Raw genomic sequence first — 71,691 nt, 5'->3', positions numbered from 1 at the left:
GAGGCTTTTATGGTCTGTATAGAGCTCACACTTAGCTCCATAGAGAAAATGTCTCCATGTTTTGAGTGCAAATACGACAGCTGCTAATTCCAAATCACGTGTTGGATAATTCACTTCATGAGGTCTGAGTTGCCTCGATCCATAAGATATTACTTTCCGATCTTGCATGAGTACGCAACCCAATCCATGTTTGGATGCGTCACAATACACGGTGTAATCCTTGCCAACTTCCGGAACTGCTAACACCGGTGCTGTGGTGAGTTTCTCTTTTAGAGTTTGAAAACTCTTCTCACACTCCTCTGACCACACGAATGGTGTATTCTTCCTTAACAACTTCGTCATTGGTCCTGCTATCTTGGAGAATCCTTCAATGAACCTCCGGTAATATCCTGCCATTCCGAGGAATCCTCGGATTTCCTTGACAGTCTTGGGTGCTTCCCATTCTAGAACTGCTGCTACCTTACTCGGGTTGACAGCGATTCCATCTTTGCTAATGACATGACCAAGAAATTCCACTTGATCTAGCCAAAATTCACACTTACTAAGTTTGGCATAAAGTTGATGTTCCCTTAGTGTTTGCAACACTAACCTCAAATGTTCGGCATGTTCTGCCTTGTTCTTGGAATATATCAAAATATCATCGATAAATACGATGACAAACTTGTCTAGATATGGCATGAAGATCTTATTCATGAGATTCATGAATATTGCTCGGGGCATTGGTCAATCCAAAAGGTACTACAAGATATTCATGGTGTCCATATCTTGAGACAAAGGCAGTTTTCGGAACGTCTTCCTTCTTGATCTTTATCTGGTGATAACCGGATCTTAGATCAATCTTGGAAAAGACTCCCGCGCCTCTAACTTGATCAAATAGATCTTGTATTCTTGGAAGTGGATACTTGTTCTTGATTGTGACGTTGTTGAGATTCCCGTAGTCTCCGCACATCCTTCTTCCTCCATCTCTTTTATCCACGAAGATCACAGGTGATCCCCATGGTGAAACACTCTCTTGAATGAATCCCTTTTGTTCCAAGTCATCCAATTGCTCCTTAAGTTCTTTCAATTCCTTGGGCCCCATCTTATATGGTGCTTTGGCAATCGGAGCTGTTCCTGGGATTAGGTCGATAGTGAATTCTATTTCCCTATCTGGTGGCATACCAGGTAATTCCGTAGGAAACACATCCTGGAATTCATTTACTACAGGTATATCCTCTAACTTCACCTCTTTCATGCTGTTCAGCTGTAGCTCAACTTCGATCTGGGTATGTTTGTCTCCTTGGTAGATCATTCTACTTCCATCGGGGCTTTTCAAAGACACCGTCTTGTTCACACAGTCGATCAATGCTCCATTAGATTCCAACCAGTTCATACCAAGAATGACATCAATGTCCTTCATCGGTAAAATGAACAGGTCCGCGTCGAACAGCGCACTTATTGATCATAATGACTTGTTTTTGTTTGGCATGGGTTACTACTATCGTTCCCCCTGCGGAAAGTATGGTTATGGGTGTATCTAACTTAGTGCAACTAATCCCATGTTTGATGATGAATTGTTGAGAAATGAATGATGTAGTTGCACCGGTATCAAAAAGTACTTTGCCAGGATGAGTGAGTATCTGGAGCGTACCTATCACCGCCTGGTCAGAGTTGACCACCTCCTCCAGACTGGTACAGTTCAGCTTGCCGAAGGGCTTCTTATTCTTCCAGCTCCCTCCGGTGTTCCCTCCTCGATTTCCTCCTCCTCCAGATTGACCTCCTCCAGTGTTTCTCTTGGGGCAGTCCTTCAGCATGTGCCCCTCCTGGCGACAACCAAAGCATATAATCCTTGGTTTCTTGCAGTCCTTGGCGAAATGCCCTGTGAGTCCACAGCTTCTGCAAATTATTGGATTTGCAGTCTAGAATGCCTGATTCTTCCTACTACCGTAGTAGTTGCTGTTGTTGTTGTTGTTGTTGCTGTATCTGGGCTTGAAACTCAAGCTGGTATTAGGCTTGTTACTAACAAACCTCTTAGGCTCAAACTTGGCCTTCTTCCGCTTCTCCTCCTGCAATTGCTTGAAATCATCTTCCAGAGTGATGGCTGCATCCACCAACTCTTGAAACTCCGTTGCCCTCATCATACGGAGCTGTACTTTGAACTGGGGACTTAACCCCCTCAGAAATCTCTTCTTCTTCTTGTCCTCGGTGTTGACTTCATCAACAGCGTACCGGGACAGTTTAGAAAACTCCCTGACATAAGTCAGGATTGCTTTGTCCTTCTGCTCGAGACTTTCAAATTCTCGACGCTTCAACTCCACAATACTTTCAGGGACATTGGATTCCCTGAACTTCCTTGCGAACTCCTCCCATGTGAATACCTTTCCAGCCGGATATACGGCTACAATGTTATCCCACCATGATGCGGCGGGTCCACACAACAAGTGTGTAGCATAACGGACCTTCTCCTGGTCATTGCATCCAACGGTGTTGAGCTTTCGCTCAGTATCCATCAGCCAATCTTCCGCGTCCATTGGCTCGGGCGCGTATGCGAAAGATATAGGCTTAGTGTTTTGGAAGTCTGCTAAGGTGACTCCCGGGTTCTCAGGTCTCTCCACCCTGTTTTGCTGCAACAAATCCTGAAAGAATTTGTTCTGCTGCTCCAGTGTTATACGCTGTCGCTCCTCTACCAGCTGCATGTAATGGATAAAGTTTTGCTGCGTCATGGGTGGTGGTGGTGGTGGAAACTGGTCTCTCGGCTGCACCCTCGGCCTCTTCCTTTTGTTTTGCTTCGCGCTCCATGCGCCGTGCTTCGATCTCGTCTCCTAACGTTCCCGACATAACCCCCTAGTTCCGCAACACAAGATGATACTCATAGTTACTCCATGCGCAAGTTTTCTGAGCTCAACATTGTGCACAGAACTAGTCACGCAATGGAAATCAAGAAGCAAATCCAAATCATACAAAACATATACCATATATTTACATACTTAAGTGGTCTTATTACAATCCTCAAGTCGATGTGAGTATGCAAACTTACTTATTAAAGTATATATACAATTTCTACAAAATATTACACTCTACAATACACGTGGTACTTGTGTATTGTAGCTTGGCTTCTCTTGGTAGTCTCTAGACGATCTTCACTCCCGATACATTCCAGGCTTCCATCCGGTCGAATGTGTCATTCTCCTGACAAAACCTGGAACATAAGGTCTCCCCGTTGTCTGATAATCGGAATCCGACGATGATCCTAGGGCGAAATCAGTGTTCACAAACTGATCATTCAGTGCATCGTAATCCACCCATCGGGTGTACTCTCCTGTAGCCCCACCATAAGGGTTACCAAAACTCATACCCGACTCTACCTGTGTCGGATATCCTCCATCCACCCCTTCATTACTAAGATAGCTCTGGTTCTGGGTTGTTGCGTCATCATTCATCTCCCCATCATAATACGCTGTGGTACTATGAGTTCCAGTATCCGATCCCCAACGCCAACCCCTGGAATTCTCGATAGGAGTCTCGGAACGCTCGCTTGTTTCCGGATTCCTCTCCGCCTTCGTATCCCCCATAGGAACTACCCAGATAGTTCCCAGGTGTAACAGGTGTAGGTTCACGTGCAAGTGGATCAATACCGATGTAGTCACCAGCTGAATAAACTGGTGTGTGCACCACATTCTCCATAGGTTCTTTCCCCCTACTCTCCTCCTTGGGTTCGGTGAATTCCTCAAGCATCGTATCAATTGCTCCTATCGGATGATGATTCAGCTCGAAAGAGTAATGATATGAAGTTGCGGCTATTATCCATATATTTTGCCGCTTGCTATAGGTTTGCGTTTAGCATATTTGTAGTGGTTGAGCATGGGATCATTGTCCTCCTCCATATGAGGAATGTGTGTGAATTCGGAACCCATAAGCTCTTTCGTCTTATGCTCCCGAATATCGGTTATAGCTCTCATAACGGCTATATGGTAAGCTGTATTGGTTGTCCTTGCTTCCCCAGCTGGCATGACTACGCTCATTCCCAAAGATTCGGGAAGTCGCAGTCCTACCCTGCACTTGGCCAATACCGGACCATCATAGAACATGTATTTCTTTATTGGAATCTGGGGATCGCACCCAAATTCCAGTAACATGGCTCGTAGGATATCTGCAAGTCCTCCTTGGTACTCGTTCAGTGTGGAATCCATAACTTTCACGTTTCTTCCCGGTCGTGAACTTGCCATGTTGGTCTGTAGAAATAGAAAGATTATGAGATTAGTAATAATGCATCATAATAGAGATAATAAAGAATTATCGCACTAAAAGATATGATTGTTGTATTCTCAATTGAATATACACCATATTTTTAGAGAATTCTTTATTAGTCCTATTTGACTCCTAACGTTTGGTCCCATTTACTAGGTTCCAACCTAAGGTCAAAGCTTTTGCTACGATACCAACCGTGGTGACCCCGCATACCACCGCATGTTGTAGTATGCCGGTCGTTGATATAACATTCACGAAGTACCATTCCGCAAATATTACATCCCTCGAGTAGTACAACAGAACATAGCAGGGTCCATAACTCATTCACATATTATTACAATTAACATACACATGTCGTCTTGGAGCTCCTCTTGGGTCCTAAGAGGAATACTCCCGGGTTCGAGGTGAACCCAACTTAACTTACAATACCGAGTTTCATTAAACTAAACATTTATTTCATCGAGCAGCTAAATACTAAGAGTTCAGGCTGCTCGGTTACTACTACTAGCGAATATCCCTAGGAATGTTCTCCTCCGGAAGCCTCTCCGGATCCGTAGACGATGAGGTAGTCTACGCCTTCAACTCCTCCTGAGAGGTCTGGTTCCTCGTAGCCGATGATCTCGGCTCCTTCATTGTTGTCGTAGTCCTCCTCCAGTCGATTCAGACAATCTAAGCATGGGATTTAAGAGTGGTATGAGTACGAGCGTACTCAACAAGTTCATTATAGATAAGAGGTGTTTAATGCACTAGCTACGATATTAGACCGTAAAGTCTAATACCAATGCAAGTTTTGGTAAACATTTCTTCAAGAGATTGCTTTTATTTCAAAGAGCTATGTCCGTCAGCCTTCACCGGTTTACTAGAACTTCATGGAGCTCCTTTCCGGCCGCGTTCGCAGTTCCTCAATCCCGGAACAGGGAGTGACAGGTCACGCTTCTTTACACTCGCAGAGGTGTGTTGCTTTACCCATAAGAGATCTTAACCTTGGTGCCAACCGGGCAGCTTTCCCGTCCACACTTCCTTCGGTGTGAGGCCCGGTATAAGGTCTAGCCAATCATGTTCCTCCGCTACCTCGAACACCCACCCTTTGTTGCATGCGCCGACCCTGGGTCCACGTCGGTCCCATTATTCCCGTAATTTCAGGGTGGACCCCGACCACGACAATAGTGCTGGGCTCTACCATACACTCCTACGCCGGTGGCTGCAACCCATCATAGACCGCAATACCGTGGGGACTTAAGGCTTCCCCAACCTACCGCTTGTTCTTCGAACGACAAGTGTCTACGGACTGTGCCGTGGGGACTTAAGGCTTCCCCGACCTACCGCTTGCCGCCGACAGATACAAGTGTCTACGGTAAAGCGCATCCGTTGATGAACGAGAGGTGGAAACACTTTTGACTACTCCGTCCCACTCCGGATCTTATGGTTAACACGGTTATTACGGCACAAGAATCACTGGCGACATTTGTTATTTAATCCTAGATGGATATAAACCCGTGCAATGGAACCTCCACCATATCAACACAATCCATGGTTCCATTGCCCACCACTTAGTCATATTCATAGTTATGAAAGTAGTGGTTTTGATTTTTGTGCAATAGTGATAACCATAATACTTTGCAAGTAATTTGATAGAAATACTCAAATGACATGAGCAAGTGATGAACTTGCTCGAACACCGCAAAGTTTTGCAGTTGGAAGGTGTGGACTGACCCTTGTCCTCTGTTTCTGAAAAATAGCATCATTGTCCGATAAGGGCAATGGTTAAAGAAGCAATTATGCATGCTTTCCATTTTTAGGGTTTGTTCCCCCCTTTCCGATGTCTTATTATTTTATGTGAGAGGTATATACTAAGAATAATTTGGAGATTCTCTATTTAGGGTAAATACAACCTTGAAATATTGACAAGGTGTTTTTTATAGTCCAATTACATTAATGGACTTATTTTCTTTATTGAAAATTATGTGTGATTTAAATCATTATTTAAATCATCAAATTAAGACTTATTCATAATTATCTTCAAAAATCCTCTTTGATATTTTATTTGGATAGAGAATTTTATGCTGATTGATGTTCATATTTTTGATTATTTTTTTAGAGCTATTAAGTATTTATGGTGCCTTTTCAAAGTTTATGTATTTAAATGGAATTGTGAAATGGCAAAAATGCCCCTGGGCCCACCTGTCGGTGCAACCCAGTGGGTTAGGTCGAACCGACCGGCTCGGTCCGACTCGACCAGCCCCATTCCCCTCTCTTCCTCTCACGCGCGACTGAACCCTAACCCTAATCCCTCTCTGGCGATTCGCGTCGCCACCGCCGTCGTCGCTCGATTCCGGCGAGCTCCGCCGGAACTGGCCCCCGCCATGATGCGCAATCGACGCGCCTCACGACGGCGGTCATCTTCATCCGCGTCGATCTAGAGCGGGCTGCTCTAGTTCGTCTTCGACCTCCCTTGCGGCGGCTAGGGTTACGGGATCTGCTCGATACCGGCGTTCCTGGTGCTCCTGGTGCTCGGACACCGCCCTGGCTACGCCGCGGTGGTGCGGTTGGTGCTGCGGTGCCACCATGGCCTGGCTTGGCCTGGCGCCGCCGCGCTCCGGCGTGTGCCGCCGTGGCCGCCATGGCCAGGCCTGCCTACTCGACCCTGGTAAGTGCGCCATCTCTCCTTCTCTACATGTTCTGTTTCTTCTCCTCCTTCTCCTAGCTTGGTCATAGGCCTGCCTCTACTCATAGAGGTGTGGCCGTGCCCTGATGTTGTTGCTGCTTTGCTGTGCTGCTGTGTCATGGTGCGATTGCTCTACTGCTTATGCATATGCTGCTGTTGTGCTGCTACCATGGCCATTTCTTCTGTATCTAAGCTTGTGCTTGTGCTGTTGCTTCCCTGTGTTTCTATTCTTGATGCTGTACTTGCCAATTACTCAAATGTGTTCATATATGCTGCACCGGCTTGATTGCGGTGTGTAATCCTTGCAAGTTTGCAAGAGCCGGTGCCTCCGGTGTACTTTCCGTGTGATATAATTCATGGAACTGCTCCATTGAGCATAATCGTGCTTGCACAGCTCTATCTCTTGATGAACTGCTATCGAATACCATCATATCTAGCTTATTTGATTATCCGCTATGCCATTGTCCTTGTCCGTGGCTAATTTAATTGTCCGGCCATGTGATGGTGCTCGTAATTGATGTCTAGCATGCTCGTGGCATGCTCTTGCAAGCTTCCGGTGGTCATATGATCACCGCTTGCTTGTAGAAACTATTCTTTGTTGTCAGTGCCTCACTGTGATCCATTCTGTGTTGTGTGTGTGTGTCACACAGGCTTGGCCTGTGTATGCTGGTGCTTGTCCAAGCATCAGTGGATGCTTGTAATGATCCATTGGATCATCTGCTAGATCCTGTGCATAGGTAGCTTGATTATTTCATTTATCCGTGTAGTTCGATTGTTTAAATAGATAAATGATGTGAACTCGTGACACGTTGATGATCATAACGATTTAATTTGCTTGGCTAGAGGGATGCCAACACTTGTTGGGGACCCTAGCCCACTCGAACCCACCCGGGTGATGATGCAAGTACTTGGGCTTGGTGGTTTGACTATTTTGGGTGGTTGAGGTGGCCTCGGCAGCCATTCTTGGTCGCTCGGGAAGCTCCCACCTTAGTTGGCTTGATGTGTATGGACAAATGCTTTCCGGTTAAACCATATTTGGTTGCCGGATGCTTTTAATGTTGACAAACATATATAGACACTTAATGGTCTATCGATCGATGGTTTAGTCGGCTATAGGTTGTCAAGTGAACTTGTGTAGCTAGCTAGGGATTAAATCCATGTTGGATTTCTCTGATTGTGTCCCTGTGTGGACACAATCAGTGTTCCCTGGATAATCTGCTGCTGGCTTTTTCTATGTTTGCTTGTACCAAATGGCTAGATAGCCATATGATGACACAAACAGGGCTTCCTACCCTTTTGGTGTGCTTGAGATCATGCCTGTGCAATTTATGAACAAAACCATCTGGTTTGTTCATGATGATGTGTATACCTCACTCCAGCTCCTAGAAATTGGGTGTTGGTGTAGAGGTTTTGCTTCTGGTGGTTTGTTTGGCTTGCCCTGCTCCTCCTTGTGAGCTTGCTGCTACTTGGTTATTTGCTGTGGTGGTGAAGATGTGTTGAACAGCAGTGGCTGTTCAAGCTGTTCTTGTGTTCTTCTGTTCTTGTGTTCTTGTGACTTACCCTGTGAGGCTGCTGTCGATGCAATGGTTAGGGTTTGCTTCGAAATCCCTTTATACTTGCCCTCTGTCTTTCTTATCCGGTCGACAGCCATGCTTCGTACTCCTCCCCCGGTCACTATGTGTGTGGAGAGCATGCGGCAACACCGGTGTGCTTGTTGGGCATGCATACAAGCATTGTGTGCTTGCCTGGTTGTGTGCATGTGAGTCCAGCTTGGGACTTGTGCTTCGTGGAGAGATCAGCTTCGGCAGGGTTGATCATATCTCGCTCAATTTCCTTTGTTTCTAACCTCGCCAAGTGGCTATGCCACTTGGCATAACTTGTATTTGTTGTGATTATGTGCGGGGAGCAAAGTGATGATCCAATGTTCATGAAGATCATCAAGTACAAGACTAGATGAAGTTTAGTTTGTAGTGTTAGGATAGGTTCTGGAATTGTAATTTCCTTTTCTTTTCTTTTTCTATTTTTGTCCAATTCTTGTAATATGTTGTAATATTCATTTGTTCCAATTCTGAATATTGTAATTGACAATGTATCTTGTGTGATTATTAATAAATCTCAAGTTTTCCTTAATGAGCTTTACTTAGTTGTTGTATTATTTATAATCTTGATTAATGATAATTGTTTATTAAATTATCTCAAGTTTGAATTATGTGATATTCATTTGAGGTTTGAATTTGAAATTCAAATTCAAATTTGGTTTGAATTCCATCATACAACTTAATTTAGAATTCAATCATGCAACTTAATTTAGAATTCAATCATGCAACTTAATTTAGAATTCAATCATGCAACTTAATTTGTAATGCAATACTCTCCTCTCTTCTCAAAACCCTAGTTCAATTAGGTGAGTTACAAGTTTGTCGCACTCTCGAAACCCTAACCCTGTAAGGTGTCGAGAGAGAAACTTGTCCCCCTTCGATGCAGTTTTTGTTTAAAAGCGCGAAATTTCCCCAGAATTTACTATGCAATGCACATCCCTTTCTAAAATCTACCCCTCGATCGTCTCTAAACCTGGGACATTACAACTGACTCCCGAAAAAAAGATGGCATCTGCGCCTCAAACATAGTGTTCAATGTCTTTGTGAGTGGGTTCAAAAGCAGTATCTTGTGCGGCTGGTTCTTCTGGGCAAGCACGATTATGCCACGACAAAAGCCAACGAAGTAGTATCTAAAATATGTTGATGAAGATAACATTCAACACTAAGATGTTTATGATTGAAAATAAAAATAGATTAACTCTATAGATCTGGAGGAATTTGAATCTTGCATGAACTTCCGTTAGATCGATGGTGACGTAGCGGGATGTGCAGAGGTGGAGGAAGGTGAACTCAGCGGCGCGTGGAAGGGCGTGTTCTACCATGATCCATTCATGCAGGTGCACGTCGGGCTCAGGTAAACCTGAGCGCCAATTTCTACAAATTTGCCTCAAAGCAGAGTAGGTGTCCACGTACTCCTCGTTCGCCAGTAAGCAGTCACCGATCTTGTGAAGTGGTCCGTCAGCCGTGAGAGAGGCCCAGTTCACGGAGGCGCCGCGCTTGGATGCGCCGCCCTCGGAGGCGATGGGCTCGGCGGCGACAGGCTCGGATGCGACGGGCTCGGCGACGACGGGCTCGGATGCGACGGGCTCAGAGGCGATGGGCTTGGAGGCGACGGGCTCGGGGCAACGACCGCCGGCGCATTCTTCTTCTCCATCGCCGGCAGGGAAGCGTTTGTAGGGCGGTTGGGGTTTTTTCCTTCGATTTGGAGAAGCTGATGGGACGTGAGAGGCGTGGTTGCGTGCGCAAGGGAGAGAGGGGCTCTGTACAGGCAAGGTGACGGTTGGTCTCGGCAGTTCCAAAAATCTAGACGTTTGGTCTCAACACGCGCCCCGCCTAACCGCTGCGCACCGCGACACGCGTCCGTGGTACTGCATGTCTGCACCGTTACGTGTACTCAGTTCTACCCTCAAGTCTTACACTGAAAAAATATATGTACTCAGTTCTCCCCTCGAGTACTAATACTGGCTAGTGCAATATACTCAGTTTTACCTTCAAGTGGCTGGTCCACAAAGAGTCAACAAATGGGATTAAGAATTCTAATTGAGTCATTTCATGCGCAAAAAATTCCAAAAAAGATAAAACTATAGTGGCACTTACTCATGGAGTCTTCTTACGTGACCTGCCACGTTGGGAACCATAATAATCATAGAAAAATCAAGTTTTACCATAAATTGCCACTTATCAAATCACCTAGTAGCTATGAAGGTGCATGGCTTTCCACAATAAGTCCTTCCCAAAACGGCTTTCCCAAAACATACTTTGTTTGAATGAGACCACAATTTTCACACTCATGTATATTTGTACTGCAAATAGTTTGAGGTAGGCCAAGATGAGTTTCATTGTACAAAACACACATTTTCCATTTTTTAAATCTCAGAATCCCTTAGTCTGTTTAATACTCACGTGCCATTGGTTTTCTTGATACTACTCAATTTTGCCCTCCCCCTTCACAAATTCTCACAGGGGACGCCCAACCTTGCCCTGATTGGTCTAGCCCTTGTCACGCGGATCATGCCCGCTGAATATTGATCGTATGATCTAACGGGCAGGATAACCTCTCTCTCTCTCTGATCGGGGCCACCACCCTCTATCTCTGTCGGCGGTTAGCTTCCACCCTCTATGTATGCTAAATACCCAGTTTGCCACCGAATTCAGCAAGTTTGGTTTTCTGTATTATTTTTCACGCGCTAAAAATTATAAACTCTTTTAGGCATTAATGTTCACGCAAAAATGATAAACCATCACCAATTTCTTGTAGCCATTAATTTTCACGCAAAAAATGATAAATCATCACCGATTTGTTGTAGCCATTAATTTTCACGCAAAAAGTGATAAACCATCACCGATTTCTTGTACTCCCTCCATACCGGTTTATAGGCCTATTACGTGTTTTGAGAAAACTTTGATCATTAATTTGGTCAACCCAATATAATTTATATGCCTAAAAAATTATACCATTGGATTCATATGCAAAAGAAGTTTTCAATGATATAATGTTTGTGATATATATTTCATATTTTGTTGACCAAATTGATGGTCAAAGTTCTTCTCAAATCACGAAATATGCTTATAAACTGGTATGGAGGGAGTAGCCATTACTTTTCACGCAAAAAATGATAAACCATCACCGATTTGTTGTAGCCATTACTTTTCACGCAAAAAATGATAAACCATCACCGATTTGTTGTAGCCATTATTTTTCACGCAAAAAATAATAAACCATCACTGATTTATTGTAAACATTACTTTTCACGCAAAAAATGATAAATCATCACCGATTTCTTGTAGCCATTACTTTTCACGCTAAAAATGATAAACGAAACAATCTATCTATCTCTTTATTTGAAGTTTGGGAGGGTTCACCATCTACTTATGTTAAATTTCGAGGTTTTGACCTGAAAATCAACTGGGTATTATAAAGGGAAATAAAAGTTTTAAAAAATGTAAAAACGAAACAATCTACCTATCTTTCTATAGAAGATCATCTGTATGAAATTTGAGGTCATTTAGAGAAGGTCGAAAAAACCTAACTTGTCACAAAAGCTGGTTTCAGTGAGACCAAACGACAAGCGCTTAAGCAAAGTGATTTTTTCGAACATCTCCAAATGACCCCAAATTTGCCATACATGATGCCATACGTGTAATAACAAGGAATATCTAAAAGGTGTCAAAAACTTTTGCCGAACCGTATAGCTCTATCAAAAAGAACCTCACCATGGTGCTAGTAAATTTTTAGTTACAAACTTTCGTATTTTACCTAACCTTCAATAGGAAACTTGTTTCAAATTCATTTTGGCGTATAAGAAACAAATCCCACCTTGATTCGAGCACCACAGCCTCCAAACGATGTCGATGCCGATATCGGCATGGTCAGAACGGCTATGCTCACCGCCACTGGTAGGTCACCGTCGGGATGCACCCTCAATCCCGTCCCCTCATTCGATCGCTGACACACCAGAGATACCGCTGAGGCCAATGCCGAACGTACATGTTGATGCCAATACCGAACATGCACGCCGTTGTGGGCACGACCCCGCCACCCCGCTATGCTGGACGCCACAGACCACCGCGAGGTCTTTCCCTTCGCCACCACACTCTCCTAGCACCCATCTATACACGCCAGAAAGGAGAGACACTAGTTTTCTCTACATTGCTCGCGTTCGTGTCCGACACCGTTAGTCAAAGTGTTGAGGTAGTCGTCGATGTCCTCGACCATTTCTTCTCTTCTTTGCATGGTTAAACACGTCTAGTTCATATCTATCTAATGCATCTGGTCTCGCCTCATGCAGTTCTTTGTGGACGTCGATCTCATCTCGGCACCCCGCAGGCCACCTCCTCTGTGCCATCGCTGTAGAGCTTCGTTTAAAAATCTAATCGTACCCGTGTATTGCCCCTTGTATGAGCGTTATGGCCCCACTTGTCATTCGATATACCGAAGCCCCACTCGTCCGCGTTTTGGTCAGGGATACGACGATGCTTACCGTCAAACAAAGATGGATGGTCTGATGTGTCTTTGCGGGCTCTACGTGGCCCCACTAGTCAGCAGATAACGGTCAAAGTTGTTGACCCGTCGGGCAACCGGCCGTTCTAGCACTTGTGAGGGTTTCAAACAAGGGCTTGGGCAAAACTGAGGAAAACTAAGCGACTGGGGAAAACTAAGCACAACTAAGAACCCGAGAGCACGAAAATAGAAATCCCTTGTTTTATTGGCTGTTAGACCCATAGGACGAAGAATCTTAGTAAAACCTTTTAGACCTCATCTATGTTGAAGCTTACCCGAAGATCTATTCAATCTAAACCAAAGGGCATTTGTGTCTTAAAACTTCTACTCCTCCAAATTCATAATAAATATCGAAGATTTAGTTTTTGCTTAGAATTTCGGGACAAGCTCTTAACATGAAAAAACCTTTTGTTCCTTCCAGTACCCCGAACATCTCTGCTCGGTACTAAAATTCAAGCTTAGCTTCAACAAACGTTTTCAAGCTTTGACAACGTTATGCGACGTCAGCCGAGAATGGACTTTTGTAGCTCGGGCAACATGTAGGCCATTTTTTGAACCTATGAAAATTTCATTTCAAACATGTTAAAAAAATTCAAAACAAATTCTGTGATGTAGATAATATTATTATCTTCAAGTGTGTAAATTTTTAGATTGAAATATGTTGTATTTTGGGCTCAGCAAAAATAATAAATCTTGATTTCAGCATTGGTGAACAGTACACTACAATCTAGATTTTATTATTTTGTGAGACTTTGTTATTTTTATTGAGGGTAATATATGATGTATTTCAATCTTAAAATTTACACACCGATGAATTTCAACATCCTCTGCGTCTACTTGCTTTTTTCGAAATTTTCTGCAATTTTAAAATCAAAAGTTTTGAAGTTTAAAAAAAGAAAAAGAAAACCGGACTAATGTAGCCGGGGATACATTTGAGGTTTTCCTACGTCAGCCCTGGCTTTTTTTTTGTTTTTTTGTTTAGGAGTGCTGTTGGAAATTATGAGATTTCCTCACCCCGTATAACCAGGCAATGCCAAAGTTCAATACTAGGTACTAGGTAGTACTATCTTGAACACCCTGCGATAACACCCCATATTGAACTTTGCTCTTGCGATTCCAAGTCGGCCATATCCCCGCCGATGGGATCCTCCCACCATCATCGTTGCCATAACCATTGCTCCGGGAAGTTGGATGGTGTTGACGTCATGGGTTGCGTGGCGACGATGACAATGGTGAGCGGATTGGAGTTGCGGCATGTCGTTCGTCACCCCTGCCGTGATGGTGAGTCGGAGCTGCGAGGCGACTTGTGGCAACGATGCCACTTGATTGGTGCTTGTGTCGGTGCAAGGCGTGCAACTTCTCCTATGAAGGTCACGGTTGAAGTCGGAGCTGCCTCCTCCTCGACGTGCTTGGGGGTCGATTGTTTGGCATAGGCTCACTTGGGTTCCGATGTCGTTTGCGGCGAGGGTCTCGGTGGCGGTTGTCTAAGGTGAAGTCGGAATCGCTGTCTCGTGGAGGAGTGACGATGATGACGCTCGATGACATCCTCACCGATGGTCTTTCTCCTCGATGACGTCTGTGCTTCGTGTGGGTAGCCAGGTTGGTCGGGGTGCTAAGTGTGTGTTGTTGGTTTTCGCCCGATTTTCTCCTAAAAATTGGGCACTTCCGTTTCAAAAAAAAAATAACGACCAGGTCGTCATTCTTCAGTTCCCCCGGCCAGATTGTTGAAATTAAAGGTCAAATCCCCCTTTCAAATCCTTTTTAAACCATTTTTTAGAAGGATTTCCTTAGATCTGACCGCCAAATTTCTAGTTTTTTTTTTTGGGTTAGCTCTGTAGTTATAGTTAGTTATGGACGCTTTTGGTCGGTGCTTCCAGAACAACAATCGCTGGTATGTTTCCCTCGAAACTGCCGGGTATTGCTATCTCGGAACCTCCGGGTCCCAGCAGTGCCCAGACACACCTCTCTCTATTGCCCTTTGTGTCCTTATACCAACAATCCTTTTGCAATCACATGCTTATTTATAGAGTATGTATTGATTTATTTATCTCTGATTACCTAGGTAGGTGTAATGGGTCATGACAACAAGAACAGTATGCACCTATAACCTATTGCTCATCAAAGAAACACCTGATGGTGAGCCATGATCAAGTAAGATGGTGAACCATGATCAAGAAAGGCGAACAAATATTCTTTGTAAAATGAACAAGAAAAGCTATAAGCAACGGTATGATCTTTTGCTTGTTTTTGTAGCCACTCCAACCTGATATCTATGCACTGCTAGTTAACTTCATTCCTGAGCATGTGACCTTGCATTGGGACTAACCATGTTCTCTAAGTTTATCCCGATTTCACTCCTCAAGAACTTGGAGTACCACTTGGCAGAGAGCTTTGGCTGCCTTGCCAGCCCAGGATCCTGGAAGTCGATGTAGTGCAGTCCGTATCGCAAATAATTGCCCGCTAGTAGCTCGAACACATCCATGAATGACCAAACAAAGTAGCCCTTTACGTTGGCTCCGTTCCTGCGATAACGATTTTAAGTGTTCTTTTGAACCAAATTGCTGAACTTTTAGTAGTGACGTTGCTTAATTAGGATTGACATTATGGCTGAGTTGAGCCAAAATATTCATCTTCAGCGATGGAAAGTTTTTTGCTTTGTTTGAAAAAAAAGTAAAGAACAACACTCACCTGAGTGCAGCCAGGGTGCTGCCGATGTAGCCACTCAAGTACTCCACTCTGTTATGATCATTAACCGAGTCGACCAAGAGCTGTCCATAGCCTAACATATGATACAGTGGAAGAATAAGAAAGTTCATATAGGTCGGCGGAAACACCCAATAAATTTCATGTTTGACTTGACACAGAGAAACTGAAGTTATCAAGTAGCAAACTAGTCTCTCAGTTCATGAAGAATTTACTAGCATTACTCGCAAAAAAAAAGAATTTGCTTTCTTTTGTGTAGAAGTAGAATTTCATTACTGAATTATTCTAGGTACTTGTGAAGGATCATAAAGAGCATAAACTGCATGTGCATAATCTGCGACAATATGCATGTCGACAGTGAAGAACATTGTAGGCAGAAAATTGACAGAGACTTGCCATTTTCTTGCACGTAGATAGGAATGCTCGGGTATCTGTCTGTGAGGTACTTGAGCATACACTGCAGCCCTTCCGGATCATTCGGCATGTTGATAGGGATAAACTGTACCAAGAGTCAGAAGGTAAATTTTGATTGGCTAAATTCCCCCAGGAAGAAAAAGGTAAAGTCAGATAAAAAAGACAAACAAAAAATACCTGACCAGTACCACTATCATTCCTTGACTCTGAAACACAAAACAAGCAAACAATACAAGTTACACGAGATAACCGAATTTGTCATTTTTACCAGATACTTTGAACTTTGCTTACTTCTGAAGGTGGCCGACATGTCGGCATTGTAGTCCCGGAGGCTGGTGTCGGCGCTGCTCTTCCTGTCGCTCACGTACACCGACGTGTAGTGGTTTATACCGACGAAATCGATGGCTCCACGGATTAGCTCGGACTGTTCTTTTGTGAATGATGGAAGCCGTGATCCAGCTTTCTTCTTCATGATCGCAGGATAGTCTCCATACACCAAGGGGTCCAAGATCCTGTACAAAAAGACGAGACCAAAACATGTCATGGCAATTCACCTTCAGAAACACACCCATAATCGACCCCATTGCATTTAATAGAAATATATAGGCGATCATCTCACCAGCCGATCATGAAGTCCAGCGATCTCTGGGTGGCGGCGATGTCGGCGGGGCTGGAGGAGAAGGGGTAGTTCCAGAAACTGTAGACGTTCATGCCGACGACGCCCTTCTGCGTGGCCTGGTACTTTTCCTTGTAGAGCCTGACGACGGAGGCGTGGGCGAGGATGGAGTTATGCGCCACGGTGTAGGGCTCCGCGGTGGAGTCCCCCGTCGTGCAGTTGATCCCGAAGGGCGCCGAGCAGCGGCACGGTGGGAAGGCGCCGCTGTCGTAGGCGGCGACGGAGATCACGTTGGGCTCGTCCATGGTGGTCCAGTGCTGCACCCGGTCGCCGAACTCCCGGAAGCACGTATCCGCGAACGCCGTGAAGTCATCCCTGAAACACCATTACGCACCGCAAAAGTTTCAGAATAATGTTCTCAGAAAAATTCAGAATCTGCGCAGCCGAATCCAATTAAGATCTTACACGACCCTGGGGCTCAGCCAGCCATGGTACTCGTCTTCCAGGATCTGAGGGAAATCGAGGTGGTACAGAGTCACATGTATCTGGATTCCTGCATAAGGTTGGACGGCATAACCATCTGAGCATGAGAAAGACTGTTCCGAATATTCTGACATGATTTTGTGCCATTAGATTTCTGAACTTGTGATGTTACACTAAAGGTTCAATTCTAATGAACCTTTGTTATATACCTCGTTTTGTTAGCTCGTTTATCAGGTTGTTGTAATACACCAGCCCCTTGGGATTGACGGGTCCTCTTCCTCCTGTTTTCATGAAGAGAAACTCATCATTCAGGGAGGTTTGCAAGGATGATAAGTATTCCAGAAAAGGTGCAACTTGTGTGTTCTTACTTGGAATGAGCCTAGACCAAGAAATGGAGAACCGGTAGGCCTCCAGGCCAGTCTCGCTCATCAACTCCACATCCTCCTGAAAAATCCCAACATATATCCCACAAGTTAAGCGAAGAAATTACCGATACTCGTAATTTTCACATTAAAATCCGGATACTATTACCACATGCATAAATGGTCAAATTAAAATTTTCTTGTGTGCACACTTTTCAGTATTTTCTGATATATGTCTGCACATGTTCTGACGGAGGATGTGTAGCCGTATGTTTCCATTTGTCAACAGGAAACGTTGAAAATGACGCCCACATGAGTTCCAACAAGAACGATAAGATACAGAAACAAGCGTAACGTATCGCTGTCGATCTGAAGGTTTCAAGAGAGATGACTCTAATTTTGTTTGTACGCTAGCTAGCCTAGTGAAGTTCTGACGGACTATTTGCAGACCTTGTATCTGTGGTAGCCGTCTGCGGCCAAATCGCCGGTGCTCTTGTCTGGCATTTTCCCTGCAGTCACGGTCAGATCAAGAAGATAGTGTCAGTTCCGTATACTCCCAGTGCAAGTTATTAGTAGTTTTGTGCCGAGTGCATGACTGCGCGGGATATATGATGACTGGAGGGTCGTGCACTACTTGGTATTTTTAGGAATTGCAGAAATCGACTCTTTTTTTACGGGATGGCCAACAACAACAACCAACAACAACAATATTTTTTTTATTCTCAAATAAGTTGGGATAGGCTAGAGGTGAAACCCATAAGATCTCGTAACCAGTTTATGGTTTTGGCACACGGATAGCAAGCTTCCACGCGGCTCTTTCTATAGCTAGTTCTTTGATGATACTTCAGTCCTTCAGATCTCTCTTTACAGACTCCTTTCATGTCAAGTTTGGCCTACCCCGTCCTCTGTTGACATTATCAGCACACTTTAACCGTCCACTATGCACCGGAGCTTCTCGAGGGCTAAATATGCCAAACCATTTTAGACGATGCTGGATAAACTTCTCTGCAATCGGTGCTACTCAACTCTATCTCGTATATAATCATTCCGAACTCGGTCCTTCTCGTGTGGCCACACATCCATCTTAACATGCGCATCTCCCCACACCTAACTGTTGAACATGTCGCATTTTAGTCGGTCAACACTCACCGCCATACAACATTGCGGGTCGAACCGCCGTCCTATAGAACTTGCTTTTTAACTTTTGGTCACTCTCTTATCATAAAGAATGCTAGAAGCTTAGCGCCACTTAATTCATCCGGCTTTGATCTGGTGGTTCACATCCTCATTAATATCCCCATCTTTGTGCAGGATTGACCCCAAGTATCGAAACGTGTCCTTCTGAGGCACCACCTGTCCATCCAGGCTAACTTCCTCCTCCTCGTGCCTAGTAGTACTAAAACCGCACATCATGTAAGTGTACTGATCAAGTGTCCGTCATCTAAAAAAATGGTGCCGATCGATCTTCCAGATTAAGCTAGCTACGGAATTGAAGCTACTCCTACATATTTCCACCGTCCTCGAATAAGTGCACTACTTCTAGCTCTTGTCTTAAATCAAATATTTTATAAATTTATAGGAAACAATAACAACGTTTATGGTACCAATTTAGTATCACAATGATTCTACCGTTTTAATCTCATATATATTGGGGTAATATCCATTTCGAGACAAAACTTTAAAGATTATTTTGGTTAGGCCACAAAAATTATATCATCGACCAATTTAATGATCAAAGTTTTTATGAAAGTGCATACTAACCTAATAAACGGTCCTAATAAACCGGTATGGAGGTAGTATAATAAAGTTGCTCATAGGTCAATGATATAAAGTTGCTCATAGATGGTGTGCAGCTTGGTATTTTTAGGAATTCCAGAAATCTGACTCTCTTTTTCGGCGGGAAGGCCATTGCCAAAAATTGAGCAAGGTCATGGACACAGGGTTTTGGAGAACTTGCCCTGTTCTCTTCCAAATACCAACTTGTTTGACATGTGTTTCAGGTAAGTAAAGAACAAAATGATACGATAGATGAGTAAATACGGATTGAATTTTGTATTCCTCGATCATTTGATAAATTGTTACCATGTCATCACTCATCATGCCTCATCTGGTACGTGATCGTCACACGCACACGGCCATGAGCGCGGATCGGACTAACACATGTCGTTGATAAAAACTTGGTGTCAAACTATCGATTATGGAACGCGCGTGCCGAATTTTTTTCCCCGATTTGTAAAATGTGTAAGTAACTATTTCTACTACAAAATATATCTTAGCTCAATGATCTTTGATATTGTCAGAGAAAAAATATTTTCTTTGTCTCTTCCGGATGTTATGGCAAACAAAACACACAAACCGAAAACATACTGCGGCTGTGCCCCAATACTCCCTCCATCCCCAAGTGACTACTGACCGAGTGACCGTCATCTAAAAAAAATGATAACAACATGTATGGTACCAATTTAGTATCACAATGATTATACCGTTTAAAGTCATATATATTGATATTCTTTACTCCCTCCATATACCCATATTGGTATTCTTTACTTCCTCCACACCCGTTTATTAGGGTAATATGCATTTTGAGACAAAACTTTAATCCTTAATTTGGTTAACAAAATATGATATATGTGCCACAAAAATCATACTACTATTGAAAACTTCTTTTAAATATGAATCCAATGATTTAGCTTTTTGTTGCATATATCCAATATACTTGTTTATTTTGTTGATCGAGTTGATGATTAAAGTTTTTCTCGAAGTGCATATTATCCGAATAAACCGATATGGATGTAGTATACTAAAGTTGCTCATAGGTGCATAATGAGATTATCATCATTACCTGCATGAGTAAAAGTGTCCCAGATGCTTGGGCTTCTTCCGTCCTCATCCGTCGCCCCTTCGTACTACAAGCACCGAACAAGAAGTGAATCCTCAAATCGACGAAAGAAGAGAAAAAACCTTAATCGGACTCACCAAAAAGGCTTTAACCGGATGAGTAGAATAGGCAGTAGTGCAGTACCTGGTAGGCCGACGTGCCGGCCCCGAAGACGAAGTCCTGGGGAAAGTCCGCCCTGGTGTAGCTGAGAGCGCGAGCTGCCGCTGGACCGCTGCCGCCTCGCCATGGCGCGACAGAGAGCAGCAGGACCAGCAACAGCTCCACGGCGCAGGGGATGGCCCTCATCTCTCTCCGTCTCCCAGAAGTGGCACTCTCTCGATCAGACGGTCTATGCGGTGCTGGCCCAACGCCTTATTTATGAGTTCCTAGGTGGCGACGAACGACAGGTGATAGGCTGATAGCGACACGTTTTTTTTGGGTAACCACGAAGGAGGCGGTTGCTCGGGTACCCACTTACTCGCACTAATATAAGATGTCTTAGATGTTGTTAGAATAGAGTATATACAAAGTAAAATAAGTGAACCTACATACTAAAAGTAGACTAGATACAAATAAAAATAAGTGAACCTATAAAACTACATGGAAAGACCGAAAGAGTATATTGCATTGCACGGCCGGCTGAAGGATGACATGGTTGGATTGGGAATGCCAAACAAGCAAACTCTTGGGTCTTGCTCCCGGAAGTATGAACTTTGCAAGAATTCTTACACTTGAACTCCTTCCGTTCCATGTTTTTTGTCGTTGTTTTAGTAAAACTTTACATACACGTTCTCGTGTTTCCTACCTACTTGCTCGGAAGTTTTCACTTGAGAGGAAAGCATTTTTTATTAAATGGACAATTTTGAATGCTCAACATTTGAAGTAATAATGTTTTTCTGCACATGGTGCAAATCTAAAACTTTGTTTAGTGAGTTTTATAAGCACACGAAAGACACAAAAGGGGAGCGGCTATGGAATTTAGATGTCCAAATATGTATTTTTTTTGACTTTTCGAAAGAAAATAAGGTTCTACTCATGTAGCACTTCTGACATGCGAATTGCCGGACCTACCCTAATCTGGTGCATGTTGAGCTAGTTCACTGAGAACACATGTTACAAACTCTACACATCACTACTCACTTTTAACCAGAAAAAAGACCAAAAAATGCTCGTATTTTATTGTATGGCACGATATGTAGCGAGGGAGAACGTGACCAAGTGGGAGGTATGACCGCGTCGAAGGCCTCAAGCTTTGGTTGCCGTTGTAATGAATGGAAGAAAAATATGGGTGATGACAAATGTTTATGATTTTATTTGATTGTTTAGCCGGATTTGTAGCCCTAAGGAGACAACCTTCTCATGCCTCCATCCAAATTAAAAGTAAAGATTCAAGCATTTAGTACCTATATTGTCAAATGAAATGAAACATACACAAACAAACTATTGATGAGTCTTTTACCTACTCAGTCCCTCCATCCCATATTTAGGATGCTTATTAGTTTTGGTCAAAATTAAATTATATAAACTTTGACTAAGCATATGAAAAAATATTAATACCTACAATGTCTTCTTAATGTAATTAGAACCACCATGAAATGTATTTTCATATTTTATATACATTTAGTATTGTGTATGTTGATATATTTTTCTATATAGTTGACCAAACTAACTCTATGAAGTTTGATTTTAACTAAAACTATTAAGCATTATATTGTGTGGAGGAGGGAGTATCCTTTTTTCTTTGAAATGACTGATTACCATTGTTTTGTACTGTTGCGTTTTATGTGCAAAACCCTGAGATTATCATAAAGCTGCTCACATGGAGAGCTAGTCCAATGTTTACTGTACTGAACTACTACCTCTATTCCGTCAAGAAAGGTATATGACCTTTTTAAAGCCAAACAGTTGTGGATTTTGATCAAATTTTTAGAATAAACATCAACATCTACCATGCCAAATAAATGTCATTAGAGACATATACAATAGCATAGTTATCGGCATTTTGTTTTTATAGGCTTGATCAAACTCCACATTATTTTGACGTCTGAACAGAAATCCATGCGCCTTATTTTACGGAACGGACGCAAACATTTCCGCACGTAAGAATGGTCCAACTATCTGAACAGTAAGATTTAACTTGCTTGATGGCCTATACAGTAAAGATTTCTCTAGAAACCAGATCATAAAGATTGAACTTGCTTGCTGGAACAGCGCACGTGGAAAGCTGCCTATTTTGGCATCTGTACCACAGATTCACAGTAGCAGGTGAACTCCGAGAATAATTAGCACCTTTCGTGTCGTTGTCCACATATCTCGATATGTTAACGTTGAGGGTGCCGAGGATTCGTGAAGCCGGGAGAGATTTGTTGGATCCTGACGGAAGCCGGCGGGCTGACGGAGACCGAGTGGTGGCTAGCTGACCGCTGCTGACAGAGGTGCCACGCACTCGCTGCTGTCATCGCGCGAAACGGGACGAAACTGCCAAGCCATCGCTGGTCGCTCTCCGAGCCTCAGACGCCGACGGCAGCGGCCGGTTTAACTTCAACAGCCCTGTCCTAGGTAGCTTGCTAAGTTTGTCTGATCTCCTCGGATTGTGCGAGAGGAAGAAGGTCCCAGCACGCACGCACCGAGGTTCTGGTCTTCTTGAAGACCTGGTAACTGAGGAGGTGGATACCCGAATAGGTCGACGGCAGCAACCGAGGGAGGCGACGACTGACGCAGGTGTATGCAAACGAAACAAGAACGGGAGAGGAGATAACTGAAGCGCTCAAAAAGTCGAAACGAACTCGATTGCTCCGTCTCACTCACTCCCCATGTGGCGATATCATGTGTTCCACTACGGACCTTCCAGGGCTGACCGGCGCAGAAACACCAGTCGCAAACCGACCTTTCGGCGGCGGATTAACCAGAGATGTAGCCTACACACGTACGTAAACCAGTTCTCCACGGCTGCGCCTTGTTCGCTTATAGGGACGGTTTGGTTTGGAATGCGGTCGCAAGAGTGCTCTGTTTTGTTTGCGCTCTGCCTCTGTATATCCTTTTCGAGACTGTTGCCATGGTTTCGAGACTGCATATTTTTGTACACTGCTCGATGGCTAGATCTGCCTGGGGGCTGTACAATGTGCTTTTGATATCAAGACTGATTTTAAATCAGTTTCTGACGTTATTGGTTGGGTGTTTATGTTTCCGCCTAGTGTTAGAGACTTAGAGGTTTAGTTGCAATCATGTTACTACGGTAATGTGGGCTTTATGAAAAACGGCTCATTAGATGGATTCATGGGCTATTCTTCAGATCAAAGGTCGACGAGGCTTGCAACGCAGAGGAGCAAGAACGCTGCTGCGTGTGGCAGCTGAAATCTTCAATAAGAAGAAGGGATGGGCGCCGATGGAGCTCAGACTTTCCAAGTGAAGTGTGCGGGAAAAAAAAAAGTAGAAGAAGAAGAAGAAAAATACAAGAAGATTATCAGTAGGGGGAGGACCTTGAGGAAGAGCATGATGGTGGACACAATTTGTTGTTTTTAGTTGTCTTTATATTGAGGTGGAAGTTCTAATTTTCTATATGTTGCCTGGAGGTGAAAGATCTAGTTGTGAGCTGGAGCGGTTGTTCAAAAAGTTTAGTAGTGTTCTTAAGTGTGCGGATTGGAGGAACTGTAAAGCTTCAAACAGATGATGTTTATCTGGTTTCATTTCCAGCAATGAAATCGGGGGCTATGCTCCTTAATTTGAAAAAATGTTTTCGTTGAGCTGCTGCTGAAACTTTTAGGACCTAGTGTAGCCTGTTGGGTGTGGTGTTGCCTCGCTATTTTTTTTGCAATTTAGGCAGGATCTTGTAAATTTGATTTCTCTCTTTTATAAAATTATTATGGTACTGGGTATGTCCTTAACATACCCCTCCTACCTTTGTATCTAGCCTTTCTTTCCATCTAATCCCTCCGGCACATTAAACTTGTCTAACATCAGTCAAAATTTAGATGTATCTAGATGTAATTTAGTCTCTAGATACATCTAGATTTAGACAAATCTTAGATAACATTTATAGGACGGAGGGAGTAATATGAATAGGCAGAGCTCCTGCTAGGTTTTCCATAAAAATTGGTATACATTCCCGTAGTCTTGAAAAAAAAATACATTCAGGACCTGAACGGGCAGCCAAACTGAACAAGAATGCAGGCAGGTGAAGCCGCAGAGAATACTTTTTATCTTCCCTCCAATACATCAAGGCAATTCAACCGACATTGATCTGTCCATCAACATTGCAGTAATGCCCACAGTGGAAGAGAAATGTCGTTATTTCTGACTCGGACTACGGCGGCCTTACACCGGTCTGAACATTTCATATAACCACCAAACAACCAGAGTTACAACGACCATTACAAGTTTTCAGAGGAAGGAGAGGAGAGTGGGCAGAGACCTCAAGGCGGGTCAAAACTAGTACACCAAAAAAATAAGGTTACCCCAAAGCCTAATGTCCTTGAGGCATCTGCGACCAACAACGGTGAACTAATCATCCAAACCATTGAAAATGATGGCATTTCATCTCTTCCAAACATTCAAGGCGATGGTGGTGCAGATGGTAGTAACCTTAAAGTTGCAGCACCTAGACTCCAAGAGCGCAGACAAGACTCCGGAAGCTTGGCACGTCCTCGGAGAGGAGGAAGAACGCCCAGACTTCCATAGCACCGAGGCAGCAAACAAGGAGCTGATCAGTGTCTTTGTCTTGAGAGCAGGAAGGGCACTTGGTGAGGCGGCGAGCCAGCAGAAAATTTTACACCCGGAGAGGGGCTGCGCTCCTCCAAACCTGGGACATCTGTTCATCAAGCTGCAGGTGCCTAAAAGAATTGGCAAAGAAATCTTTGTTTGGAAGAGTTTTGCAAGGAATGTCGTTCTTGCATTCTTTAACTTCAAATCGACCTACGTGAAAGAGCTGGTGCTCAAATGCCTTGTCTGAAAATAAGCAACGCCTTACATGATTTAAAGAGAGCTGGAAGCGCATGGCAGCAGGTGTTCTCTCGCATTCCTCATCACAATGGTACTTGAAAATGACATACGGTGAAACAGTTTGCGCAGTCTGAAAATAAGCAACGTAGCAAGAACTTCTTACCAGAAGTTACAATGTATTAACTCGGTTCGACTCTTTCAGGAAAAGACCACAATACAACAGTTGAAACGGAAACAGACCTTACTAAGTTACAAGCACTTCGTGGCTGAAAGCCATGGCGCCATTACCCACCTCCCTCTACTGGCATCGCTTTCAACAGGTAGAAAGAAAGAAAGGAAAAAAAAACCCACACAGTTGCCGTCATCATCATCTAATTAAAGCGAAGATACGAAGCCAGAGGGTAAGGTGTGCTCTTCCTGAGATGGTATCCAACTAAAGTTTCCTCTTTTTCCGAGTCCGAGCGCTCCTCCATGAGCTGAGCGCGGATGATGATGAGCCGCCGTACCTTTGCATTTTCGGCTTCCTCCCTTTTCGCTTGCCTGTGTAGCAGGGCTTCAGAATCCCCTGGAGACCGAAGCTGGTTGTACCTTCTTCCTTGACGATGGCTGCTGTGGGGGCGGCGACACTCTCATCCTCGGAATACGCAACAGCTTCTCTCTTGACACATACCGGTTCTCTCTTGACTGATACCCGTAGTCGCTGGGACGGATGGCTGATCACCTCAAAGTTTTGGTATGCTTCCTCTGCTGGTTGGTTGTTGATCAATACGTCTTCAGAACTCTGTAAGCAAAAAGCAAGAAGAAATAGCAAGAATGTTGATTTTCCTTCAAATACTCAGCTATGGTGTGAAATAAACCAGATGTACAGTAGCTTACCTGGTGCAGTTCACCAATTTTATCTGGATCTTCAGCTGACAATAGATTCATGGTGCTCTCAAAAATATCCATATTGTTAGCTTCTCCATAGCTTGAGACAGCACTATCGGGCATGTCTGTATCATCCATATCACAATCCGACGGGTCCTGATGTGATATTTCACGCATTTCAACTTTGCCTTTTCCTTGTGAGCAATTTGAGCTCTGTGCGCCGTTGACCCGTGTGTTGACTTTAAGGACAAGCCCGGTGCTCTTCTTGGCCATTTCTTTCTTGAGAATTGATCTCAGACTAGAGACTCTGTCTTGAACAGATTGAATGCTTAAAAGAATCTGCTCGACAGTAGCATCGTCTCCGTTACCAAGTAGCCAGTCAGCATCGTTGTTTCCTTTTGTGCTGTCATCTGCTGAAAGGCCAGAAAAACTATTGTGAATTATCTGTACATATAAAACGAAAGCAAACATTTTTCAAAAATATAAATAGAACATTGATCACAATATGTATGCCTTTTGGAAAACTGAGCTCAACATACAATCATGAGAATAACTTTTACTAATCAAGTCATGGTATCTAGTGTGCTATTATTTATGGAAGCGGGAGATGAGTTTCTTCCTTGATAAAAGATGCAGCAAACATTGTTTTTGTGCCCTGTGACTAATGCGACACTATTCATTTTCTGACCATAAGTACTACGAAAGGAATTCAGAAACTATTTAAAAAGGGAGTGAATACATAACAATACAATACAATGACTACCACTATACATGTTTGAGATATCATATTTGTTTGCCGTCATGAAATAATTGGTAGTGTTACCTAAGTTTCCATCGACGTCAACAGAATGGCCATCCCCTTCTGTTTTCTCCTTTTCTTTTTCTGCAGAATGATTGTAATGAGAGCTCTAACTAGGGACGTCTGTAATACAATGTGTAAAGTAGAACACAATGTTTACCATAATAAGATAAAATGGTGTGGGTCGAGATGTATGAGGCAGCATTATTGTTTTCCTCGTTTCTGTTTCTCCTCTTCCTCTTCATAGTCTTCCTGCAGCAATGAGAAGAGAAGGGCACCGATCTCGACGAAGAACAGTCCAACTCAATCATTTTTGTTTGTAACTCTTTCTCATGTTTAAGTACTGCAAGCTCCCTGTCATATCTGGATACTTGAGATTGCAAATCCTTCATCCGCAGCTCTAACCATTGACATCTCCACATCAATGGGCTGATATAGTTTCTCCAATGATCAGTTACCTTTTTCTTCCTGTAATGGATGATAGGTTATGTTAAATACTCAAATGAGCTTTGTGCCAACACAAATAGTACGACGCTAACATAACACCACAGGTAAGAATCCAAGAAACAGGCACTACTACAAATTTAGATACATACACAAACTGAATGACATACCCTGCATCAAAAGTAACAGGTGTGTCATTCTGCCATGTCTTGAGATCTGTTTTTTTATGTTTATAGCTATTTCTGGATATATTTTTTAGCGTTGTCAAACCTGCAAGGATCTTAGGTTGATGGAGAAAGGTTTGAGAAAGGCATCAACTTTAATAATTCCACTAGAGCAAGAATGCCCATAAGTTGGACAGAAGAGTGAACATTTCCCTTGCAATATTAATAATTCCATTTTCCGGAAGAAAGTACATCAGAAACCCTAGATATGTTTCTTTATCAGTAAGATTTTTCAAACATGATAGGTATTAAATATAGAGCAACTGAGTGACACCTGGCCAGTTTAGCAGTCTGGCCCATGTGGCCCATACGAGTAGCAACCAAATGGGCCACAATTGAAATCTAAGGCGATTAGTATATAATGCTAGTTTGCTCTAAATGTAAAAGTATCACCTCCGGATTAACCATTTTTACATCAAGGGGAGATGAAGTGTAAGAAGGATGCTATGTGGGCATGGACCTATCCCTTGTGGAGGGTTAGCAGATCATTAAGTGGATTTTAACATACTAGGGTACAGATGCTCCAACCATGAAGGATGAAGTCTAGAAACTGGCAAAAAGGAGTTCAATGATGGAAATATGTAGTCTTTAGATAGAAAATCAAGCTCATGTATTAATAGCAGCAAATATATTTACATGCAGCAGCATGCAGACTTCCACTGCAAATAAATCTAAACTAATCCGTAGATCACATGTGAACTGCAAGTTCCTCAGGCCATGCACTTCCAATCTGTCTGGTTTCTGAAAACTCGCACAAGACCTAGCCTCTGCCTAAGCATGAAGTATTTTACTGTTTTCAGCTACCTCTATCTAATTACTATGCATTTATTCGTAGTTTTTTTTTAAGTTTTTCACTGGCTCAGGCATTATGCACCTTTATAAATTGTACAGACCAATAATTTATTGGTCTATTATGTACAACAAATTCATGTCCCACGTTACCCATTAAAGATGATTTTTTAATTCTTCGCCTAATCTTCAGAGGGAAAAAGATTGTACAGGTAAAGAGTGATTACTACTAAAAGTTAGAGTATAACTGAGTGCTTTTAGCATGAGGAAATCAGTTGATTGCGCGAGGAAACTGGTATGTGCGTAACTGTGCTTTTGCCAAAATTTTCAATCTGTTCTAGTCTAAGACAAGATGACCGGCCGCTCAAAGATGAATTGAAATTTATATGAAGGCAGAAAAACAAGGCTGGGAAGTAGCAGGTTACCCAAAGAACTTACTTCAATAATCTATCCAAATTCTCAGCGGCAGCTGCATCCAAGAGTGAAGCAGCATCACCATTATGAGGATAGCGGCAGAATGGTGAGTCTACTTCAATGTCACTAATCTCTGAAGGCTTTGCGTCATCCTCAGATCCAGATAGTGTGTCCCCAAAGGAACTTGAACACTCTGTGGCATCGGGGTCTTCAGTTTTTGCTAATTCGCTGCAAGTGCTACCCCCATCTGGGCCAATAATGTCAACATTCCAATCTACTACTCCATTAGCATTCTCCATTTTATGGTTGACTTTAGCTTCTTATATTCTGCTTAATTGAAGAAAACAGAAGCTGTTTCAGCAAAAACTCATAATAATATTCAGACACAAATAGTATGGCATGGGGAAAACAAAAAATTGAGTACACAGGGGGTGAAATCAACCATGGTTATATATAACATAAGGTAGTAGGAATAAATTCATTATAATGGTAAGGACTAAGGGCCCAAATAGTGTACATGTCCTCACTAGTTGCTAAACTAGATCCATAGGATAGGAGTATATTCCAAAGATGGCCAAAATGCCTATGTGTAGAAAAATATGATCTACCAAACTAGTTCCATATCACGACCCAAAGCATCCTCAAATTGTAGTTGAAATCTACACAAAGTAACCACTATCACTAAGTAATTTATTCACAATGTGATGATCAATTATCGATGTGCGAACTGAAGTAAAGAAAGAAACAATATGAAAATGGGATTTATGTTCAGCCCAAGACCCTACTATCAAGGATGCAACGAATAGTATGTCAGCAAATAACAGATATAGGAATATATTCTAAAGCAGGTGGCAGTATGCTTAGTGGACAAAGACAAAGATTTCCTTAAAAAGAACCACAAAGGGTGCCGCGACCATTATACGCCGCCATTAGAGTAAAGAACTGAGGATATCGCAACCATCGCCGTCATATGGGTTACATCTATGAGATCCATTTACTTCATTCTGGATGCAGCGAACGCTCATGCCACATTCTCGCGGTATGGGATGGTGCGCACAAGAAAGTGCATCAGTCTATCCGAGCATAGCACAGAAACCACAAGGATAGATGAGTACTTGCATGTCGTGGACAACACTACCGATTCACGGCCTCATAGAACTATTTGCCAATGTTTAGCTCGGATATGGGAATTGACGCCATAGGCAACTTGATAGACATCAGGCAAGTGTAGATTACACCTTGCATTCGCAGACAGCACGACTAATTCGTAAACTAGAACGTAGGGAATCAACACGTGGAACTAACCGACGGACGCGTCCGGCGAGAAAGAAATGCGTCAGAGTCTAACCGCGCGCGCCGGCAGAGGGCAGCACGTCGGGCGGCGGCGCGGTCAGGCGCGCCACGAAGGCGTCAGCAGCCGCGCGGACGGCTGGCGACGGAGTGTAGCAGGAGAAATGGGCAAATGGCGGCGTCCGCAACCGGAGGCAGAGTGGCAGAGCAGCCTGAGGAGCACGCGTTCGGCGCTCACCAGGCTGCAGCGGCGCCGATCTCTTCGCTGGAGGACCGTCGCGTGCCCCGGCGACCCGCCCTCCGGCTCTCTCTCGCACCGATCACGCGAAGCAAAGCGGCGGCGGGACTGGCGGCGGCCGCCGCAGCTCAGCTGTCGAAGGAGAGCAGCTCGCGGGAGAAAACAAAAGAGGGAAGGAATAAAAAACGGACGGGGTGACCAGAGAGATAGAGCGGATATACAACCCTAATGGGCCTTGTTGGGCTTTATAATGCTCGTCCTGCTTCTAAGCAGAACACTGCTCTTTTTAAAAAACGAAAAAAAAAACAGAGTACTGAGCTTTCTCTACAAAACCAGAACTAGTGTGCCGTGCAACAAAAGAAAACAAGGAGATGTAACAAAAAAGCAGAAAAGAAGACCCGCTTGTCTTGCACATATAGCTGATCGAGAGCACTGAGGTCGGCACAGTGACATTGCCGACAAGGACCTTGTGGACGTACATGAGGCTTTCTCAGGGTGCCAGTTTTTCTGATTTCCGTGTACCTACCATGTACCATATGTCCATCTCTGCACTTCATACATATACGTTGTTCACAATTATAAAATAATACGTATAAAACGTGTCCAGATACATGCGAATCTAGATAAATCTGAGTCACTTATTATGTGACGGAGGGGTTATGTCGGTATGTGTGATGGCCATCTGTGTAAGAGAGGACGCAGGTGTCATGTGATTGGTAAAAATGGAATCAGTGAACACCTAATGCAATGTAGGCGGCAATTCGATCTACGATGCATATGACGGCGGGGTGGTGGTGGCCGGAGTTGAGGAGGAAGCTCGCCCAAATTAGGTGCATGAACCACGCGCCCGTAAGGGAGGCGATGAGCAGGAAGCTGCTTGTTGGGCATCGGGGGGAGGCGCTGAGCCAAAGGCGGTCGTAGGAAAGGTAGGAGGGCAGTGAAGCTTACCCGCACCACCACGTCTAACTAGGGTCTTGAGCTGGGGCCTCGCTAACTTTGGTCTCAAACGCGAGGTTGTCGGCACGAAGGAGCCTACCGGTTCAATTCCGCGACTATCTTAGCCCTAAGGTTCCGAATTTGGGAGGGGCACCAGTCAAAATAAAAGGCCCTCTCAATGATCGGATGAATGCCACGAGGAAATGCTAAGACCAGCCAATAGCAAAATTCGGGATATTCACTCACATACTTTAGAATTCTCAAAAGTTCTAACAACTTATGATTGGAATTTATGTAAAAATTAAATCATGAAACATTTAGATACCCCAAATAATAATCTTACAAGTAATCACTATAAAAAATGCTTCCACTACAAGAAACGAAGAAATAGCTATCGATCAAAGACACAGAGAAAGAAATCTACCCAAACAATCAAGAAAATTAGCTACCCAGTCGGCAACTGACGAATTCCACTGTGTTGAAATCGCCACCGTTGTTAAAGCCGGCAGTAGCAGTACAATCGCTAGCCGAAGAATCTCTGGTGCACTTCAAGCAGAACAAAAATCACTACTACATTCGATATGTGACATCGATAAAAAACAGGCAGACACTGATCGAAACGCCGGAAGAATTGAAATGTCTAAGCGGCTTTTGCTAAAATACAAAAGTAACCGAACCAGCATAAGTTAACAATCATGTTCTTGGCAAATGTATATATCGGAAAGCCTATCTCCATCGTACGACATGTAGCGAGCACCAAACTGGCCGGGGACATCTCCATGGGAGCACCGCCGGAAGCTTGCCATCCGAGCAGCCGACCACGGCGGCAAGCGACACGGCCGGCCGGCCGGCGTCAAGGAACTGGGCTTTCATAGCGGAGCCGCAGCAACATATTCGGTACTAGAAACTATCGGACAGGACAGCAGCAAGCTAGCTTAGCTCCTGAGTCGTTTGTTGCCGAACATGGATACACAACCAGAACAAAACCTGAATTCACAGCGTGAAAGCGGTCTCCCGTAGCTCGGATCCTAAGTTAGCATCAGACATCAAACAGGTGTGGCGCGACGCCGCCGGCGCCACGGACGCGCGCCGACCGAGCTGGGATCGGCGCGCGCGTGCGGTAGCTAGCAACGTGGATGGGGGAGGCGGGAGAGAGAGACGGACAAGTTACCGGCGAAGGAGGGAGGAACTGGGGAGGAGGAAGGCACCTGAACAGCAGTGGCGGCGGTGGAGGAGGAGGCGGCGGCGGCGGAGAGCGTGAGCTGAGAGGCGCTTCGTTCCTTTCCTGCGGCGCCGCCGTCTGCTGGCTGGCTAAGTAGGGACGAGCGAGGGAAGCAGCAGCCGGTGGTTTTTGTTCAGTTGGGCTACATGGGCCGGGCCGGACTCCACAGAGGCATTAATTTCTTGTTTTATTTGGGGGAAGCTTTTAACTCGCGTCCAAAGAATACGAGAGACTTTTTGAAAATTGGAAGTTTTTTATTCGTTGTAACGTATAAAGTTGATATATATTCGACCACATTAGTGTGGAAAATAAAACCCAAATCCGTGAGTTAAATGAGTAATAAAAAGCTCGCGCGATTCAGATGCTAACAAGTCGAGCCATTTGTGTGCAAGTTTGTAAAAGTGGATCGCTCGCAGGTTAGGGTTAGCCACTGACTTGCAAATTTTGCAAGAGCAGAGTACCAATCTAATGTATGGCTCGGTTCAGGTCCTGAAAACATGATTTGTGAACTGGATTTGGAGCATCTTGTAACCCTTTCTGAGTAATGAAATCCTCTTTTACCCAAAAAAAAAAAAAACAAGTCGAGCCATTTCTTAGTTAATTAAGAAAAAAATGATTTTAATTTGTGTGTCAGAAAGTATTGAGAACACTCTCCAGACCGTTAAGAGCCAGGAGAGAAAAGATGGGAGATCATCTCAGATTTCCATCCCCTAGGTTGGCGGCACTGCCAATCCACCCCGCTTTTGATGTCCTTTTTAGGGACGGTTCATGTTCATTGATTTGTTCTTGTGTCTTAACAGGGGTGGTGAGGTGAGGCCGCGGCAACATCCCGATATCATAATAAGGTCCTTCCCGCTCTATCCTGCTCTTGTGGCCCAGTGCATGTGGAGTTGTGTGTCTGGTGATCTTCTAGGGCCCGGTCGATTTTCATCTTCGTTGGTGTGATTGCAGATTTGGCTCTTTCGATCTACAGTTCTTATCTTTTGACATAGTTGTTGCTCTAGTGTGCTGGTTGCTTGGGGATTTAGCACGGCGATTTTCCATCTGTCTACCAACAAAAACTTAGTATGATAAGCTTTGCTCGACTCCGGTGAGGGAGGAGAGTGACGACGACACGCCTTCGGCTTTCTCTAGTGCTTCTAGTCATCACTAGGTGGCACAAGGATCTATTTTTAATCGTTATTACTTATAGGGTTCTTTGTACTATTATTCATGATTATTAATAGATTGGTGGACCTATTTACCAAAAAAAAATACAGTAATTTGATGAGTCAGTATCGTTAATATTCTTAAGCTCATATGCAGGCCAATAAATCAAGTGATGCTAAATAAAGCCCAAAGCTCGCGACCCTATATTGCGTGAGAACTTGTGACAATAGGTGCGTGACCGGATTGCAAAGGCGTGATAAGATGGCACAGTATGTGTGTGTGTGTTAAGTTATCTGATGTGTTGGCCTATGTCGATCGTAGCGGTGGGTGTGTTGTGGGCCAGTAAAGCCGATTGCCCTAGCTCAATTTTTAGAGCTTAGTTTGTTGTTTTTTTTGTTTTTCCCTTTGTCTTCTTGTTAGCTAGTTTCTCTCTAGCTTGTAACTGAATTATATTCTCCCACTTAATTGATTTGGCAGAACACCTGCCCGTTTTCCCTCAAAAAAAAAACCGATAAGAGGTATCGGAATTTTTCTGCTCCTCTCGCTCTTTGATTCTTCTTCCCCACGACAGATATATTGGTTCAGAGCTCACCCTAGCAATTATACTAGCAAGGGAATCAGATATAACTTACTTGGGCCTTAAGTTACATAGTTGCATGACCCTTAAGACTTAAGTTATAGAAATTTTGGGAGGAGAAAGTTTTCTTCAGACTGTTCATTCAAAACTTTTCATTTTACCTAAACTATATAATTTCAAATTCGGTTATGAAAAATGTCATGCACATACATACGTATGTCTTCTAACCGCAAAAAAAATTTAGAGCGGTAGAAATACGAATTTTGGGGCATCACAGTATTTCTGGTTCAACAGTAGCTTCGGGAGTACCTGGGAGCCACCGCGTATTTTCCTAGGAAGGGATAGTACATTTGCTTTTAGATTTAACCAATCCCATTTCTCTCGGCTTTGAGCTGTGAAATCCCCGAGACAGGTCTCAAGCTAGCAATCAATTTTGATAGTACATCTTGGCAACGACTCTGTAGATACCTCATTTTCTATCGGCTTTGAGCTATGAATTCCCCGTGTCAGGTTGGAGAATGGGGGCACGTGATTCGCTGAACTTGCCTCTTGATCTCTTGTAAGTCATGTTCTGGTTGATTTGACCTTGAGATCGGGCACCACGACACCCTTCAAGATCTCCGTGTAGACCAGTTGGTCTTATCGGGGATAGGTGTAAACTTGCCTCTTGATCGCTTCTAAGTCATGTTCTGGTTGGCTTGACCTTGAGAACAGGCACCACGACACCCTTCAAGCTCTACCAGTTGGTCTTATCAGGGATGGGTGTAAACTTGCATCTTGATCCCTTGTAAGTCATGTTCTGGTTGACTTGACCTTGATATCGGGAACGATGACACCTTCAAGCTCTCTGTGCAGACCTAGTTGGTCTTATAGTGGTGCGTGAGGCGTCGGCGCAAGTAGAAGAATCCATGGAGCAAATCCACTCGAGCCTCGACTCGTTGAACGAAGTGGTAGCCAACATCGACACCATGCAACATCAGATGCAATCACATCTAGACAACTAGGCGTTGGCGGTGTAGGGGACAGCGTGACTTAACAAGGCGATGATGTGCGCTGACGGAGCGAGTAGACGCGACGTGCATAGCTTCCACTCACCTCCTTGCTTGGGGTAGTCTCATGCACCATGTTTCCTAGCTCAAGAATTACCTACCTGACTACACTCCAGTTTTCTCCCAAAATTGCTTGCTCTTGATAAGTTGAAGACATTTCATACGCATTGCGGGTGCATGGTAAAAACAAGGAAGTATACCATAAGACAAGTTATGATCAAATGGTCGCACCTACTAGAGGATTCTACTACACGGGAGGACTAGGATTGTGTTGGCCTCGTGATTTCCTAATGTTCTTTCTTGGGGTCAAGCAAGTGCCTCTCGAAGGAAAATGTCACGTAGGCAGTAGCGCATTAGCCGCAAGTATGTGCCATCATAGCGCAAAGGCGTAATAAAGTGGCACAATGGGTGTGTGTGTGTTGAGTTATCTGACGTGTGAGCGCTAGTGTTAGGTGTGTTGTGGGCTACTAAAACCAATTACTTTAACTGGATTTAGCATCACTAAAGAAGAAAAGAAGAATGAATAATTCTCACCACAATCATCGTGAATCAAATCTTATGCTAGCAATCATACTATCCAGGGGATAATAGAAAACTTAATCTTTGGTTTTCAAGGTCCAAACCTTATCCATGCCGCGGTGTAGAGGTTGCCACGAGCCAATAGCCACAGTTTCTATCAGGTGGGCACATAAAGAGAGGGCGGCATAGATTTTCCTCGGGCTAGTTAGGTTGTATCCCCACCCAAGGCACATGCCTAAATTCCTCAAGAAAATCTATCGCAAGTGAAAATGAATCATGTTCTTGAAACACTTCGAAAATAAAATATAGCATTGGGGAAATTGGACTAGCCTTAGGACTGGCCAGCTCTAGCTCAGTGTTGCAAAGGTGTCCAGCTAATGTAGGGAAGGGAGAGCACCTCCTCCACCACTACCCATCTCTGGTTCCAATGCCTCTTCCTTTCCACTTAATCTTCCTCCTCAAAGAAGTGATCACATGACTTCTACTCTTCAGTGCCACACGCCCCAACATTACATTGATGGAAAGATGAAAATGTAGAAGTTTGTCTTCTCTTAGATAGCGTGCACTACAATCAAGGATAATAGCGATCATAACATTGCAAAAGAAGACAACCCTCTCCACAATAACGTAGAAGCACATAAGAGGAGAGTAAGTTCCCTACCACTGTAAGTTGTCCTTGTAATGCTCGTGGGACGCTCTTGTCTAATGGACATTGTTCCTTGCTAGCATTTCCGCACTCTACCACTTCCACTCTGCACCGCCACCAATCTTGTCCTCTCACTTTGCTTGGAACAAAGTTTTGATCGAAGGATGTACACTTTCACCCTTTCCCAACATTCAATAAAACAATTACTTTAACAGGAGTAGCTGAAGGCAACAAGCTTCGCTTTACCTCCTTTTGCTTGCCACTTATGCATAACAAATGATGCAAGGGAATGCTTAGGAAAAGTGTAATCTCGCAAAAAAAAAAGAGTTGAACTGGTTTGGTTTTGACTTGGTTTTTATGTCACTTCCAGTGTTTGGGTAGTATGCCGCTCCCATTTTACATTGCCACCATCTCGCCTGCCAACCAATTCGCGAGAATTGATACTATGACTTAACTGATCACATTTGAACTCAAGTTCCACTTGCAAGCATAGAAAGTTTTAGCTAAAAAATTAGAATCGTTTGATCTAGTATATTTTTAACATAAAGACACATACTTTCACCCGATTGGTATAAATGTAAATCCAGCATAGCGAGGATGAAACATTGTCACATATAATGACGAGTTCAGGCAAGAGACGAAAGAAAATAGATGCAAATATTTCCGAAAGGAGAAAAGTGGCAGAATAGTGCAGCACGCTGGTGCCCACAAACATTAAGAAGCATTTTTCCAAAAAGGAACGCACATTCAACATAGGTCAGGTACATACGCACATTCATTGGTAAATTATACTACTCGCAGGTCACACCGGTAGTCGTTTTTTCATTTTAATAACTGATATATAGGTCACCATGATGTTACTTTAGATACACCACTATTTGAAATCAAATTCGTCGCTGTGTTGCCAAATAATTACTCGCTCCATCCCACAATATAAAGATAACTTCCAACACGTCTTATACTGTGGGACAGAAGGAGCATTTGCCAATGCCGAACAGAACTTCATTTGGAAAACCTGAATATCCAATTGCAAACATCAGTATTAAAAAAACTGCCGTATTTATGGGATTTTATTTACCAAAAAAATATGTCCTATTACGCGTATCACAGGGCACTGCGCTTGCTGTACTTCTGAGTAGTCATTTAACATAACAATGTGCCAGTACTTCGACGGACCAAAAGGGGTTGCAATATAAATGACATTTAATTGATAACCATCATAAATGTACACTATTTGTCATTGACGAAACAGCTTGTATTGTGACAGACTATACTTCTGTCCAATGTTACCTTATACAATGAAGGTTTCACAAGAATGATCTCCAAGCAGCAGCTGCTATGTCTTGAAGCAACACAACCAAAAAATTGACCTCAGCAAACAATTGTTGCTGTCATTCTTACCTCTTCTGAGGAAGGTGCGCCCTAATGGGAGCTAGGGCAGATATGCTACATCAGAATATTCATTTCCTAACTATACCTATTTACAGAAACCAAATAGGTAACACATCAGGTTCCATGTGCTAGAAACTGGGGCAGCAAATACCACAATGAATCTGGAGGCCAGACCTGGAATTCAATCGCTTCCATACTTTTTGGGTTTGGGGACTCGTTTGCTCTTCCGGGGTTCCACAGCTACAAAAACAGGCTTTTCATTCTTCATACTGTGTAGGTCTTTCTCAATTTTCTTCTTTGCAGGTACCTCAGGGGACTTTTTGGCTTGGTCTTCCAAAGGTGGCAGAGAGCTCACAAGTTTCTTCTTTGATTTCTTGCCTCGTTTACTTCCAGGGCCAACTGCCTTCACAGTTGAAGCTATTTCATGAACTGGTTCATGCTTAACCAACTGTCTTGCAACAGTCTCTTCTCCTCTGAAAAGAAGGGTGTTAGCAACCTTATTAGCGAGCTTCACTTGATTCTCTGCTTCCTTCTTGACCCTCTCAAACTGCTGGTACTCTTCCAACTGGGCTGCTTGATTGTATATAAGGACATCATCAGCACTCTGCAAATATAACAAAAAAAAAACATCAGCTAAAAGTGTCTTCAGCTTCTATTCATCCAGATGATGTTAGTATTTTTCCATTTCACAACAATTCAAAGAGAAAACTATGAACCTGACACATGGTTAAATTTAATTTCAACTACAATCATGAACAGACAGTAGATCTAGGAAACGTAGCGGAAACAGCAAGAATCCTATGAGCTTCAGCATTGTTTCCTTATAAAAGTGCAAAGTTCAGTAAAGAGCGCCCAAAAATCATTATTTTCAGATTGTTACACAGCAAATACTCTCAGAAACAATGTCAACAATATACTTCAAGATGGTTACATTACAAAGACCTGCATTCATACAACTGAAAATTCTAATATGGTAACACTCAAAATATGATTTTTTTATTATTATATTGGCTCTGAATTGTCTAATTCAAAGTAATCTTTAAATACTGCATTGTAAAAATTACACAAGAATGATATGCTATGGAACATGATCTTACTTCTTTGTATAACTCTCCTACATGAGTATGAATTAAGGGATTGTCTGCACCAAAGATTGTCTCAAATGTGACTTTCTTTGCATACGGCTGTGTTGCACCTTCTTCTGCAAAATTTCTCTTGGCATATCCCGTTACATAGCCAGTGGACCTATCTGATAAAGTAGATGGCACTCCAACAAGTGGTCTACATGCATCCTCATTCTCAAGCAAAGTATGCAGATCCCTCTTTTTCTGAGGACGGTGTCCATCCTTGTTACAAGAAGCTATCTGGGTGCGAGCCTTGTGACTCTTTTGAGGCACCTTAACTTGTGTGTGATTGCTGCAAACCTTGCTGAGACGATTTTGAAGGCCAAGGACTCTAGACTGCGTACGATCAATTGTCAGCAGAATATCTCTTAAAGAATATTGTTCAAACACCCTGTCAGTTTCCTTAGACCCTGGTAATGTATTGCCAGGAACTCTTCGTTTGGTATCATCGGCAACTGCATTGCAAATGAAGAAAATAGAGGATTATATATTGGTAAAACAAAACTACTCAGCAATAAACATACAAGCAGATGATATAGATGTTTGCGTTCTGTATGCCGACTTCATTATTCTAACTGTAATAACGACAATGACATTCTATATTGTTGTATGCCAATCTATTCTCAACAAATAAAAAGATACACAAGGGGATAAACAATCAGAATAAATAAACTAGATGCAAAAGCGGCTAACATATGTATATTGAGATCAAAGGCTGTCAAGATAGATACTAGATAGTCAGTTGATGCAAAGCACTAGTTTGAACCCCAACAAATTTTCCAAACATGCCACAACTTACACTTGGCTGCATTCATTAGCAGGGTTGTTAATTCCGCTTGAGTAATGTTTGGTAGGTGCTGCAGTGATTCCCTTTCTATTCTAAAAGAGAGTAACATGCATTCTTTGAAAGAAAATAAATTATATAAAAGAGGTATTTAAAATTGCTTATAAAAAATACTTGTCAAACCTACAGTTAGTAGCTACTAGCTAGTATACCACAAAATTTAATGTTATATCTACATGGGGCATATTTGACAAATATTACACTTTCTGCTTCCTGTAAGAAACTAAACCCTAATTACTGAAAAGTAGATAAAAGTAAACGACAATATTCTTCTTGATTCTTTCCCAATTGGTACATCTGATGTCCCTTATATAGGAGGACTTACTTGACCCCTAAGTAATAATCTAAAGGATACAGACCCTTAATTCTAAATTATCTCTTTCCTATTTAAATAACTTCCATATATCTCAATATAGCATAATCCTATATATTCCTACACATAACAACTACAGACCCCTTGACAAGCAGCTCATCCTGGAGCTGCTCAGGCGGTGGCCACGGTTGCCACCCAAGGTAACCCCACATTGATGAAGTGTAACACCAGTTCCCTGTGTACTGAGATGTGCTGAAGACAACTTCATCCCTTTGTGGGTGTAGCAAAACATGATATTTCTTGACTAATTCTGACCCTGCTGCTGGAGGATGTGGCACTACTTCCGCTCCTCCTTGTAGAGCTGCAGCCCTTCTACCAAGGGGGTTAGCCGCCAGCTGCTGGTAGGTGGGGGCAGAATTGGGGAGGGGTTTGAGGTGGGATTTGAGCTGTAAGGTGGGTAGTGGTGGAGGTTGCCAATCTGCCCAGCGGGCTGAGTTCCGAGGGCAGTGGCGGCAGCAATTCCCCTGCTGGAGAAGGGGGCACCAGAGGTGCATCTAAAGGATACAGATCTGATCTCATAACTCTAAATTATCTCTTTCCTATAATAACTTCCATATACCTCAATATAGCATAAGCCTATATTCGTACACATAACACTTCCGAACTAAAAAAGGGGAGATTTTGAGTACATGGGCAAAGCCATTCAACATACCTGCATTGTCAAAATCATCATGAATCAACAGACCCTCTGTATCAGCTCCACTGTTTTTCTTTTCTGCAAAAGATTTGAGACAAATCATCGTTATCAAGTATGCAAAATATGGATGCTACTGCAAGTGCAAAGATAGCAAGTCTTCCATCCCTACCATAGTAATAGGATAATATTTGATGATTGTTCATGTACAGTGAGGTGTCCACAATGTCTTCATGCCTCTGCCGTCTTCTCCTCTCCATAGTATTTCTATCATGGCTTTGGGCATCCATTGTTGCCAATTCTGGATCAGAACGATCTGCTTTCATCATCTCCAACTGCAGATTCTTCTCATGCTGGATCAAAGCAATTTCCTTGTCATACTTTGCTACCTGCGAGGAAAGATCCTTCATACGCAGCTCTAACCACTGGCACCGCCACATGAGCGGGCGAACGGTCTTTCTCCACTCATCTGTCACGAGTTTCTGTCTGAAACATGGTTGGTGTTATTCGCGAACTACTAACAGGAGAAAGGATACAGCAGAGTATACAAAGCAAAATTCATTTGCAAAAATCACATCGCAGAAGTATTGCGTATCCATGCTCTAATCTCAATCACCCCAAATCTACTTTACCATAGGACATACTGAAATATATGCATACTTCCATTCTGTCACGTGCTTCTGTCTGAAACATGATTGGTGTTGTTTGAGAACTACTAACAGGAGAAAGGATACAGCAGAATATACAAACCAAGTGCTAGCTTGGTGGCTTGTGCTCTGGTGTCGAGCCTAGCCCACCCGAGTTCGAATCCCCTCCGTGGCAGTAATTCGCTGGAGGGGCGAACTAAACGGGTTATCATCCATAGCGGTAATTCGCTGGAGAGTCCCATCCTATCTAACCAGCGTAAATCCAAGGGAGGGACCATTCCCCCGTTGGTCAACGAATATACAAAGGAAATTTCGTTTGCAAAAATCACATCGCAGAAGCATTGTGCTTTCATGCTCCAATCTTAATCACCCCCCAAATCTACTTCAACATAAGACATACCGAAATAGGCATACTTCCATTTTGTGGCAGGGGCCTGTTTCACACTTCGGATTTTTGCAGTTTCCAATCATGGAAAATTTGGTGACAAGAGCACACATGTATAAGTTGGTGAAATAAGGCATCATGTTTACATATTATATTACTATAAAAAGACACAATACGACATGCCAAGATTAGTTCTTTATTGTTGCAAAAATCACATCGTAGAAGTATTGCGTATCCATGCTCTAATCTCAATCACCCCAAATCTACTTCACCATAGGACATACTAAAATATATGCATACTTCCATTTTGTCACGTGCTTCTTTCTGAAACATGGTTGGTGTTGTTTGAGAAGTACTAACAGGAGAAAGGATACAGCAGAATATACAAAACCAAGTGCTAGCTTGGTGGCTTGTGCTCTGGTGTTGAGCCTAGCCCACCCGAGTTCGAATCCCCTTCGTAGCAGTAATTCGCTGGAGGGGCGAACTAAACAGGGTTATCATCCATAGCGGCAATTCGCTGGAGGGGCGAACTATCTAACCAGCGTAAATCCAAGGGAGGGACCATTCCCCCCGTTGGTCGGATATACAAAAGAAAATCATTTACAAAAATCACATCGCAGAAGTATTGTGCATTCATGCTCCAATATTAATCACCCCCAAATCTACTTCAACATAAGACATAATGAAATATGCATTGCATACTTCCATTTTGTGTCGGGGGCCTGTTTCACACTTCAGATTTTTTTTGCAGTTTCCAATCATGGAAAATTTGGTGACAACAGCACACATGTGTAAGTTGGTGAAGTAAGGCATCATGTTTACATAATATATTACTAAAAAAGACACAGTACGACATGCCAAGATTAGTTCTTTATTGCTGCAGTAATCAATAACGGAAATGATCCATTTTAGAGCACCCACAGATGTTCCTTTTCTTGTGTCTATAGTATTCCGATCTTTCTTTTGTGCTAAAACAAACAAACCCACGACAAGATACACAAATCAAAATTTCGTTCAGTGTTGGTTTTATATACCTTGTGTGCGTGCTACTATGACGATTTGTGAGTGTGCGTCTGTGTGCATCTTGTTATGCAGAGGCCGGGTGTAATACTTTAAAAAGTAATGAAAGCGCCCTTTATCGAAAAAAAAAAAAATCAAAATTTCGCAGGGACCTTGCGAAGAGATGCGCACCTGACAGCCTTGGGAGCGGCAGCGGCGCCACCCGCACTGACACGGCCGAGGAAAGGCGAGTCGACCTCCATGTCGTGCACGCCGGACCCCGTCTCATCGTCAGATAGAGAGCAAGAGGGCCCGAAGGAGCTCGAGTACTCCGTGCTATCCCCGTGGTAGCCGTCTTCGGGGAAGTGGGGATCGCCGGCAGCCGTGTCGATCGTGTCCATCGGGTCGCCGCTGACGTCGTCCGCGTCGGTGCCGCTGCTGTCCATGGCGAAGAGGCGGAGGGAGAGATCCCCAATTCCGGAGGAAATGCGGCTCCTTGAGGTTTGGGTCCCCGAATCGGGCCAAGATCAAGAAATCGTGACAGCGGGGGCGGATCCAGATGGCGTGGGACCAGGAATCGCGCGGGGTTGAACTACTCGCGGGGTGGAAACGACGTCGTACCTCGGAATCCGATGGCCGGAGGGCGCCGGAGGGGTGGGGGTATGGGGAACGGGAAGGCGACTTTTTTCCCGGGGAGGATGAACACGGGAACGGCGACGGCACGGCGGGGCACGGCGGTGGAGCGGAGGAGAGATTCGGAGATTTGGAGAGGGAGGAAGGTGCGGATTTCGGGGGAGGGGAGGAGAAATCGCAGAAGAAGAATAGGCGAGGAGAGGGGAGAGGGAAGGGAGGGGATTGGGATTTTGGACGGAGTTGGGTTGGGGGCTTTGGGTTTAAGAAGTTGGGGAAAAAAACGCAAAACGTAAACAGCAAGATTGTGCGGTGGTGGGCCCATCGGCGATGTGGGGACCAAGAACGGAGATGCGGCCGGGAAGGGAGGGGGGGGGAGGAGAGGCGGCGCCACGTCGTGACACTCACGCGAGCTGGTGATTTGTTTCTTTCCTTTCTTTGTCCGGTGCGATGGCAGAGTGTACAACCAAATAAATGTACCCGAACCTCATATGGCAGAGTGTACAACCTATTTCCACCAAGGCAATCATTTTCTATTTTTTATTTTTAATAATCAATACCACATATATTCATATCTATTATATATTAAAAGTATATTACGGGATCACCAGAAAAAAGAGAAATCCTAGAAAATCCCACAATAATCAGAAACATCCAACTGTTGATTTTATAAACCGAGAGTTAATGGCCATTAGATTAGATTTAGATTAGATTGGAGTAAAATATTACCCACCACTGCCATTATAATGCAATGTAACGTTTCGTCCTTAGGGTTTGCCATCATGTTACGGTCTTCTTCACCCACCATACGAGAAAAAGAAGGGCTAACGAGGAAAGATGAGTTTGGTGCGCCGCCGGCCACGCACAGTCTGCATGCATCATCGCGTTCTTTCGCGCCTGGTGGTTCGCTCAATGTAGCAACATGTGCAGTCCTTCATCATCTTAGTCCGGGCGTCGATCCAGGGATTTATGGCAGAAACCTTGAAGAAAAGGCCCTTCCGGGCGGCTCGCGCTATCCAACAAATTCTCATATTGATGGGTAGCATCGCTTGGACTGTACAGCATGGAACACTCGGGATAGATGCATGTCTTCAGGTAATCATGCACGCTAATCTATTATATACATTAAGCAATTCAATTGTCGATACATACAATGCTAGATTGTTGACCTGATCTTCACAAGTTCAGATGCGCCCCACCGAGGTTGCAACACTGTACTGCAATGCTAGATTGCAGCGTGACTATCCTCTTGCACCTAGCTGCATTGAACTGGTACATGCGCTAGGTGAGGTAATTACCATCCCTGCATGCATGCATAATTCACTAGAGGTACCTAGATGATCGTGAAAGGTCTATGCAAGGTGGTATGGACTGTCACCTGTCAGCATCCAGACTACCATGTATTGGTATTTCATTGTGCAGTCACTCCTGGTCCACACCAATCATTACCTTGCAATATGACATTTGAATATTATGGGTGCAGATATTTATGCAGGGCAATTTATTCAGCAGAGATAGCTAGAGAAGCAAAACTAAAAAGGAAAAGAAAAATGCAAAGCAGGAGCAATGTAGCACCAAAGGCCAAAATATCTTATCATCACTTCATATCTAATAATCTACATAATAGTATAAAATACATTTACCTGTTATTGGACACATTTATTATTTTCCTATAGTAATTTAAAGCTAAAGAAGGTGCACTTATTGGATTAATGAGGTACTGTTTAGAATATTGAAAATTCAGGAAAATCTAAAGAATAACATGAAAACTGGATAATTCATCCCTAATTAACACCAAAACTGCAAGACTCCTTTCTAACTTGAAATGATAAACATATCATGCTCTCGATCTCTCGGAGATCGTAATACAGAGGCGACGGCGCCATATATGTACACGAAGACATGTACGGAGGTAGGAATACAGCTTCTCCGGCGCCGTATGACGACCTTCTTTGCACACATACAAAACGCATGCATCCATGGGGCAAGCCTTCGAGATTCATCCATCCATCCATTTTTTTTTTGCATAGCAACAGGCAAACTCTGTTCTACATGTACGTATGCATGCAAATAGGGCAGCACGTGAGAACTTGTGTTTCTAAGATTAGAATATGATGGCGGCTGACTCTTTTACCTAGATCGGTTTTGGCCTTGTGTTTCTTTTGACCTAGTATTTTAGCCATGTAGTAACAAATAGTACATGGTAGAGATACACGAGTTGATTCCAACGATTACAAAATAAAGTCTAAAAGATACTAACAAATCTTCGAGGTCTTCAAATTTTTTCTTCTTCCAGAACACAATCTTGTACTATTCTGAAGGCAGCCAAAGATAGATAACGGACCATAGACCTATATTATCTCTACTAAACATTGTTTTTATGCTCCTAGAATTATGATGTTATTTAAATTAAACAAGAAAGTATGCAAGTAAGAGAATACATCTCGTGCAACGGGAAAGAATTGCTCTTCAGTAAAATAAAATTTTCTTCACCAATGTTTTCAAAACTGGGGGGGGGGGGGGGGCGACCGCCCCCCTGACCTACACATAGGTACACCCTTGTGTGCACTCCCCCTTTGCTTGACACGTGCTCCGCTTGTCAAAAATTGATTAATCTATGTGGTGCTACTGATATAAGACCATTTTCATGCCCATATCCTTTGTTTAATCTCTCTCAACTTCCACATGTTTTCTACCGGGTAAGACCGTGTATTGCAGAATGTCACTGTTGTTAATAGTGGTATGACTATTGAGGGCATCCCCTATCACCACACACCGCTAAACAAATCACAAGAGGATCATTGCCACCGTGCCTACCCTTCTCTTTCTTAAAAAATGGTAGCTACCTCAATGCAACATCTCAACTTGTTGAGACCCTTACCGACCACTCGTAACCTCAAAACTCTGAACTATAACCCCCTCGGTCTCGACTCAAGTAGTGCATTGTCCGCTTGGATGTTGGACTAGAAGGGGAAAGAGAAAGAAGGAAAAAAGAGGCATAATGAATCGGAACTAGAGAAAAATATAGAAATAGATAATATCAAAAGTGCAAATGAGATTCTTTTTAAAAGTAAAACAAAAAATCTTTTGGAGAAACCGTATATGCTCGAGCCCCACCTTTGCTTGGGGTAGGATTTTTTCCCTCTAGTTGGTCCTTATCCACCCACCCCTCTTCCCCTATGTATACCAATCCTTCTTGTAGACAGATCCACCAATTGATATACAGATCGCTTCCACCTATTTCTTATGTCCCTTTATTTTTCTACATCTATGATTGATCCACGTATATGACTACTTAGACTATGCTCTTGCTCCATATCCTTCGGCCAGACTCGCCCGCAAAGGTCGTGGAACTCAACTAACAAAACAAGCAACTTAGCAATAATAAATTTCCATAGAATTTTCGTCCATGTCGTTGAGGACTTCCTCACAGACTAATTAGATAGCTGAAATGCCAAAGCAATCATGCTTGGGTTCATACCTTCGGGAAGAACCCTAATCAAGAAGGCCCATGTACAAGGTCTATTACCAGTATGAATTATTTCATGCATACCTTTCTTTCTCATCAATAATTCTTTCTCTTACTATTGATCTTAGAATGGCCCACTCCCCTAGAAGGGGACGTGCTAACACATTGACTTGAGTCCTGAATGCTTGTTTGAGCTAGGGAGATTCACAGCATGGAGCAGGTATATGCCACTATCAGTGACATATTACCCTTGATGAATATAGTCAAATGGTCATCAATGTATGTTTATGTCTTGTTGATGGATCCATAATTTTTGAAACTCCCAATACTAACAAGTCATGCAAAAAATCACAGGTGACCAAGCTTTGTCACTTACCGGAAAACTGAGCCAATGTGGAGAAATTCAACGTGCTATCAACTTTCATTGCTACTTCTCTCACACAGGGACTCTAGGGTGCTTCTTAATCCAAGTGAAATGCTTTTGGCACATCTTGCATGTCCAAAGGGTGTCAACCCAATGAAGTATGGAGGCGCACTTTCCAGGTAACATTTGCTTCCATCATCTTGATGTGTATCGAGGATGCATGTCTTGACTTGCTCTAATATCCATTCATTGGTGACGCAAAACCCGATCCAAGCGACATATTTTTTTCTCTATTCGCACCCTTCGGAAAGTCCACCACGTGGTCAAGATTGAATGCATGGTCAAGAGGTAGTAGTTGATGAGGTGCAACTTTCTTCTCCTTCTAACTTTTCCTATGCTGATGATGAAACACTGGATAATGAGAAATCATGTGTTCATGAGGAAGCCTCGGAACATTCGGGCAGCACCAGTACAAAAAAGGGTAATATCTTTTGCATCCAGAGTTGGATTTAATGCATACACATTCTAATTATCAACAAAGGAGGATAAAGCCTCAAGGGGAAAGGTTTGACTTCTCTACAAAAGAACAAACAAAACCTCTAAAATCAAAACACAACAAGAAATCTGATTTTGATGAACTTGATCTTGTGTTGAAGATAATGACAAGCCATAAAACTAACATAAATAAAAAAGCCAAATAACAACCAAGAAAGAAGATGCCAAGGACAAAAAAAATCTCTCAACGAACGATGCGATCAAGCTATTCATTCGTGAGCCTCCTTGATAGTACAGTTATCAATCCTATGACATGGTATCTCAACAACCACCTTGAAACTGATAAAAAGGAAAATCTATCAAGATCATACATTTGACTTACACGTATTCCACTTGATCTTGGTAGATAATGACCGCCACAAGTTGGAACACCTTTATGGATTATGTGTATTAGTGAATACTCACAAATTGCTCCCATACTCCACTATGGGAAGACATCACTTAGGCTCCACATACTCTTAAAAGTATAACTCAATAAAATATTAGTCCTTGCGTTCCTTAGTTATCTCTATACCCTAGTTTATGTTCTTGTGACAAACGTTGAAAGTGAAGTTTATATATCTTGTTTATCACCTGTGTATGTGAGATGCTATTGTGCTCATATTGCTTAGCCTTAGTTGTTGGTGTACTTTGTTGAGCATAATTTATTTAGGTTATGTGCTTTACAAATAGAATTTAGTTTATTTCCACATTTATTCAACAAAATCCTGAAAAATATTTTTAAAACATCAATTCACCCTCTCGGTCGTCCGCATGCCCAGATCTACCTATCTTTGGTGAAGACATTATTAAGATCAAAACTAAACCTCCATCTATTATTCCAATAAGATCATTGATGTCTACAAGAACAGATGGTATATGTAGCTAGTTTTCGAAAGCAAGAGTGTCGAACCACGGTGGAGTTGATTGGTAATGGTTTTATTGCTTCTTGTTATCTTCACTAAGAGTACTTATGAGCTATTCCTAGTTCTAGGCAAGGTAAATAAAGGTGACTTGAAAAGGGTAACAACTTCATAGTAAATAAAACTGTAAAGAGAAACGAAAGAACGGTTATCTATATAGTACTTGAACGTCAATGGGAGTGAAACGTTCTTGGAGAGCTGTCGTTTCGCCACTAGCATGGTTGCTAAGTTGATTATGATTTAATATGTTTGTTGCTACACGTGTGTGAAGTGAGGATAGGCTTGAATAAAGGTGCTTCCAGAAGCACTATTCCACACCCCTCATAACCAATACATTATCCCATCGTATGCCGTGCAGGTCCAGTAATTAAGGATCTCCTCATGGTTGTGGTCATAAGCTCTAGTACCTCTTACTCCTTGTTAAGACATGGTTAAAATAGGTGGCGGATTGCTGTCACATATACGCCCATGTACCTCCAACAACACTTAATGATGATTGCCTTCAATGTCCCTAATGGCAAAAATTGCATGGTGCACAACATATAATATCATCGAAGACAACAACCATTGTCACATATTGCAACTAAACAAAATAAATCTTTATTTCAAATCATAGAAGTGTTAGGGTTTCTCCATATCCCCAAGAACAAAGAGAATTGCTCGCATATGAAGGCAAAAACCATCATCATAATAATATGAAAAGTGGATGAAGATTAAACGAGTACACATGTAGATCTAATCTAGGGCTTGGAGTTACAAAAGTATGAATGGAGGGATCTGATACGTCTCCGACGTATCGATAATTTCTTATGTTCTATGCCATATTATTGATGATACCTACATGTTTTATGCACACTTTATGTCATATTCGTGCATTTTCTGGAACTAACCTATTAACAAGATGCCGAAGTGCCGGTTCCTGTTTTCTGCTGTTTTTGGTTTCGAAATCCTAGTAACGAAATATTCTCGGAATTGGACGAAACGAAGACCCGTGGGCCTATTTTTCCACGGAGCTTCCAGAAGACCGAAGAACACACGAAGTGGGGCCACGAGGTGGCCAAACCATAGGGCGGCGCGGCCCAGGTCTTGGCCGCGCCGACCTGTGGTGTGGGCCCCTCGTCTGGCCCCCGACTCTGCCCGCCTACTTAAAGCCTCCGTCGCGAAACCCCTGATGCGAAAAACCACGATACGGAAAACCTTACCGAGACGCCGCCGCCGCCGATCCCATCTCGGGGATTCCGGAGATCTCCTCCGGCACCCTGCCGGAGAAGGGATTCATCTCCCGGAGGACTCTACACCGCCATGGTCGCCTCCGGAGTGATGAGTGAGTAGTTCACCCCTGGACTACGGGTCCATAGCAGTAGCTAGATGGTTGTCTTCTCCTCATTGTGCTTCATTGTTGGATCTTGTGAGCTGCCTAACATGATCAAGATCATCTATCTGTAATTCTATATGTTGTGTTTGTCGGGATCCGATGGATAGAGAATACCATGTCATGTTAATTATCAAGTTATTATACATGTGTTGTTTATGATCTTGCATGCTCTCCGTTTCTAGTAGAGGCTCCGGCCAAGTTTTTACTTTTAACTCCAAGAGGGAGTACTTATGCTCGATAGTGGGTTCATGCCTGCATTAACACCCGAGACGATGACGAGAAAGTTCTAAGGTTGTGTTGTGCTTGTTGCCACTAGGGATAAAACATTGGCGCTATGTCCAGAGGATGTAGTTGTTGATTACATTACGCACCATACTTAATGCAATTGTCCGTTGCTTTGCAACTTAATACTGGAGGGGGTTCGGATGATAACCCGAAGGTGGACTTTTTAGGCATAGATGCAGTTGGATGGCGGTCTATGTACTTTGTCGTAATGCCCAATTAAATCTCACTATACTTATCATGTCATGTATGTGCATTGTTATGCCCTCTCTATTTGTCAATTGCCGGACTGTAATTTGTTCACCCAACATGCTTTTATCTTATGGGAGAGACACCTCTAGTGAACTGTGGACCCCGGTCCATTCTTTAATACTGAAATACAAATCTGCTGCAATACTTGTTTTTACTATTTTCTCTCGCAAACAATCATCTTCCACACAATACGGTTAATCCTTTGTTACAGCAAGCCGGTGAGATTGACAACCTCACTTGTTTCGTTGGGGCAAAGTACTTTGGTTGTGTTGTGCAGGTTCCACGTTGGCGCCGGAATCTCTGGTGTTGCGCCGCACTACATCCCGCCGCCATCAACCTTCAACGTGCTTCTTGGCTCCTCCTGGTTCGATAAACCTTGGTTTCTTTTTGAGGGAAAACTTGCTGTTGTGCGCATCATACCTTCCTCTTGGGGTTGCCCAACGAACGTGTGAAATACACGCCATCAAGCATATTTTCTGGCGCCGTTGCCGGGGAGATCGAGACACGCTGCAAGGGGAGTCTCCACTTCTCAATCTCTTTACTTTGTTTTTGTCTTGCTTTATTTTATTTACTACTTTGTTTGCTGCATTATATCAAAACACAAAAAAATTAGTTGCTAGCTTTACTTTATTTGCTATCTTGTTTGCTATATCGAAAACACAAAAAATTAGTTTACTTGCATTTACTTTATCTAGTTTGCTTTATTTACTACTGCTAAAATGGCCAACCCTGAAAATACTAAGTTGTGTGACTTCACTAGCACAAATAATAATGATTTCTTATACACACCTATTGCTCCACCTGCTACTACAGCAGAATTCTTTGAAATTAAACCTGCTTTACTGAATCTTGTTATGCGAGAGCAATTTTCTAGTGTTAGTTCTGATGATGCTGCTGCTCATCTCAATAATTTTGTTGAACTATGTGAAATGCAAAAATATAAAGATGTAGATGGTGACATTATAAAATTAAAATTGTTCCCTTTCTCATTAAGAGGAAGAACTAAAGATTGGTTGCTATCTCTGCCTAAGAATAGTATTGATTCATGGACTAAATGCAAGGATGCTTTTATTGGTAGATATTATCCCCCTGCTAAAATTATATCTTTGAGGAGTAGCATAATGAATTTTAAACAGTTAGATAATGAACATGTTGCTCAAGCTTGGGAAAGAATGAAATCTCTGGTTAAAAATTGCCCAACCCATGGACTGACTACTTGGATGATCATCCAAACCTTCTATGCGGGACTAAATTTTTCTTCGCGGAATTTATTGGATTCAGCTGCTGGAGGTACCTTTATGTCCATCACTCTTGGTGAAGCAACAAAGCTTCTTGATAATATGATGGTTAATTACTCCGAATGGCACACGGAAAGAGCTCCACAAGGTAAGAAGGTAAATTCCGTTGAAGAATCCTCTTCCTTGAATGATAAGGTTGATGCTATTATGTCTATGCTTGCGAATGATAGGACTAATGTTGATCCTAATAATGTTCCATTAGCTTCATTGGTTGCCCAAGAAGAACATGTTGATGTAAACTTCATTAAAAATAATAATTTCAACAACAATGCTTATCGGAACAATTCTAGTAATAACTATAGGCCATATCCTTATAATAATGGTAACGGTTATGCTAATTCTTATGGGAATTATTACAACAATAATAGGAATACACCCCCTGGACTTGAAGCCATGCTTAAATAATTTATTAGTACACAAACTGCCTTTAACAAATCTGTTGAGGAAAAGCTCAATAAAATTGATATTCTTGTTTCTAGAGTTGATAGTCTTGCCTCTGATGTTGATCTTTTGAAATCAAAAGTTATGCCTAATAGGGATATTGAAAATAAAATTGTTACTACAGCAAATGCCATCCAAGTTAGAATTAATGAGAATATAAGATTAATGGCTGAACTGCGTGCTAGGTGGGATAGAGAAGAAAATGAAAAACTAGCTAAAAAGGAAAATATAGCTAAAGTTTGGACTATTACCACCACTAGCAATGCTAATGATTCATATGTTGCTGCACCTCCTACTATCAATGGTAAAATAATTGGTGTTGGCAATGCTTCTACTCCTAGTGCAAAGCGCGCAAAATTACCTGAAACTGCTAAAACTGCTCGAAGCCGCTTGTGATAAAACTGCTGAAATTTTTTCCAACCTTGGGGATGATAATCCCATTGCTTTAGATTGTAATGATTTAGATTTTGATGATTGCCATATCTCTGAAGTTATAAAGTTCTTGCAAAAACTTGCTAAGAGTCCCAATGCTAGCGCTATAAATTTGGCTTTCACAAAACATATTACAAATGCTCTCATAAAAGCTAGAGAAGAGAAACTAAAACTTGAAACTTCTATTCCTAGAAAGCTAGAGGATGGTTGGGAGCCCATCATTAAAATGAGAATCAAAGACTTTGATTGTAATGCCTTATGTGATCTTGGTGCAAGTATTTTTGTTATGCCTAAAAAAGTCTATGATATGCTTGACTTGCCACCATTGAAAAATTGTTATTTGGATGTTAATCTCGCTGATAATGCTAAAAAGAAACCTTTGGGGAAAGTTGATAATGTTCATATTATGGTTAACAATAACCTTGTCCCCGTTGATTTTGTTGTCTTGGATATCGAATGCAATGCATCTTGCCCCATTATATTGGGAAGACCTTTTCTCCGAACCGTTGGTGCTACTATTGATATGAAGGAAGGTAATATTAAATATCAATTTCCTCTCAAGAAAGGTATGGAACACTTCCCTAGAAATAGAATGAAGGTACCTTATGATTCTATTATTAGAACAAATTATGATGTTGATGCTTCATCTCTCGATGTTACTTGAGTTACACTTTTCGCGCCTAGGCTGAAAGGCGTTAAAGAAAAGCGCTTATGGGAGACAACCCATGTTTTTACTCCAGTATTTTCGTTTTATATTTGTGTCTTGGAAGTTGTTTACTACTGTAGCAACCTCTCCTTATCTTAGTTTTATGTTTTGTTGTGCCAAGTAAAGTCTTTGATAGAAAAGTAAGTACTAGATTTGGATTACTGCGCAGTTCCAGATTTCTTTGCTTGTCACGAATCTGGGTCTATCTCCCTGTAGGTATCTCAGAAAATTACGCCAATTTACGAGCATGATCCTCAGATATGTACGCAACTTTCATTCAATTTGAGCATTTTCGTTTGAGCAAGTCTGGTGGCCTAATAAAATCCATCTTTACGGACTGTTCTGTTTTGACAGATTCTGTCTTTTATTTCGCATTGCCTCTTTTGCTATGTTGGATGAATTTCTTTGATCCACTAATGTCCAGTAGCTTTATGCAATGTCCAGAAGTGTTAAGAATGATTGTGTCACCTCTGAACATGTGAATTTTTATTATGCACTAACCCTCTAATGAGTTGTTTCGAGTTTGGTGTGGAGGAAGTTTTCAAGGATCAAGAGAGGAGTATGATGCAATATGATCAAGGAGAGTGAAAGCTCTAAGCTTGGGGATGACCCGGTGGTTCACCCCTGCATATTATAAGAAGACTCAAGCGTCTAAGCTTGGGGATGCCCAAGGCATCCCCTTCTTCATCGACAACATTATCGGGTTCCTCCCCGAAACTATATTTTTATTCGGCCACATCTTATGTACTTTGCTTGGAGCGTCGGTTTGTTTTTGTTTTTGTTTTGTTTGAATAAAATGGATCCTAGCATTCACTTTATGGGAGAGAGACACGCTCCGCTGTTGCATATGGACAAATATGTCCTTAGGCTCTACTCATAGTATTCATGGCGAAGTTCTTCTTCGTTAAATTGTTATATGGTTGGAATTGGAAAATGATACATGTAGTAACTCTAAAATGTCTTGGATAATTTGATACTTGGCAATTGTTGTGCTCATGATTAAGCTCTTGCATCATATACTTTGCACCCATTAATGAAGAAATACTTAGAGCTTGTTAATTTGGTTTGCATATTTGGTTTCTCTAGAGTCTAGATAACATCTAGTATTGAGTTTTGAACAATAAGGAAGACGGTATGGAGTCTTATAATGTTTACCATATGTCTTTTATGTGAGTTTTGCTGTACCGTTCATCCTTGTGTTTGTTTCAAATAACCTTGCTAGCCTAAACCTTGTATCGAGAGGGAATACTTCTCATGCATCCAAAATCCTTGAGCCAACCACTATGCCATTTGTGTCCACCATACCTACCTACTACATGGTATTTATCCGCCATTCCAAAGTAAATTGCTTGAGTGCTACCTTTAAAATTCCATCATTCACCTTTGCAATATATAGCTCATGGGACAAATAGCTTAAAAACTATTGTAGTATTGAATATGTACTTATGCACTTTATCTCTTATTAAGTTGCTTGTTGAGCGATAACCATGTTTCGGGGACGCCATCAACTATTCTTTGTTGGATATCATGTGAGTTGCTATGCATGTCCGTCTTGTCTGAAGCAAGAGAGATCTACCACCTTCATGGTTGGAGCATGCATATTGTTAGAGAAGAACTTTGGGCCGCTAACTAAAGCCATGATTCATGGTGGAAGTTTCAGTTTGGACATATATCCTCAATCTCATATGAGAATAATAATTGTTGCCACATGCTTATGCATTAAAGAGGAGTCCATTATCTGTTGTCCATGTTGTCCCGGTATGGATGTCTAAGTTGAGAATAATCAAAAGCGAGAAATCCAAAATGCGAGCTTTCTCCTTAGACCTTTGTACAGGCGGCATGGAGGTACCCCATTGTGACACTTGGTCAAAACATGTGCATTGCAAAGATCCGGTAGTCCAAGTTAATTAGGACAAGGTGCGGGCACTATTAGTATACTATGCATGAGACTTGCAACTTGTAAGATATAACTTTCATAACTCATATGCTTTATTACTACCGTTGACAAAATTGTTTCATGTTTTCAAAATAAAAGCTCTAGCACAAATATAGCAATCGATGCTTTCCTCTTTGAAGGACCATTCTCTTTACTTTTATGTTGAGTCAGTTCACCTATTTCTCTCCACCTCAAGAAGCAAACACTTGTGTGAACCGTGCATTGATTCCTACATACTTGCATATTGTACTTGTTATATTACTCTATGTTGACAATTATCCATGAGATATACATGTTACAAGTTGAAAGCAACCGCTGAAACTTAATCTTCCTTTGTGTTGCTTCAATACCTTTACTTTGATTTATTGCTTTATGAGTTAACTCTTATGCAAGACTTATTAATACTTGTCTTGAAGTACTATTCATGAAAAGTCTTTGCTATATGATTCACTTGTTTACTCATGTCATTACCATTGTTTTGATCGCTGCATCCACTACATATGTTTACAAATAGTATGATCAAGGTTATGATGGCATATCACTTCAGAAATTATCTTTGTTATCGTTTTACCTGCTCGGGACGAGCGAGAACTAAGCTTGGGGATGCTTGATACGTCTCCGACGTATCGATAATTTCTTATGTTCTATGCCATATTATTGATGATACCTACATGTTTTATGCACACTTTATGTCATATTCGTGCATTTTACGGAACTAACCTATTAACAAGATGCCGAAGTGCCGGTTCCTGTTTTACTGCTGTTTTTGGTTTCGAGATATCCTAGTAACGAAATATTCTCGGAATTGGACGAAACGAAGACCCGGGGGCCTATTTTTCCACGGAGCTTCCGGAAGACCGAAGAACACACGAAGTGGGGCCACGAGGTGGCCAAACCATAGGGCGGCGCGGCCCGGGTCTTGGCCGCGCCGACTGTGGTGTGGGCCCCTCGTCCGCCCCCGACTCGCCCTTCCGCCTACTTAAAGCCTCCGTCGCGAAACCCCGATGCGAAAAACCACGATACGGAAAACCTTGCGAGACGCCGCCGCCGCCGATCCCATCTCGGGGGATTCCGGAGATCTCCTCCGGCACCTGCCGGAGAGGGGATTCATCTCCCGGAGGACTCTACACCGCCATGGTCGCCTCCGGAGTGATGAGTGAGTAGTTCACCCCTGGACTATGGGTCCATAGCAGTAGCTAGATGGTTGTCTTCTCCTCATTGTGCTTCATTGTTGGATCTTGTGAGCTGCCTAACATGATCAAGATCATCTATACGTAATTCTATATGTTGTGTTTGTCGGGATCCGATGGATAGAGAATACCATGTCATGTTAATTATCAAGTTATTATACATGTGTTGTTTATGATCTTGCATGCTCTCCGTTTCTAGTAGAGGCTCTGGCCAAGTTTTTACTTTTAACTCCAAGAGGGAGTACTTATGCTCGATAGTGGGTTCATGCCTGCATTAACACCTGGACGATGACGAGAAAGTTCTAAGGTTGTGTTGTGCTTGTTGCCACTAGGGATAAAACATTGGCGCTATATCCGAGGATGTAGTTGTTGATTACATTACGCACCATACTTAATGCAATTGTCTGTTGCTTTGCAACTTAATACTTGAAGGGGTTCGGATGATAACCTGAAGGTGGACTTTTTAGGCATAGATGCGGTTGGATGGCGGTCTATGTACTTTGTCGTAATGCCCAATTAAATCTCACTATACTTATCATGTCATGTATGTGCATTGTTATGCCCTCTCTATTTGTCAATTGCCCGACTGTAATTTGTTCACCCAACATGCTTTTATCTTATGGGAGAGACACCTCTAGTGAGCTGTGGACCCCGGTCCATTCTTTAATACTGAAATACAAATCTGCTTGCAATACTTGTTTTTACTATTTTCTCTGCAAACAATCATCTTCCACACAATACGGTTAATCCTTTGTTACGGCAAGCCGGTGAGATTGACAACCTCACTTGTTTCGTTAGGGCAAAGTACTTTGGTTGTGTTGTGCGGGTTCCACGTTGGCGCCGGAATCTCCGGTGTTGCGCCGCACTACATCCCGCCGCCATCAACCTTCAACGTGCTTCTTGGCTCCTCCTGGTTCGATAAACCTTGGTTTCTTTCTGAGGGAAAACTTGCTGCTGTGCGCATCATACCTTCCTCTTGGGGTTGCCCAACGAACGTGTGAAATACACGCCATCAGGATCTATGAAGGAGTCTGAGATGCTAATAGTGTTGATGTAGATCGGCGTGCCTTCAAGACCCAAATCTTCTCTTCTTCGTGGTGGTGGCTATGGTTGGAGAGGTGGGGGTGAAGTATGCACGGTGCTTCCGCGTGTTGTTGATGAAGATGGGTGATGATGTGATGGCTCTCCCCTCCTTTATATAGGCCTAGGATGGGTCTCTTACATTCCCCGAACTGACCTTAGCACCTAAGGAAATTCTAGGAACAAACGGGGACGAAATTCATGGAGAATCTCGTTTGTTCTAGGCATTTTCGAGATCCAGAACCCATGGTACGTCAACCTGACCGTACTAGTGCCCGTTAAGTATTATGCCCTTTTCAGTGTTTTGGTCTCCATTTTTTCATGCGAACTCCAATTTAGGTGTTCTTTGGCCTACAACTACAAGTTGTGCAAATCTCCCATGAAAATGAAGTATTACTTGTAATCATGCATTTGGAACATAATCGGAGCTAGATAGATCATGTAATGAGATAAAAAAAAGTTTAGGTAATGAAACACATGAAGCTTTTTGGACTCATATCGATCATCTAACTGAAATGGAGTTCGTGTTACCCAATGGCTCATGGAATGGAAAATTGGAAGATTCTTCTTGAGAGAATGCCAACTTCATCAAAATTATTTTCCCCACTTTATCTCCCGACACACTTAACTTGTCGTATGTTGATCATTACACTTGCGTACAAGTATGTTCCAAAAGGAGGAGGAGTGTGAGACACCAATCTCAATACAAGTGCAACTACATATGTCATCAGTTAAACCTTTATAGATAGAACTCTACATACCACTTTGGCATTGATGAATATCTGACATCAAGGTTGACGGTTGTGGATGATAAACATGAGCCAGCGTGGGATGATGAGGTCGATATCGTTGTGTGTGATGCAACAACACTTACCGCTAGTTCAGTTACTGCTTAAGTTCATGTACTCTTACTTACTTTAACCATATGATCTATATATGACTATTTAAGCCCTCGAGTTGGGAGGAATGATTATCAAATAAATTAAGCTCTAGACCTAGTTTTCCTTAGCTATCTTAGTGGTTCCTCTGTAAAAATTCCCTATTAATCGAAGGGTTTCCAAATTTCACTCAAAAAATGCAAAGAGCCACTAAAGAAGGAAAAATTATAGTAAATACAATTACATGCCTGACACATATCTCGCTTACGGTGGTGAAAGGCGCTGATCCGTATACTTTAAAAGTGTTTAAACATCCGTAAAATGCTATAATTTTACATAGGACCACGGACAAAGTACCTTCGTCGGTCCTAAATATTGCATGGATTTAACGAATCAAGACACATTTTAGCTCATATTTTGTCAAAATCCGCAACAAGTATTTAGAGCAGGAGAGAGAGTAGTAGATACATTGGAGATAAATTCATACCATTAAGAACCATATCGTTTCACTTAGTTATAGCGACCCTTTGCTTTTTATTTTTGTCAACTGGAGGAGATAGGAGTAGTAGATAGATTTGAGCGCGTTGTAGGTTTAAAAAAAATTCAAGCGCGTCGGTCTTCACACAGAAAATCCCCAAATCCCAGTCATTCGTTTCGGATTCACTGATTCAGCCGGCGTTTTCCCCCGTGGACGCCGGAACTGCAAAGAGCAGGAGGACTGGAGCCTGGTCATCCGTCCGTGCACCCTCGCCGCGCCGGCCACCACGACCGCCATCACCACCTGCTCTGCTCCCGCGCCGCGCTGCTGGCCGGGGGCTACAGGCCGAGCTGCAGCAGCGTTTCCCCGGCAGATCACGCTGGAGGACTAGGAGACGCCGTCCACCACGCGGGCAGACCACGGCGGAGCAGCCACTGCTGGCTTTGCGGCTGCCACGTCTGCGCCTTCGTCACCGTGGTCGCGCGGCGCCAACTTCAGCTCGGGATTGGGGTTTGTAAGTTCATTCCAGCGCCATGGCCACTAAGTGTTTGAGTTTATGTGTCAGCTGAGCGAAGCCTAGCACAGCAAAGGAAAGACAATGGAGGCGGCGGTGGTGGTGAGCGCATCGCGTGGCGCCTTGGGTGCTCTGCTATGTAAGCTTTCTGATCTGCTCGTGAGCAAGTACAAGCTGCTCAAAGGAGTCAGGGGCGAGATCATGTTCCTTAGAGCTGAGCTTGAGAGCATGTACGCGTTCCTGGAGCGGATGTCAGACGCGGAGGAGGAGCCCGACAAACAAGGAAAGTGTTGGATGGAGCAGGTGCGTGAGCTGTCCTATAACATCGAGGATAGCCTTGACGAGTTCATGCTCTGCATCGAACGTGAGCCCAACAGCAAGCCACATGGATTCAGCGGGTTTCTTGAAAAGAGCATGAATTTCTTAACGAAGGCCAACACTCAGCACAGGATCTCCAAGGAGTTCCAAGGCCTGAAGAGCCGTGTCATGGAAGTGAGCGAGCGGCGCATGAGGTATAAGGTTGATGACATCGTCACCAAGCAAAGCCACACGTCCGTAGATCTTCGCCTGTTGTCACTATATGCTGAGACAATCGGTCTTGTGGGCATCGATGGGCCAAGGGATGAACTAATACGGCTAATGATGGATGAAGATAGTGCTTCTGCACGACAGCTGAAGGTGTTCTCTGTCGTAGGATTTGGAGGTCTTGGCAAGACTACACTTGCAAATGCTATTTATCGCAAGCTAGAGGGGAAGTTCCAGCACAGAGCTATTATTTCTGTGTCCCAGAAGCCAAACATATGGAGGATTTTCAGAAATATACTTTCTCAAGTTGGCTTTGTAACACCGGAGCACACCAACATGGAAACATGGGGCCAGGATGAAGTTATCAGGACACTCCAAAACTTCCTTACAGGCAAGAGGTATATGAGCTTGTGATTGACTTTAACAAGAAGCATTTTCTCATGTGTTGCTCTATTTTCTGTGGAAGCTGCTATTTTAGCTTGTAAGTATTCTGGTGTAGGAGCTTGGTGCTCTTCTTTGAGATTGATGCTTCTGATTGAGAAGCTTACATCATCCCTTTTTGCAAGGCTTTAGATCCTCTTGATGGGTCATTCTATTAGAGCAACAGAACCGGAAATTTTCTGAAACCTGCTCTATAATCATGCAATTTCTTCGACCCTTGAAAGATCTGCTGTCAGCCTGTCACCATAGAGATGAGGAACACGATAGGTACTAGGGGAACCACCTATTGGTGAGGCGGTTTGGATTGTTGGTCAGTGGTTATACAATGTCACCCTCCATGGTTTTAATCGTGGTGTCCACCTTTATGCACACACGTGTGCACCTAAGTTAGAGCAACCATGATCCTCGATCTGCGTGTGCATCGACCCTTAACAGGAGAAACCATAACCATGTAGAAAAAATGACTCAATAGTGAGGACTCTGATGATTGATTTTTGTCTCGAAGTTCCTCTATTCAGCATTATTAGTATCTTCTGAGATCAGCATCATGACTTCAAGTACACAGGATAGCATTGTGAGTTCTCTATGTTGTTTTGCAAGTAAATTATTTTAGGCTTCTATCATGGTGTTTCTTGCTAACAAGTGCTGTTTTACTTGGTTTTGAAACTTATGCCCCTAGCCCTACATTAGAGACTCATGCCAGGGTTGCAATTATCGTTGACACTTGTACGCTGTGCTGTGTTTGTCTCAGTAGTCCGACTATCATACTTCAAGTCCAACTAAAAGCACCTTTGTGATATACAAGCTACATCCCAAAATTTATTCAACTTGTGGGTATTTGTGGCGAATAGCCCAAATTTATGGATATTTGTAACGAGTAGCGCAATGGTATTGGCGATTCTGTGGCATGCTTGTAGTCGGGCGAAACTGGATGTGGGTGTTGGTGTCGACTGCCGGGCTGCACTGCACATGACACATGACATGCAGGAGACTGCCCGTTATTTGCCTATCTAAGGGCGCCCTCCTACTATGTCCTTAAATATATGAATATCTAGGCCTTTCTTGGCCCATCTTAACAATTAACTTGCAGAATGAGCATATGCGCCATGTATGTTTTAGAATTCGATTCATAGAGAGTTTTTTGTTTAGCCTTTTGCACCTCACTTGCATAGAGAATTTTACTTTTTGCCTGATGCTTACTATACTTCACACAAAATTATCTTGCAGGTACTTTATTGTAATTGACGACATATGGGATGAGACTGCATGGAATATTATTAAGTGCGCTCTTCCAGAGACCATGAATGGTAGCAGATTGATAACCACTACGCGAATTGATACAGTTGCTAGAGTGTGCTGCTCCAATCACTATGACTATGTATATAAGATGAAGCCACTAACTGACCAAGACTCGAGAAAGTTAATTTTCAGCAGAGTATTTGGTTCGGAGGATGCTTGTCCTCCATATTTGCGAGAAGTTTCAGCTAAAATTTTGAAAAGATGTGGTGGTTTGCCACTCGCTATTATTACTGTATCTAGCATTTTGGCTAGTAAACAAAGTAAGCTGAAGGGGCAGTGGGAACATGTTCTGAATTCTTTGAGCTCCAACTTTGAAGTGAATCACACCTTGGAAGGAATGAGACAGATACTAAACCTTAGCTACATCAATCTTCCTCATTATTTGAGAACATGCATGCTATATTTGGGTATTTATCCAGAGGATTACACCATCGAGAAAAATGATTTGGTCAGGCAATGGGTGGCCCAAGATTTTGTAAGTAAGTTGCATGGGCGAGATCTGGAGGATGTTGCAGATAGTTATTTTAATGAGCTTGTCAACATGAGTATTATTCAACCAGTTGATATAGATCCTAACAACGAGGTGTTATCTTGCCGAGTACATGATATGATGCTGGATCTTATTGTACACAAGTGTACAGAAGAAAACTTTATCACTGTAACAGATGACTTACAAGCCATGGCAGGGCTGCCTAATAAGGTCCGTCGACTCTCCCTCTACTTGGATGGTGTAATAGATGCCACAGTATTGGGAACCACTCATCTCTCGCAAGTAAGAGCGCTTGCGAGATTTGGTACCTCAACATATGCACCTTCTCTGTTGGATTTCAAGCATCTCCGGGTTTTAACTCTTGAATTTCCAAGTGGAAACCATGGGCCCAAGATACTCGACCTTACTGGTATGAGTCATTTGTTCCAACTGAAGTATTTAAAAATCGTAGCATGTGGTGAATTAGCACTACCAAGGAAAATCCAAGGATTGGAGCAATTGGAGACATTGGAATTAAGAACATCCAGCATGGTTGAAATTCCAACAGATGTTGTTAATCTGTGTCGGTTACTGCATCTGGTCATTCCACAAGTGACACATTTGCCCAGTGGGATTGGTAATATGAAATCTCTACGTACTCTCAGAGAGTTCAGTTTGGGCCTCAACTCAGTAGAGACCATCAGAGACCTTGGAGATCTGACCAACTTGAGGGATCTGCAAATATCATCTTTTGGTGGGGTGCAATTGGATGACATGGAAAAGGGGCAACGGATGGATGTATTGAGGCATTCCCTTGAAAAGCTTTGCAACCTCAGATACCTGCGTATGGATCCTTATCTCCCTAACATATGCAGAGATGCATTAAGTTTCATGTCTGCTTCTCCCTGCCTTCTTCAGAGACTCCATATTTGGTGCATGTTATCGAGGGTTCCCAAGTGGATTGGAGAGCTCCATTTCCTCTATGACCTTGAACTCGTGGTTGAGGTGTTGGATGATTTTGGGATCCTTGCACAGTTGCACTCCCTTTTGCACCTTAAACTGCACGTCGAAGGAACTCTTAAAGATAAGGTCACCATATGCGGCATTGGATTCCTTGTTCTCAATCATTTTATATTCTCCTACATCAGGATATCAGATCTGACCTTTGAGGCAGGGGCAATGCCCAAGCTCCAGAAACTCGAGGTAAGATTCAATGAGCAGTACGGGAATGCGCCTGTTGGCATCGAGCACCTGTCAGGCCTCACTGAATTTTCTGTAAGCAACGGAGGGTATAATGCCTTGGAATCCAGCAGAAGTGTTTCACAGTCCGCATTGAGGAACGCCATGGACATGCACCCATGTCGTCCTGCAGCGAAAATCAACCCTTGTGGCAATTCGCAATTCCTTCGGTGCTTCGACGATGACGGCTTCAGTTGGAGGAAGTACGGCACCAAGAATGTCATCGGTGCCAAGCAACCCAGGTCAGCGACACTTGTACCTGAATTCACCTCACGCACATTCTTTTTGGCTCATCGTGTGACCGAGGTGGGATGAACAGAGCTCATGTTGAACTGAAATCTTGCAGAAGTTGCTTCCGGTGCGCGCACAAACACACACAGGGCTGCCGTGCGACGAAGCGGGTGCAGCCAACTGAGAGCGACCCGCTCCTGTTCCACGTCGTGTACATTGGAAAACACTCGTGCACTCCACATCCACAGCCTGCTCAGGAGCAGAGTTCCGTCTCCAAGGGGAGCATGCAGGGGATGGAGTGTGACTCAACTAGGAACTACTCGACGGGCGATATGCCGCACCGGGATACTGATTACTGGGATAACTGTGGTTACTTCTGATGAAGGACTGTAGCGTGTTTCGGAGGAACTATGTTCTCTCTCGGTGATGTAGATTCTCCAGAATTAGGCGATGACATTATCTCTTTGTGGTTCATATATCTTGTAACCTGATTCATCATGAGCCTTCCTGTTATGTGTGAGCAATCTGTAGTAAACACACTAAAACATGCTTTATCTTCTTCATGTATGAAATTCCTTTCATTTTATTTGATTGAGTAGACTAGACAGTGATGTAGCTGATCCTGGTCCTGCTAGGCTATTACCTGGAATTTTTTTTGGTTAACCATCTGTGTCCTCACGTTCTGTGGCAGGTAGCTAGCTCCGAGAACTCCAGGTATATTTAGCCTTTTTTAATCATTTTGAGGATACACACAAGGTGGATTCATAATTCTTGTGAAGTAATTTCATCAGCAACTTGTAATACTATTACTCCCCCTGTTTCATAATTCTTTTTGTGGTTTTAGTTCGAATCTGAACTACAACCACACCAAAATTATGGAACGGAGGGAGTTTGTTGTAAAATTTCATAATCAAACTCAATATGTAGCTTGAGAAACAAAAATGACTTTTTTTTTTACATTATCCCCATTTACAACCCAATTTGAACTAGCTACTATCCATAGCAATATTTGTTATTATTTGGTTCCTAGTGTTATGTTTTGAATAGAATTTACTAACATAACGGATGGATATTTTATCTGTCTTTATTTATTTCTTCTTATAATATTTTATGACTTTTATGGTTGACTATTAAGAGTACCTCACACGCGGGAGTGAATGATGAGTTCTCGAGCGTGTGAGCATATTACCATAACCTAATGAAGGCATGGGCATCTAGAACACACAATTTTCTGCATGAAAAGCCTTTTATCAAGAAGCACAATTCACCTCGGGCCGCTTCTAATGAACTGCAGTTCTCTGGGAAAAACCTGAAAGGCTTTGCTCCAGCTTTTTTGGGTAAGAGTATATATTTATATTAAGAAGATACCAATTATACCTAAACTTAGTTTAGGCTCTTAGTTAATTAGCCAATTAATTAATTAATTGTGAGCTCTCCTAAGCCCATATCCAAACTCAGTATACCCACTTAGGGCAAGTACAACGCGGGCGCTTGCCCCAGGCGCCAGGATCAAATTCCCGGTAGTTAGGCTAGATTCCCATCTGACATCAGGAAAAGAAATAGCGTCACCGCAAACTCTGGCGTCGGCTCTTGCCTATAATATAGGCTATTTTCTTTGATCGTAAGCGCCTGGGTTTGCCGTTAGCGATGGAGATACAGGCGCTAGGATAGACGCAAAACGCTTAAACGTTGACTTGTTTTCCCTAAGCGCCCAAATAAGCAGCGGTGCGTTGTACATGCCCTTATGGGCATACCGTTAGCGCAAGATAGTCTGTCGTTCTGCCTCCTCATCAATCGGCTCCGGCAAAATGGTTGCCCAAATGCTGGACAAACCGTTTACCGGACAGTCCGCCGTTAGCGCAAGACTATCCGGCGCTCAAATATTCGCCGATTTGTTTGACCTACACGCAACCGCTGCCCCTGCTGACATACCTACGAGGCCTTGCCGAGGCTAGTGCTGTCATGCACGTCTTGCAATGTCTGGTGGCCCGCAAGCACCGCTTTGCCATGCCTCCCGCCTCCCCTCCACAACCGCTACCGCCCGACAAAGTTGCCACTGATGAGCTGACAACAACGTACATGCATACTACTACTACCACTAGTAAAAAACAGGCCTTTCGTCATGCCCCTTTAGTTCCGGCCGTATTCTAGGCCGGGACTAAAGGTCTAGCCACGTTGCCCCGAATCCGTCCAAGCGTACGACACCCATTGGTCCCGGTTCGTTAGGGACCATTTGTCCTGGTTTGGAATACAAACCGGGACTAAAGGGTTCTGCGGCCCGCTGCGCCTGTTGGCACCCCCTTTAGTCCCGGATAGTGACACGAGCCGGGACTGAAGTCAAACCGTTCGTTTCCGAGCGCGGAAGCCGATCGTCGTCGCCATTACTAGCGCGGAAATCGACCGTCACGCGCGGCCGGTGCCACGGGAATTTAGATTGCCGGCGCCGGCGGCCGGCCACGGGAATTGATTAACCGGTGGTTGGCCTGTTCATCTTCACCTCCCTCACCTTTATATGCTTCACATCTCCTCCACCATTTGCCACATCTCTTCACATCTCCATCATCTCTCCCAAAAAGCTCTCTCCCGTCAACGTTCTGGCCCCAATGGAGCACCTCGCGCGCGCTCCGGCTCCTCGATCTCGGGTGTACTATCTCACGGCCGAAGGGATGCACTTCAAGATCACGGTCACTCCCGTGCATCTATGGTGGAGAGGTGGATCCGTGCCGTCAAGAGGGGTTTTCTCGACGTCGCACCAATCAAGTGCGTCGGCTTGGACTCGAGTTCACCAACCCTCGCGAGGGTAATCAACGCGCCGCCGTCCTTCAACTCTCGGTGGCTACTGAGAATTTGGTCTTCCAAATTTGTTGGGATGATGAAGTGCTACAAGTTGTCAAGGATTTCTTGCAGGACAAGACCATCAAATTCTGCAGCGCGGCTATCAGCAAAGACGTGGAAATGTTGAGTTCCTACGAAATTGATATTACGTCTGCGTTCGACCTCCAAAAGATAATTCCGAACTCTACCAAAAATCCCATTCCAGTCTGTATGATCTGGCAAATACTGTTGGGACAAAACTTGAGAAGAAGAAGAGGAAGAGGGACAAGAAGAAGAACAAGAAGAAGGACGACGCGGAAGAAGAAGATAAACTGATTTTTGGATGGGCCAATGTTCCATTGAGCTACGAGCAAGTGCACTATGCCGCTCTAGACGCTCGCCTGGGTTTCGAGATGGCTAGGAGGTATTGGAGGCTAGTTGGCTACAATAGCCATGTTGATCGTCTCAATATTTAAAGATGATGAGTAGATGGCGGTGTGATGTGTGGCGTGTGTCTTCTATATTTGTATGAACCTATGAATCGTCTCAATATATCGAATCTTTCTATTGTTATTCAAATTTCTCATATTTTTCTAATTGCGGTTTAGAGATTCCTCAAATATTAATTATGTCGTATTCAAATTCCCCACATTATTTGGCCATTTTATATGAATATGCATATATTATTTGATAATAATAATAATAATAAATGAATAAAAACAAAAATTATTTCGTATTCAAATTCCCCACATTATTTGGCTATTTTATATGAATAATGCATATATGATTTGATAATAATAATAAATGAATAATTTTTTTTATTTCGTAGTCAAATTCCCCACATTTTTCTAATAATAATGCATATATTATTTGTCCAATTGCGGTTTACAGATTTAAAGAAATTAATTATTTGGCCATATTATATGAATAATGCATATATTATTTGGTAATAATAATAATAAAATGAATAAAAGCAAAATTATTTCATATTCAAATTCCCCACATTATTATTTGTCCAATTGCGGTTTACAGATTTAAAGATATGAATTATTTGGCCATAATATATGAATACTGCATATATTATTTGATAATAATAATAATAATAAATGAATAAGAACAAAATTATTTTATATTCAAATTCCTCACATATTTCTAATAATAATGCATATATTATTTGTTCGATTGCGGTTTACAGATTTAAAGATATTAATTATTTGACCATACTATATGGATAATGCATATATTATTTTTCTAATAAAAATAGTTTAATTACTAATTTTATTTTTATTGGAATTCAATATTATTATCTTATTCATTATTGTTTACTTACATAATTGTTTTTGGTTAAAAAAAAACAAATGTGACATAATGGTGTAAGAGTTAATATGATTGATATGGTAGTATTTACACAATCACATTCGCGGGAGCACAGCAGGAAAGAACCGAGGAGTTAAGCATGCTGAGGGTGGAGTAATGTGTGAATGAGTGACCGACTGAGATGTGACCAAGTCTAGAATTTGACTACAGATTAAGTGCAATTAGTGTTAAAAATGGTCCAAGTGAGAGAGTAACGAGTCAAACAATTAGAAAAATGAAAAACAATTTCAGAAAATAATAATTAGTCATGGTTGGACTTACGAGCCGGGACTAAATATTCTCCAGCCAAACGCTGTATTACAGCCACGTGGAGGACCATTTGCCCCGGCTGGTAACCGGACCGGGACTAAAGGGAGCTTACGAGCCGAGACTAAATGTTCTTCCGCCCAAACGCTGTATCGCAATCACGTGGAGAGCCATTTGTTCCGGCTGGTAACCGAGCCGGGACTAAAGGATTCGCCTTTAGTTCCGCCTGGATAGTCCGGATTTGCCAACCGGGACTAAAGCCAGTTACGGGCCGGGACAGAAGGGCCTAGCTGTAATATCCCAGTATTTGGGGTTACAAAAATAGAGGAAACAGATGTGTGCATTGCATTCATGCATAGAAAATCTGGAGAATTTTCGCGCTTTTATATGAAACACAAAGAGATCAAGGTTTCACTTGTGTTGATGGGAATTGACTAAGGTCAGCGACACGAGTGCGATAAACTTTGACATGACCTTTGTTGATTTCGAAGTTGTGAGAAAGGCAAGTGAAACTTAACTGAAATATAAATGACAACTATGCAAACAATAATTGGAATTTGGGTTCCAAACAATCATATACAATAAAATATAAAAGAAATTCAAATAAGTATTTGAATTCAAATTTGAATTCAGATTATAACTTTCCAATTATAATTCAAACAATGTTGAATTAAGAATAGGGAAATTACATTCTATTAATTGAATACACATTTACAAAGTCATTACAATATCCAATATTAATACAACTTACAAATATTACAAGTATGAGAAAAGTAAAATTAAATCCTAACCTAAATCTAGAAGATCAACATCATCTTCTTGTACAACTCAATCCCCTGCAAAACAAACAAAACACAAAAAGGGAAGTGATTGCCAAATGGCAAGGTTAGAATAAGATAAACAGTATAGATATTTTGGTGGCCGAGCTGATCCTCAAGGGGAGATGCACCCGGTGGAAACTTGCACCACACGGGCAGGCAGCTCACACACACATGCAGTTTGGTGTGTTGTCAACACAGCTACAACAGTATAAATAGTACCAGCAGTTCTCCTAGCACACACGTATCAGTAGTTATCCAGAAAAGGTAGAACTCAAGAACACCCATAGTTGGCCACTCAAAACCATCAGGAAGCAAATCAAGCCATCAGGAGCTACAGGCTAGCACAAGGATAAGGTTTTACTCCAGAATCAAGAAGCTCAAGCTATCAAGATCAGAAGGTAGGAATCCACCAGAAATGCAAATATCTGTTCTTGCATTTGCATAACCACATGAAGTGAAATACGGGGGGAAACATGAAGCCATCAGGTCCTTATACCCTGCAACTAGATTTTGATCTAGGAGGGTTGGAGGGATCTATTTCTCTCAGATAGGCATAGAGGTGCTATGCTGATCATCGAGATTGGGAAAGCCATCTTTTAGTATCTATCCTTATCCAATATTGAGCCTCAGCCTTTTGCATCATCGGCTAAAGCAAGCATCGATCTGTCCATTCAAGTTAATTCAAGCATCATTAGGAGCTTGGATGGACAGATTGCATCATCTGACCCTACAGCTATGATCAATGCCTACTTCTCATTTTACACAAGCACCTACAGCACCAGATCCTATTCATACATATGTATCATGTGCACACTCATCTGAGGCACCACAGGATAGATGTGATAATTAGAAAGCACATGGGCACTTATGTAAAGGAAGAAAAGACATTAAACCTAAGTTGTAAGAACATCAGCTTAAGCACAAGCTAACCACCATATAAAGTATCCATTTATAAGCAGTATATCTATCCAGAGATAGATCTCAATACACCACCAAGACAAGCTTGTTCAGGATTATATATACACATGATCTATGAATGTGTAACCACATCCCAGAACTAAAAGCACAAGTAAAATGGGGCACCAAAGCTCTGTAAGCATGCTTCTAAGCTCACAGTCAAACCACCAAACCAAGCATCAAGTAAATAATGCATGCTGCAGTGTATTCTCAATTTCATCAGTAAAGGAAATACAGACTGACTACATATGCCTGGATGATTAATCATCCAATTAGAGGCATCGCTGTAATTATTAAGCAAGGATCTGTCCAGTATTGTTTGTGTACTCGATTTAGTCATCACCATAATCAGCCTGTAATACACAACTTGCTCCAGGAATTACTTGGGGTCCAGAAAATGAATTCCAGGCCAACCAAGTAGTGTATAGTTACAACCAAGCCATATGAAACAGGCAAATAAGCTCAACAGCAAGCCAACAATTAAATCCTGCTTGAGAAATCAATAATACCTGTTCCTTGCATATATAAGCCACTAAGAATTAAACAATAGTATCACTGAATTGCCTCAACCAACAGTAATATCCATATTCAGTTTTGCTAGATATAACATTTCAGCAAAGGCCAGGGATGGTTATCCATCCAAATTAAGGCTGCAATGGTAACAGCAGACCAGCAACCCTTTTACAGAATTCCTAGATTACCAAATCATCCAAACTGGAGCCTTACAAAGCACATATTAGCTATCCACTCTTCAGCATACAATCTAGCTCACTAGAATAAGTATTTGACTAATAAATTTACAAGTCATATAGCACCCGAATCAGCATTCCCAAGCATATGCAATAATCAGGCCTAGCACACACAAATTCATGACCACCAAATTTATGGTCTAGAGAGAGAGAGAGGAGTAGCTCACAGTACCGTAGAGGAGAAGTGGTAGTCGACGCCGAGGTTGCGTTTGTAGCGCCGTCCATCGGTGTCGAGCACAACAGCTCACAGACATATCACATCACCACCACGAGCACCCCACCACCAACCACCTTCACCACAACACCATCCGACCAAGATCTCAAGGAGGAGGCGTGTATGTCGCAGGGAACCAAGCGGAGGCGCAGAGAGCAGAGCCAGTAGAGGAGGCGGTCTTGGGCGAGTTATCGGAGCCACGGAGGGAGCAGCCAAAGGCGCCGGAGACGGTAGCGGCCGGCGGCGACCATGCCAACCCGCAGCTTGGTGTTGCTCCAGGGGTGCAAGCAAGGGCGTGGCGGGGATGACGCCGATGGTGGGGTTCAGTGGAGGAGGTCAAATGGAGCGGGGGCGGCTGAAGCTGGTCGGCGTATTGGTGGGGCTGGAAGCGGCCGGCGATGGCCGGACATACAGGAGACGGAACTAGGGTTCCGGGGTCAGAGGCGACCGCTAGAGCCCACGAAAACCAAATTAACCAAGGGGAGGTGATAGAGCTCGTCGAGGAGAGCAAAAGCCCCATCACGATGGTACCGAGGTTGGCCGGGAGCGGCTGGGGGCGGGCGGCGACGCCGCAGGGGCAT

At 42.9% G+C, this 71,691-nt stretch overlaps 4 protein-coding genes across 5 annotated transcripts; 1 reads left to right on the top strand and 3 right to left on the bottom strand.

Annotated features, from left to right (window-relative positions):
• Positions 1 to 15,036: 15,036 nt before the first annotated feature.
• Positions 15,037 to 20,753, bottom strand: LOC124650558 (beta-glucosidase 22-like). Its single transcript, XM_047190070.1, has 12 exons — positions 20,592 to 20,753; positions 20,412 to 20,475; positions 18,020 to 18,078; positions 17,576 to 17,651; positions 17,417 to 17,488; positions 17,190 to 17,277; positions 16,728 to 17,099; positions 16,400 to 16,620; positions 16,286 to 16,314; positions 16,091 to 16,193; positions 15,680 to 15,770; positions 15,037 to 15,513 (listed from the first exon to the last, which is right to left on the bottom strand). Exons 1-12 carry the CDS (start codon positions 20,751 to 20,753, stop codon positions 15,282 to 15,284), a joined length of 1,569 nt encoding a protein of 522 aa, XP_047046026.1. The 3' UTR covers positions 15,037 to 15,281.
• Positions 20,754 to 25,621: 4,868 nt separating this feature from the next.
• On the bottom strand, positions 25,622 to 30,316 carry LOC124650557. Of its 2 annotated transcripts, none has more exons than XM_047190068.1 (6): positions 30,228 to 30,316; positions 28,947 to 29,249; positions 27,212 to 27,519; positions 27,076 to 27,135; positions 26,262 to 26,665; positions 25,622 to 26,166 (listed from the first exon to the last, which is right to left on the bottom strand). In XM_047190068.1, exons 2-6 carry the CDS (start codon positions 29,219 to 29,221, stop codon positions 25,819 to 25,821), a joined length of 1,395 nt encoding a protein of 464 aa, XP_047046024.1. In that variant the 5' UTR covers positions 29,222 to 29,249; positions 30,228 to 30,316; the 3' UTR covers positions 25,622 to 25,818. The 2 variants fall into 2 exon arrangements, with proteins under 2 accessions (XP_047046024.1, XP_047046025.1); XM_047190069.1 differs by having other exon boundaries at positions 26,262 to 26,662.
• Positions 30,317 to 37,802: 7,486 nt separating this feature from the next.
• LOC124650556 lies at positions 37,803 to 43,395 on the bottom strand. The gene is made up of 5 exons (XM_047190067.1): positions 43,139 to 43,395; positions 41,088 to 41,401; positions 40,934 to 40,996; positions 39,038 to 39,519; positions 37,803 to 38,544 (listed from the first exon to the last, which is right to left on the bottom strand). The coding sequence occupies exons 1-5, from the start codon at positions 43,390 to 43,392 to the stop codon at positions 38,122 to 38,124; spliced, it is 1,536 nt and encodes a 511-aa protein (XP_047046023.1). The 5' UTR covers positions 43,393 to 43,395; the 3' UTR covers positions 37,803 to 38,121.
• A 16,417-nt stretch (positions 43,396 to 59,812) lies between these two features.
• Positions 59,813 to 64,312, top strand: LOC124648768 (disease resistance protein RGA5-like). Its single transcript, XM_047188477.1, has 3 exons — positions 59,813 to 60,651; positions 61,922 to 63,943; positions 64,048 to 64,312. Exons 1-3 carry the CDS (start codon positions 59,813 to 59,815, stop codon positions 64,310 to 64,312), a joined length of 3,126 nt encoding a protein of 1,041 aa, XP_047044433.1.
• The last annotated feature ends 7,379 nt before the right edge of the window (positions 64,313 to 71,691 follow it).

Source organism: Lolium rigidum, chromosome 4 (genome assembly GCF_022539505.1).
Source record: "Lolium rigidum isolate FL_2022 chromosome 4, APGP_CSIRO_Lrig_0.1, whole genome shotgun sequence".
Taxonomy (NCBI): domain Eukaryota; kingdom Viridiplantae; phylum Streptophyta; class Magnoliopsida; order Poales; family Poaceae; genus Lolium; species Lolium rigidum.
The sequence above is the reverse complement of the archived record's forward strand: the minus strand, read 5'-3'. Positions and strand labels throughout refer to the sequence as shown.

Bases quoted from the DNA above. Each gene is read 5' to 3' on its own strand.
- LOC124648768 (XM_047188477.1), top strand. From the start codon at position 59,813: ATGGAGGCGGCGGTGGTGGTGAGCGCATCGCGTGGCGCCTTGGGTGCT. The intron at 60,652-61,921 runs GTATATGAGCTT...ATTATCTTGCAG, and splicing joins AACTTCCTTACAGGCAAGAG to GTACTTTATTGTAATTGACG. The intron at 63,944-64,047 runs GTCAGCGACACT...GAAATCTTGCAG, and splicing joins ATCGGTGCCAAGCAACCCAG to AAGTTGCTTCCGGTGCGCGC.
- LOC124650558 (XM_047190070.1), bottom strand. From the start codon at position 20,753: ATGAGGGCCATCCCCTGCGCCGTGGAGCTGTTGCTGGTCCTGCTGCTC. The intron at 17,278-17,416 runs GTATATAACAAA...AACCTTATGCAG, and splicing joins AAACGAGCTAACAAAACGAG to GAATCCAGATACATGTGACT. The intron at 16,621-16,727 runs GTGAGATGATCG...CTTTTTGTACAG, and splicing joins CTGGACTTCATGATCGGCTG to GATCTTGGACCCCTTGGTGT.
- LOC124650556 (XM_047190067.1), bottom strand. From the start codon at position 43,392: ATGGACAGCAGCGGCACCGACGCGGACGACGTCAGCGGCGACCCGATG. The intron at 41,402-43,138 runs GTGCGCATCTCT...ACCATGTTTCAG, and splicing joins GCCGCTCCCAAGGCTGTCAG to ACAGAAACTCGTGACAGATG. The intron at 38,545-39,037 runs GTAAGATCATGT...TTATATTTGCAG, and splicing joins TAGGAGAGTTATACAAAGAA to AGTGCTGATGATGTCCTTAT.
- LOC124650557 (XM_047190068.1), bottom strand. From the start codon at position 29,221: ATGGAGAATGCTAATGGAGTAGTAGATTGGAATGTTGACATTATTGGC. The intron at 27,136-27,211 runs GTAAACATTGTG...ATCATTCTGCAG, and splicing joins CACCATTTTATCTTATTATG to AAAAAGAAAAGGAGAAAACA. The intron at 26,666-27,075 runs GTAACACTACCA...CTGGCCTTTCAG, and splicing joins TGACGTCGATGGAAACTTAG to CAGATGACAGCACAAAAGGA.